Below are 72,089 nucleotides of genomic sequence, written 5' to 3'. Positions count from 1 at the left end.
CAGATTCCAGAGCTCCCACTGTAGAAGGAGGAAGGCTGTGCTGGCTGCAGGAAATGGTTATTTGGACATTCAGTGAGCTAGTTTGCTTCAGACAACTTTATGATTAAAAAAAAAATCATGATTTTTAATATTAAGTTATAAAATGTAGTTTTAGCGCTTAACTTTTACTCTGTCGCCATAGATAATTAGGATATTTAAAATTGTCACTGCATCAATATGTGTTTAAGAAACATCTCACTGTTTAAAGTGACAATAATTTCTCGAGACCTCTGTTCTAATATTATGAGACCCAGGCATTAGCAGCTCCAGCTTCCAGCTGAGGCTCTGAAGCTCGTCCTCATGTGCCTCTTGCCCACCTGGTGAGAGGCAGAGTAGAATTATTTGTGTCTAAGTGAGAAGTCATTCATATGCTAAATCTAAACAGTTTGGAGATTTTTCTGCAAATATGACATTTTTTGGAGAGAATAAGCTATTATTTTAAATTTGTTTGAATCTATCATAGTTATTGCCTTCAATAAGATTTTATGTCAACTTAAAAACATTACAACTTTGATAACAATATAAATTTTTATGGACAAAATGAGCATTTTAATAAAGTGCATACATTCAAAATATGTAATACTTGCCTACTTTTATATGAAACTTTATCTTATATGATATTAAAATCAACAAATATAACCCTAATTTAGTGTTTAAATTTTGGTCTTTTTCAAATCTAAGTGTATATGATTTAAGTTTGAAACTAACTTAAAGCAGTTTTGAAATTTATTTGAATTTGAATTTTGAAATTAATTTGAAACTAACAAAGCCTGAATTATCTTGCATTCCCAAAGCTAAAGTGTGCATGTCCTAAGGCAGAGGAAAGAATTTAGGAAAAGACAAATAGCCTCACCATTAAGCAGTTGCTTTACAATGAGACAGGTATTTAAACTTCCTTCTAGCTATAAAAAAATTGAATAATAATTCAAGAATTAATTTGGACTGCATTCATATAGAAAACTGAAATCAGGACACTTGAAGGAAAGACTCAAAAAGACATATACAGCAAGTAGAACCTAGACATAAAATAATCTCTGTGCATCCATACATCTGTGTGTTGGTATATAGATGTGTATGAAAATTAGAAATTAGAAATTAGTCATGAAATTAGAAAAGAGAGCATGACAATAGAGAAAGAGATCTTAAAAGAAAGGAAGAACAGAAAGTACTACATTTAAAAAGGTGGACACAAATGCTAAATGAGCACTGAGTTATTCACCTGGTCCCTGTGCAATATTTTTCATAGGCAAGATAACGCCAAGTGAGAATTGCTAATCCATACACCATGTCACTCTTAATTTCATCACAAATTTAAATTGCTCTGCAAATTATTTTGTATACCTCTGCCAAGAGTACAAGAAGGTTTGTGCTTGATGACAACTAACTTTCTGATTGTGTGTTTGTTTGCTTTTATTTGTTTGTTGGTGTAATAGATAAACTCTGTTAAAAAATTAAAAATAAATAAATAAATAAAAAAGATTCAATTACACCAAAGAACTACCTCAAGACTGGCTTCCTATTGTCTCCCAGGTTGAATTTCTTCTCTCTTTTCTTCCTCAAAAATAAACAGCTAGGACACAGAAGAGAAAAATACAAAAGATGTCAAAGTAAAGGATGTTTGGAAGTAATAGCTATTCATGCTAAGAAGAAAACATAGGAAAAGAATACAACACTAAGTAAAATATTGGTGGTTGGGAACCCGACTACACTTTATCCTTCCTAGGCACACAACTGAGCAGTGATTTTCAGCCTTCCTTTCAGTCAGATGTGGCCATGTTCCAGAGATTGTTCCGGAGGACATGGTCAGGAGTGGCATGTGCTGCTGAGTTTCTTCTCTCCTCTGCAGACTGTCACGGAGAAAATCAGGACAACTGGGTTCACAAGCTACCTGTTGGATATGAGAGAGGCTATCATAACCCAGTCCTCTAAAAACATCTTTGTGGTGCTGGAGACAGCTTGACTGAGTCCCTTTCTAAGCCTGTTTCACATAGAAACAATGAAGTTCTGCTTTGTTACTTTAGTGATTATTGGGAATTTAATAGTCAATGTAGTTTAGGTTACCATATTATATATGTGTGTACATTTATGTAAATATGTATATGTGTATTTATGTATCCATTTATATGTTTAAACTATGTAGTTTAAGTCATTATTTCAAAGTAAATTAACATAAAAGACAGGGGGTAAAGATATAGTATTAAATAAATATAGTATATTAATGTGCTTCAAAATGAAACAGCATATTAAGTGCAAAAAATAAAAATAAAAAAATAAAAAGGTGGACAATTTGGGGGAAGGGACACAGACAATGGCGAGCAGAGGTAATGGAGGAAGACAATGGGGGAGGGGACGAGTAAGAGCACTGCAATGTAATGGTGCACGTGATTAAAAATATAACGAAATGTTCCTATGTGTGCTAACTGAAAAACTAATAGATCGACAAATAAAAGAACCTAACCGATTTCCTAATATCTTACGTTTCCTGCTCTATAATGTACACGAAGACATTTCGCATGACACACAAGACTAGGTCTGCCTTTTATTATTTCTCAGAAACTTCCCACATTTTCTCTCAAAACTTTATACATTGTGACTACAACCCCACTATCCTTCAAAGGCCTATCGTTAATTCTGGGTATTTCTTTGCTCATTAAAACCAAGTACCGAGGCAGAGCCAGGTGGATCTCTGTGAGTTCGAGGCCAGCCTGGGCTACCAAGTGAGTTCCAGGAAAAGGCGCAAAGCTACACAGAGAAACCCTGTCTCGAAAAACAAAAAAAAACAAAAACAAAAAAAAAAAAAAAAAAAACCAAGTACCAAAATTTCCTTCCACCAAAAACCAAAGACAGCCGCCGAAAGCACTTACCTGCTCCTTTCCAGTTGTGATTGGTTCTGGTGGAAAAGCCCAAGGCACTGTGGTCATCTGTTGGTCTATACCAGAGCAGGCAGTAAAAGCAGTTGCCGGAACGAAGGCTGCCCTAACACAGCAGTCAACAGACCTACGAGCAGGGTCATGAATGGAGGGACTAGCTCAAGCCTTGCACTGAAGACTGAAGAAGTCCAACAGCCGAGATGCAGAGTCGTGATAAGTCATCTGAGCTCAAACGGACATTTATCTCTCCAGTGGACGGATTCAAAACCGCTCCTCAGTGGAGAGCCTTTCGTTTTCACTCCCAATAAGTTCTTTGCAAAATTAAGATGAAAACCGTAGAGGAATCTTCCAGTGTGGTTTCTCATCCCGCTTTGGTGTACCGCCCGAAAAGTTCTGTACTCAGAATGAGAAAGATATGGGGAAATGCTCCCTGTCCAGCTTTCTCACTGGTGGTATCCCTTCATGTTCCATTGTTCAGAGGCGCCCTCCTCCCAGGCAGGCTGCTTTATGGAGATATGACTCTCTTGAAGACTGGCCTTGGACTGCTTTACTTCTACCGAGGGTTTGTCTCTCCCAATGGTCCCATCTTCTTACACAAGCTGCCTCACCCTCTAGCCTCACCTCACAGTCATCTTTAGCTGTCCTAAGACATCGAAACATAATGTAAAACAAGCGTGAATTTAATACCAGAGAAAGATAAAAGGGACCAACACACCTTCAACAGTTGCAGACAGACCTGCCCCAGTCACACCAATCAACGTTCTGCAGAAACTGAAAACAACTGAGATGTTATTGGCTGTAATGCAAGCTCCTTAAGGCCTACACTCGAGCATCTATGGAGACTGTTTTCAAACTGCTTTAAAAAAAATAAACATCACCTGTACCTGTGCCATTTGCTACTCAATCATCCAACAGTGCTTATTACTTTGAAGATGTAAAATTACAGAATCTACATGTAACAGACCCTTCTGCCTAATAATTTAAATAAAACTTTAAACAAAGGACAAAAATTTGACTCTCACTAGGAAAGTAAAAATTTTACCAGCTCAACTCAGCTAGGGAAAAAAAAAATCACACGGCAACAATTTTCAACCAATTGTAAGCATCTCTTTTTAAGTCAAATTAATTCATAAAATACAAAATCTGGGTCACAGCCCAGATTTGGATGTATTAATCTGACAATCTTTATTTTTCGAATAAAATCTGTTTCTGGAATCTCTACGCTAAAGTATGTTCCCATAGAAACGGGGCTATGTTTAGCGGTTGCTAGTATGAGGAAGGAAAACTTGGAAACAGGTTCGATGCAACCAACAGCAGAGAATGAAAATAAAACAACTGCAACCGAGAACTATGTATGCACTGCGCACCTACTGTTCACACTGCTGGCACAGATTTCTGCTAAAATGTGCATATGTTCTATCACAGCAGGAAGAACGCAGCAACCCCACACTGTCTCCACCCACAGTCAGACTCAGCCTTTTCTCCATGCAGACATGAGGATTCTTTAAAGAGAAACAGCAAATCCCTAATCCTTAGAAGTAATTTACTTCAGGGTAATGCAATCTTATTTAACAAACAAAGCCTCTGAAACTTCAGAGCTGAGGACATTATCACAGGCTGAAGAATTATTTCAGGGCAGCCAAGGAGGAAAACTACAGCTCTTGTTCCAAAATAGCATCCCCACTCCACAAGGATTCACGTTAGGAGGGTTTCTGTATGCATAGCAGTTAATTTGTTTTCTACTGTTTATTTTCATATTTGGATTAACCTTCTTTTGCTACACAAAATGAATACTTTTTGACATTTTAATACAAGTATATTGTGTTTTTTTTTCTTGGATTTTGCTGATTAACTTTTCTGGTATCCTTTTTCCCCATCCATTGTCTCCTTCTTCCTTTCAAATAGTCCCTACTGTTACTATATGCTTGTATACACACACACACACACACACACACACACACACACACACACACACACACTCTGTTTAATATATTAGAGAAGAGACAATATTTGCCTTTTTGAATCCAGCATATTTCTCACACCACGATGATATAGAATCCTATTCATTTCCTGAAACTGACATGGTTTTATTCTTTATTATCAAAGCACTATTTTGTATATTCCTCATTTTCTTCATCATTCACCTGCTGTTGGGCATGTAGGCTGGTTCAACCTCCTGGCCATTATGAACACTGCAGCTGTAACAAGGTTGTGCTAGTGTCTCTGTAGCATGATGGCTTGGATCCTTCTGGTGTATACTCAGAGTGCTATGTCTGGAACACATGGTAGGTCTACTTTGAGCTTTTTGAGGGACCTCCACATGGATTCCCAGAGTGACTGCACCAGTATCTACAGGCTCTTTTTCCCTCAGCATCCCTGCTAGCATTACTGCTGTTTGTCTTGCTGAGGACTGTGGGAAGCTTGAGATAACCTCTGAAACCTTGGTTTTGCAATGGAACTAAATGTTCAAATAGAAATACTTTTAAAATCCCATAAACTCAAAATTCATGTTTTAAAGACTTATTTATTTTTATTCATGTGTCTACATGTATATGCCCATATGGGTATGAATACATTTGGAGGCCAGAAGAGAGTGTTGGATCCCCTGAAGCTGGAGTTACAGGCAGGTTTCAGCCACCTGGCATGGCTATTGGGAACTAAAAGTTAGGTCCTCAGGAACTATAGTAATCCTCTTAACCATCGAGCTATCCCCCCAGCCCTCCAAATCCTGATGTACAGTCAGTCTGTCCTCACCTCATGGTCTAAAGTCTACTTAGACACTAATTATTAGTCGTTTTTCAGAATACAAGGTCAATACATCCTCATCAGGTACGTACAGGAAGCAGATGTCTCTAGAGGAGCTGCTGTGTACCCTTCTATGGAAGATGTCTTTTGAGATGTCCCTAGATGGGTTGTCTCTGCTCCTGAAAGAACAGGGTAGAAATCACCAGCCGTTGTTGTTGTTGCTAAACTGCTGTTTGGAAATGTCCTTGGGAAATTGGTGACAAAATCAGAAACGAATCCCTCGTAAACATATTTACATTCTACGTCATATAGTCCTGAGAAATGCCAGCATTGGTGACCTATGTGATCATAAATGCCCAGAGACTAGGCCATCCTGGATCTTGGATGCAGTGTAGGGGACTTCAAATGTTCCCCATGCTGGCTGGCTTCAGTGTTCTCAGTTTCGGTCATTTATTTCTCTCTTAAGTGTGTGTGCACATCCATTCTGCCTCATGCTCTCAGAGGCAGAAACAAATTTTCTATTATAAAGATATGAGATTTTATATGAGGAGAATAAACAAATTACTCTTCTTCTCTCTGCAGATGAAAGCTTGAAGAAGCCCAGTGTCCCTCTAACACCTCCTCCCAGGGAAGATGCCCTAGGCTAGAACTTTTTAATATCCCCAGGAGTCAACCAAAGTATATTTTGAAAAAGCATATTCTTTGGCTGATTTTCTAGTATATAGAGAATAATATACACTAGATATTTATATAGCATATAATATATATATTTATTGTTTTCAAATAATAAAACCACAGTTGTCACACCAAAGTCTTTAGTAGTTATGAGTCATGGATACTCATCTTTAAATATGTGCATATGCCCAGTCTGCTCTCCCCTCTTGGGGGCATCACATGATCAGATTTCAGGACCAGGTGGAAACTATTTGGGAAAAAACTGCCTGTATTAAACATGTAAACATTTTAGTGACATTATTCTCTAAAGTCATAACTATTGGGTAGCATTTACATGGTAATAGGTATCGAATAGGTGGGAATGAGATGGTAATTTGATAATACTGCCCTATTTTGTATAATGGACAAGAGACATGAGAACCATAGATTTTGACATCAAGGGATTCTATTGAGAACAAATCTTCCATAAATACTGCAGGCTAGCTGGGTATCTTTTCCTGGCAGAGTGTTCTTTACAACTGACAAGAAAATAAGTACATTTTAAAATTTTTATTTCTGTGTGTATGTGTGTGCATATGTGGTGAATATATACATGATATGAGTGCCTATACATCTGTGGGCATAGATGTGCACATACCATGGAAGTCAAAGGACAACCTGATATAAGTTCATATACATCTGTGGGCATAGATGTGCACATACCATGGAAGTCGAAGGACAACCTGATATGAGTGCATATATATCTGTGAGCATAGATGTGCATATACCATTGAAGTAGAAGGACAACCTGATATGAGTGCATATACATCTGTGGGCATAGATGTGCACATACCATGGAAGTAGAAGGGCAACCTTTGGTGCTGGCCCTCTGTTTCCACCTTCTTTGAGACAGGGTCTATGTTGTTGTTGTTGTTAGCAACTGTGTGTGACAGACCAACTGGCCATAAAGGCTTCAGGGCATCCTCATGTCTCCACCTCCCATCTCAGTTGACATGGGGTCTGGTAATTCAGACTCAGTTCCTCACATTTGTATGGCAAGTACTTTACCCACTGAGCTATTGTCTCATTCTAAGAATAAAATTTAAGTAGAGCAAGAGAGAGATTTGAGATTAGACCTGTGGGAAAGCTCTGCTGAAGAAAGAGATCAGACCTCAATTCACAGGATGCCATGTCACCCCTGGAGTACACTCAGGTCTTTATGCATTATGCCCTTTGTGCCTCTCTCTCTGCTTGAAATGGTGTTTTTCTCTGTTCTGCATATTAGGTTGTGCTTTGTCAGTTTGCTCAGCGATGTTACTTCCTTGGGGACCCCATCTCTGAGTGTTACAGTGTTGTGAGGCTGCCTGGGTCTCTGCCACACTGCCCTGTTCAATTTCTTTATGTATGATTTCCACCTGAAGTTTTATGATCCATTCATCACAGCTATTGCCCAGCTTCTCTTCTCCTGAAATATTCTGCCCTCCGTCTCTCCGTGGGCTTGGCCTCTGGCATTTTGAAGTCTGAGTCAGTGTCAAAGTTTTGAGAATTAGAAATGGCTGGTTTATCTACAACTCTCTAAAGATACATTTCACAGGGCCGTAAGTATACTGCTTATTGTTTCCTAGTGCTCAGATGAGTATCTAGCACAGAGTTCCGACATTAATTCAATCATTTAAATCAATGTATAACTGTATGTAATAATCTAAGAGTGGTTGTGGGATAATCTCTTTTGGTGATAATTTAATAATTTCCCACTTCATTCTTAAAACCTTTCTGGGGCTAGAGTTGAATGTGAGAGTTGGCGTTGGTCTACCGCAAGAGGTTCTACCATATCAAAGTTCCTAGTTTTTTCTTTTATTATCTTTTTGTTGAAAAAATTAAGACAATATATTTTGATCATGTTTTGCCCTCCCTGAACTTTTCTCTAATCCTACCCATATTCCTACACACCCAGCTTTGTGTTCTTAAGTTTCTCATTTTACAGAAAGAAACTGAGCCAGGAGGGATAGCCTGAGTTAAGGTTATACAGAGGGCCTGGCTTGGAGGCTTGCAAGTCCATCCTTTTTAACTGACACATACCGCTGCCCAAGATAACAGTCTCAAAGCCACAATAGCGGATGGTTGCTCCATATTCTAAAAGATCTTTTCTTTTTCTGGAGGCTACTGTATCTTTTAACATTGTGGAAGCACCCTGAACATGAACATTTTCAGTAAATAATGAGGAAGCATTTTGTTCCGCAGAGACACTTATGATTCTTTTCGATTTCAGATCCTTAAATGTTCTGTGAGAATCACCTCCATGTCTTAGGACCTCAGTTCGATTTCAGGATTTCAGTATATAAAAAGCGGCTCACCTCTTAAAGTGACTGTATGATGTTCTTAGCCCCCTTTCTCTCTTATTTTATTCTGCTATAAAAGGAAGCTATTATTTCCTCAGAGCAGAGCATGGGAGAGAAATGGGCAGTTTAGCTAATACATGAGATGTAGCTCAGATCAAAAGATTAAACCCAACAGTTTCCTGAGATGCTAATGATCTTAAGATTTTACCATCTTGAGGGAATTCAGTTGAGATATGATTCACAATGTATCTGATTAAAGAGACTTGGGCAAAAGTCACAAACCCTTTTTAAGGGTATAATAATACTCAGAAGTATCTAGAATGCAAGTATGTGTCACTGTAGTGTTTTAGAAAAAAATCAACCTCCAAAAGCAACATGTCTCACCATTTATTGTGCTTATGAATCATCTGGGATCTTAATAAGATGGAGACTCTGACCCAGCAGTTCTGGATCCTATATCTCTAACTCATCCTCGAGAGACATGTAAAATACTTACTGCTCCATGGAGTTCTACAACTTGCGTAATAAGAGTGCATCTCAATGTGCATATAGTGGCCATTTGCAAACATATCTATTTCAAACAATCAAGTAAAATATAGCAATTCACTTCCTTAGTCACAGCAGCCACATTTCAAGTGTTCTCTCAAAGAGAAAGCACAATTTTTAAAAGAGATTTATTGATCTGTGTGTGAGTGTTTTGTCTGTGAACCCCCAAGACCTTGTTAATAAAATCAACCTTGGATCAGATGGTGGACAGAGCCAGCAACTACTTGACAGGAATTTGCCGTAGATAATATGAAAGAGCCAGGAATACAGATAGAGAGATGCACAGGAAGGAGGAGGGAGAGACTTGGGATTTTGTGAAGGTGTTTTTGGTTTGGGGTAGCTGGAGAGACACACTCTTGCTGGATCTCCAGCCAAAAAAGAAGGTCAGTTGGCTGCTTCTTGGTCTGTCTGAGCTAGCAGGTTTTCACCCCAACATGACTCCCGAGTCTTTATTAGTAAATAGAATGAAAGAGGTTTAGTTAAAAATTACATTTGGTGGCAGCAACTGAACCCCCATGCTGGCTTTCAGAAATCCTGTCAGGTCCTAGTCTGAGCAGCAGGGCACTGACTACAGGGCCTCAGGCCACAGACAGTAGTTAAAATATCAGTAGACTCAGGTGTAGCCACTAATCCAACAGAAAAATTAACACCCTAAGCACACTTTTTTTAAGATTTATTTATTTTTATTTTATGTGTATGACTATTTTGTCTGCATATGTGCACCATGTTTGTGCTGGTGCCTATGGGAGCCAGAAGAAGGCACTGGATCCATTGTAACAAAAGTTACAGGTGATGATGAGGAGTCTTGTGGGTGCTGGGAACCAAACATAGATTGTCTTCAAGAGCAGCAAGGGCTCTTAACTGCTGAATCATCTTTTCAGCTCCCAAAGTACAATTTATTAAATAATTCCTGGTCTTGGTTATTTCCCTTCACAAACTTTGTAGCAATTAGGATCTTAAGAGACTTGACAAAGCAGTCAATGAATAAGAGATTTCAAGATGGACATAGTCAACACAGAGCATTTGCTGGGATGAAACAAAATAAGTTACCTTAAAAACTGTCCACTAATGATGGAGATGTGCTCAGAGTAAAAGAATCATTGAAGCTAGAAAAATATAGGCTCACAGGAGGGGTTTTAAGATGGAAGTTTTTTGCTTATTTATGATAAAACTAACAAATGCCTGTCTTATACAAGCCATGGAGATTAGTGAGGGCTATCCAATCAAAATGGGCCCTGCAGTGGTGACCTACTTTTTACATTGATAGTTCAAAGAACTCAAAGAAATACCCTTATCCATTAAGGATTCCATCTCCAATCCTGCAGATCCTGAGCTTTCAGAGAAATCTCACAGTTCCTTCTATCTAAGTAGAAAAATAATTACTGTGTTTTGATTACACCAGTGACTCCAGAACTCCAGGTTCTTTTTCAGTTGGAATGAAGAACAATTTCACTAATCACATTTAACTCAAAATTTCACAAGTCCCTTTAAAAATAAATCTTTTCAAGGAAAGCTCAAACCCTATAGGATTTTGCCAGTCCAAACTGGACACCTTGTTCAGAACATTAAAAGCTGTTGTAATTAAGTGCATAGGCCAGCCTCCTTTCGAAGGAAATAAAAATCACATCATTTGTCCTTGTATTAGTAAATGAAAAAGCACAGCAAAGCTCACAGTCCTTGGTGATAAGCAGGATGGATCACATTTTTCCACTGCTGCAGCATGAAAGCCCACTCAAGAAAGCTGGCATCATCACAGGGAGACAGGGTTTAATTTCCCCAGGGCAATGTGCTGCCTCAGCTACTCTTAGAATATTGCCTTCTATACGGCTCCAAATTCCTACCAGACCATTGTGTCACTGTGTTATGCAATGGACAGTTTGACATGCCACTTGAATTGGACTCTTGAGGCAACTGGGCCAACTGGAATTTGGGTTCAGATAGGTACTGTATGACTTCGCACAAAACCCAGAATCCTTGAATCCTTTTATTTTAAAAATAGGCAGTACATAATCTTGTTTCCTGGGTTAAGTTTTTTTTTCCAAAGGAAGAAATGTGAATCTGACAGGCACAACAAATGTGTCATGGTTTCCTAGGATGATAATGTGGTATTGCCCTTTCTCATTCTCTAAGCCTTCTGTAAGTGCACAGCTAGTGGCTGGTTGTTTTCCCTGAAGGAATGAGGAAATACACATATGACTCAATGGTGGTTCCATATGGTCCATGGGGATGCCATAGATAAGTTTGGCTCAAAAGTAGGCACTAGAGAGAGAATGGGACAGGAAATGGACCCCATAAAGGAGATGTTTCAGGAAGCTGCTCCTCAGAGAGGCAGCTAGGTAGAAGGTAGCAGGTTCACAGAGTGACAGACCCAGAAAGGCTGGATCTGGGAAGAGGAATGAAGCAGGTGGAAACAAGATGGTGGATGTAGGAAGGCAGGTAGAGGCAATGATTCTGAAATGTGTTCAATTGTGCACAAGGAAGTGAAAGATTAGGCAGAGGGTTAGGCAAAACTTCAGAGCTTTGACCCAACCAAGTTAGCCACTTGCATGGCTGACAGCATGGCAGTTCCTTATCACTTGTGAATAACACTTTTGATTTGATCACGTTACTATGATGTCAGAAGTCCTGGTCTTCATTGGCATCATTCTTCTAAGCAATAGGGTACCACACAAAGGGTCCTGAATGACCTGTATGGACACCTAAAAACAGGAGCCAATATTCTAGACTCTAGAGCAAAGTAGAAGAAGAGTCAGAGCTTGGCAGAAAAAAAACCATTAACTCGGAAGCTAGCAAGATGTATTTGTGTCACACATGTCCTCCCTTCAATCCAGCCTGATTATGGTCTGAGAATTATAGCACAAGGTACAGACTTAAGATACAGAAACAACTGTGGAAAAATCTGGGTTGTGGAAATGCACCATAAAGATAATGGCCCCAATTAGTGTTTATAATTAAGAGATGTCTTCACATAACAACACAAATACTATCTTTCTATGGATAAGAACTTTTTATTCTACATAAAACCAGAGGTGATGACTTCAAGGTAAGTTACCCCAGACCACACAAGGATGGCAGAACTCAGGGTTGCTTGTCCTGTGATCCCTGTTCACTTTGTTTTTTAAGACCAAGAAGGAAGAGGAAGAGGAGGAGGAGCAGGAAGAAGAGGAAAGAATGTGGCTGGAGAGGTGGTTTGGTAGTTAAGAGTGCTTACTACTCTTTCAGAGGACTCGGGTTCTGTTTTTAGCACCAACATGGCAGCTCACAACTGCCTGTAACTTCAGGTCCAGGGGAATCTGATACTCTCTTCCAGCCTCCCTGGGCACTAGACACTCATGTGGTGCACAAAGAGACATGCAGGCAAACACTTATGTGTGGAAAAATAAATAACCCTTTTAAAAGAAGAAAAAAGGAAAAGGAGGAAGAGGAGGGATTGGTTATGTTGATTTTTTTTACTGGAGAGATCTATGACGCCAGAAGAACACAACCCATAGAATCAACTAAGCAGGGCTCACAGGGGCTCACAGGGGCTCACAGCGGCTCACAGGGGCTCACAGAGACTGAATCAGCAATCACGGGGCCTGCAGGGGTCTTCACCAGGTCTGCTGCATACATGCTGTGGTGGTTAGCCTGAGGTTTTTGTTCGACTTCTAACAATGGGATTTGGAGTGTCTCTGACTCTTTTTGTATGCTCTTAGGACCCTTTTCCTCTTACTGGGTTGTGTTGTCCAGCCTTGACATGAGGGTTTATGCCTCGTCTAATTGAATCTTTTTATGCCATGTTCACTTGATACCCCTGGAAGGCCTGTTCTTTTCTGAAGGAAAACAGAGGAGCAGTGGATATGTGGGGGAGAGAAGGTAGGGGGCAACTGGGAGGAGGGGAAGGATGGGAAACTGCAGTCAGAAGTATTGTATGAGAGAAGAACAAATAAGAAAGAAAGAGAGGGGGAGAGAGAGAGAAAGGAAGGAAGGAAGGAAGGAAGGAAGGAAGGAAGGAAGGAAGGAAGGGAGGAAGGAAGAAAGGAAGAAAAGAGAAAGAGGAGGAAGGAGAGGAGGGAAGGAAGGAAGGAAAGAAGGACAGATGGACAGAGGGAAGGAAGGAAGGAAGGAAGGAAGGAAGGAAGGAAGGAAGGAAAGAAGGAAGGAAGGAAGAAAGGAAGGAAGAAGAGAGAAAGAAGGAGAGGAGGGAAGGAAGGAAGGAAAGAAGGATAGATGGACAGAAGGAAGGAAGGAAGAAAGAAAGGAAGGAAGGAAGGAAGGAAGGAAGGAAACCTTGACACCTAAACAGGAAAAGTAATCATGTCCTGTGATCACTAATGTCCTTTTTTAACCATGGTTTTTAATTTCAGACATGGTTTTGCAGAATAGAACCTTGAGTATGCTAGGAGATTTCTTTTTCTCAAACATATGATAGGAACATCAACTCTAACCCTGGGTTTGAGTTCTGCTGTGTAGCTTCTGAAAGCTTGGTCTTCAGTGACCTGAATATCCAAGGATACATAGTAGAACACTACTCCAGATCCTGCAGACAAAGTGAGGAATAGGGTTTAGTTCCTTCTCCCAAGAAAAGCAGAATCTTGAGAGTTGTGGGTGTTGAAGCTGAACACCAGCTGATATTAGTTCATGATCCTCTATTCTTCAGCAAACTTCAGGTCTCACCAAAACTGTACTCTTTTTCTAGGTGGTTTCTGCTTCCTGCGTCTGCGAGATTTTCTTTCCATTAGTATCAAGTGATTTTCTCCCACAACAGTGCAGGGTCTGAGCACAAGCTTCCAGTAGACATTTAGCCTGGTCATGTCTCTGTCAGCTTCTGGCTATATGCTCAGACCAGCCACTTAACTGCTCTGGCTTTTACTTGCAACCCCTGGAATCGGTGGATAGTAAAAAGGACAAATAAAAAGAGAACATTTCTCTTAAAATCTATATATGCATATACTTCATACAATATTTATATATTCTGTATGCAAATTACCACCCATACTCCATTGCCAATACCACAGCCGCCTTTCTCACTCAAGCTTAGAGAAGCATTATAATCCTCAATAAAGCTATCCAGGCAGACAGTGCCTTTCCAGTGTGCTCAAGATGAACTTTTCTTTGAGGTAGCAACTATTGTCAGAACCAACATTAATAATTATCAATATTTTTGTCACTCTGAATTGTCTTGGGTATCATCTTGTTCCTTCCTGTGAATAGAAAAACTCATACCGAGCAATGATTTTGGGTTATATGAGACAAAGATGAACGTTTTTTGATATCCTGGGTAGCTGATGGAATCACCAAGCCTTGTAACAGAGTGAGAAGTATCACATTTCCTGTTATGCAGACCTGACTAGGGATATGTAGACTTCTCTATTCTTTTACATTTAGATTTGTGTACCTAGATATATTATTAATTTTAAATTTTAATCAAATTCACTGAGAGAGAAAGACTGTCTAATTAAAATGCTCTCAACGTTTTTGTTAAAATTATTAAAGTAAGAACATGGTTTATTAAGACCCAGGAGGTGTTTCAGATAAATGCTCTATTGAACTAACTCAAAAAGTCAAAAGGAATGATTGCAATCTCTTAAAAAATTATAGAATTTCTCTAGGAAAATGGTTCTCTTTGAAATAATAATCTTAAGATCTTCCCTGAGACAAGAAAAAAAATATTATCAAAAAGAGCTTCCTAATGGAACCTAAGCACTATAGTTTTATCTGAATAAATGCTAAGCTGTTAGCTGAAGGATATGAATATTCATAAGCTAGTGCCAACCGCTCATCCATCCAAAGTTTTCTATTGCCTCATCTTACTGTATCTGCAAACGCAGGTAATTAGCACTTCTGCCCAATCTATCTGTTCTCCACACTCACAGACCCTCTTTAAAGCCATCCAAGCTTGTGTATTTTGAACATTGAGCCAAAGTTTCCCTCCTGCAAATACTACCCAGACTCAATCAAGCACTGGCCTCCTTTGATAAACTAGCATTTCCAACTTGTCATGAATTTCCATAGTGATGCTGGAAGTTGAATATTGTAGGCTACTGTTGTGAAGAAGAGTTTAAAGTTTGGAGGAATCCATAAACTGGCTGGAAATTCACACTTAGAAATGGCTGACAGAGGGTACAAATCAGAGTCATTCTTTCATCCACTCAGTCCTTCAATGTGTTTATTGAATGCCACTAAGATCTATATAATAGCAACTGAAGCTTAAAATTAAAAAAAAAACTTTCCTTTATGATATTTTAATTGCAGTGAAGGAGATAGGAAGAGAATAAGAGAGTAAGGAATAGATTATACAATGTGGGGCGATAGAACATCCAAGACCGTAAAGTAGCCGAAAGGGTAGTGGATGGGAGCTGCAACTTTCAAGAGAAAAATCAGTGTCTTTGTGGATGTGGCACTGGAGCAGATGTGGATGATGTGAAGGAGCCAGCCAGCTGAGAAAGTGCACATCGTCAGAGCAAAAGCAAATGCAACGCTCCCAGGGCTAAACAAACAAAAATAACAGACCAGGATTCAGTGACAGTGGGGTAGAATCGGATGGAAAGTTAGTAAAATTTCAGTGGACACTTACAAGGTTTGATTTATACTTTTAAATAATAAATGATCCTTTAAAGGAATTACAACGGTCAAAATAGGCAGAAGGAGGCTGTCCTGTTAGCCCAATAGGCAGTAGCAGTGGACTTGGGGAGAATGATGACCTAAGGGTCATGCTTCAAAGGCAGAGTTAGTGTTGGCAAGTAAATTACCTGCAGGGGTAAAACAGAGGGGTTGTTGCCTCTTAGCTGCAGATCCACTCCTGTTCTGTGGTAAGGCTACAACATTTCTCCCCTGCCAATAGGCATGGTACTAAACTCAGCATCTCCACGGTAAGATGCTGATGAGACATGGGAGGAACAGGCTGCCTCACTACTGAAAAAGTCTCCTGTAATCATAAATACCACATCTGTGGGCATCTTCCCCTTCACCTCAATGCATGGCTCCCTAGGATATCGAAAGCCTTGGGTGGATTTCCAGCATGGTCTCAGACCCACTTTATCCCGTGGAACATGCTGCCATGACACCTTTCCTTAGGGCTTTCTACAGAACTCCATCAACACATCAGCACTGAGGAAGAACACTTTTCCTTATCCAGTGGGTGTTGCAGAGACCCTCTGCTACATTCTTTCAATCAAGGCCTGAATTTCAATCCATGGTGGTGGTGGTGGTGGTAGTGGTGGTGGTGGTGGTGGTGGTGTGGAGGTGGTGGTGGAGGTGGAGGTGGTGGTGGAGGTGGAGGTGGAGGTGGAGGTGGTGGTGGTGGTGGTGGAGGTGGTGGTGGTGGAGGTGGAGGTGGTGGTGGAGGTGGAAGTGGTGGTGGAGGTGGTGGTGGAGGTGGAAGTGGTGGTGGAGGTGGTGGTGGTGGTGGTGGTGGAGGTGGTGGTGTTGGAGGTGGTGGTGGAGGTGGAGATGGTGGTGGTGGAGGTGGTGGTGGTGGAGGTGGAGGTGGTGGTGGAGGTGGAGGTGGTGGTGGAGGTGGTGGTGGAGGTGGTGGTGGCAGTGATGGGAGTGGTAGGTCTTAGACAGATTGGTTTCCTTTTACATTCTCTGGCATAACTTGAAAACATGGCCATATTTTCTATGTACTGTATTCTTTAGTATTCTACTTCTCAGTAGCTAAGTTCTTTAGTACTCTAGTCTTCTACAATTCCTAATGACATTATATTCAGTTTTCCCTTGTGAAGTACATGTAGTCTCCATTTCCTGATTGGACCTTGATGAATACAAAGAACATTAAGAATAGCTTCTTGATATTTGGTCTGAGCAAATTGGTAAAAATGTAGTGCCAATTTCTGCGATGAGCAAGGCCAGAGGAGAGGAGAAATCAAGTTTTCTACTCTGGTTACTAGACTGAAACTTCCTATGATTATAAGTGATGGTTTCAAGTTGGCTGTTCTGTGTGGCTAGAATTCAGGATAGAGGACAAGGCAAGAACTATAACTTGGAGAAATCAGTATATGGTTAACATTTATAGCCATGAGTTGTGCGATGTCTCTTCTGGAAATGGCAGGAAAATCACTGAGGACTGAGCCCTGTGTCACTCTAAACTTTAAAGACAGGGTAGAAATTAAAATTAAATACCTCAGGTGGGAGGAGAAAAAGGGACTTAAGAACAAGAGGTTCTAAGAACTAAAGGAAGTAGTTGAGTGAAAGAGACCATTCATTTTATCATCCTTTATTTGAAGATGAAGACTCCTAGGTAACCACCAAATTAGTAAACTGATGTCATCAAAAACATTGACAATTTGGCCGGGCGGTGGTGGCGCATGCCTTTAATCCCAGCACTTGGGAGGAAGAGGCAGGCGGATCTCTGTGAGTTCGAGGCCAGCCTGGACTACACAGTGAGTTCCAGGAAAGGCGCAAAGCTACACAGAGAAACCCTGTTTCGAAAAACCAAAAAAAAAAAAAAAAAAAAAAAAAAAAAACATTGACAAATCCTATCGTGGAGTAGGGTGTCCAAACAACTGTGGGACTGGACTAAAGAACTGATGGGTGGTGAGGAGCTGGACACAGGAGGCACACAGCATTTTTGAAACTTTTGTTACACAATGCTTATGGAGGAAGCAAAGTAGTGAGCCAACACTAAGCGTAGGGAGTAGCTGCATGCCACAAATTACTCCAGCATCTTTTATATGCATGTTGAAATTCAAAAATGCGGGGTGGTGGTGGTAAAATACTACTCCAGGAAACTGAGAAGATGCACTGGGAATGATAAAAAAAAATGGAGCTGCTACTATAACATTTGTAATTGTGTAGTTTCATATTTTAAAGCATTTTTACTTTAAAAGAATGGTCTACATTGATCTTTTGGAGCTGTGTCTTACATTTAAGAATACAAAAAGATTATATTCCTTAAAAGAATCATAGTAGAGCGATCCAACTGCATCATACACCATAGCTGTTTGATGATTTTCATTTAACTTAATTAATCTGAAACAAATGTGTGAAAGCTGCATTTCCAGCTTTCTTGCTCCTTGCCAAGCTGGAAGTTATTCAGGCCAGGCCCTTCTGTGACCCCACCCACAGCACAGTTCACATCAAGCACATTTTCACCCTGTCAGGCCTTTTAAAGAACATTCAAACATTGCATGCCAGCTGGAACAAGCCACGCTTTGACGGGCATCATATTTTTAATCTTTTAATATTGACAAGAGGCAGGCTTTATTTTTAAAAATGAAATACATCGCAAGTCAATTATTCCAAAGCAGTTCAGCATATGCTCTATTTTTTAATGTTTACGATGATATTCAATCTCAAATACCATTGGCAGGTTTTCTGAAGCAATATGACAGCTGGGATAATGTTGCCAACAGCAACAGCAGACACAGGCTCTTTTTATCTCCACTGAATCCTAAGATTGGGTAAAGGGTATCAGGCCAAAGACTTCTTTTCTAACTAACTGACTGATGTTGTCAACACAATTATCTGTCTGTGGTTCTTTCCACAACCACCATCTCACAGGTCACGTAAATATAATCTCATAATTATTATTTATTATATTTCTACAATGCTGTGATAGAAATACAGTGAATTATACAAATATATTATACAAAATGACATTCAATGTATTTCACCTTAAGAAAGAGTCACTTCATGGTTATTCTATTTCTCAGTTTCCTCAATAGATAAACGAAACTCTCACTATGGACAAGCACCTCTCATCTGCAGATCCATATGCTACTTAAAAGTTCATTATCATTGTGTAGGGGAGGCTTGTATACAAGGACCAAACAGCTTCCCAACCCCAAAGTTATTCTAGATGCACAGAGTTGTCCACTAAACACAACACTATTAATAACCTTAAACAAGAGGCCACAGGCCTGGGAGACTTTTCTACAGTCCTGGCTGCTGACACCGATGATTGTCAGTCCAGCTTCCTGCCCTGATAAGAATTTGCTAAGAAGGCACAGCAAAGCATGCCAATGGGGACAGAAAGCAGTTGGTATTGAATCATGGGAACTACCCGAATGGTAAAGGAAAGCACTGTGAAAAGAGTTCTCTATGACAGAAGGAAATAGTGGACAAGATCAGTTAGTTTTGAACTACTCATAAAATTCCAAATACATGTGTCTTGTAGAATAGGAGGTTAAAGTCAAAATTATGTCAGTAGTTTATGATAAAATTTGAGATGGTGAGAGAGGGCAATGTTACGAAACTAAACATGTAATAAAAATTCCTGAAAGCTAAGATTTGGTGATGGTTCCAAAATGGAGGGGAAGATAATTCAGAAGATGTATCCGACTCTTTTCTCGTTCTTACTGATACAGACAAAGAGACATCAGCATGAATCTTAACAGTTCTTATTAATAAGATCAAACCTGAGGCCAGTTATTGGGGTAAATGCTGGAAGGTCAGAGTACCAGAACAAGCCACAGCTATCTCACCTTGCCAATTCCTCAGCTGGTCCTGCTTCCTCAGACTGGAAGCTTCTGTGTCCTCATCCCAATGGCTCTCAGAAGCCTGAATGCTTAACCAGCCAAATGCTTCTAGTTTCTGGTCCTCCTGTCTTATAAACCTTTCTGCTTTCTACCACCATTCCCTGGGATTAAAGGCTGCTTTCTGGGATTAAAGGTGTGAGTCACCATGCCTGGCTGTTTCCAATGCGGCCTTGAACTCACAGAGATCCAGAGGGATTTCTGTCTCTGGAATGCTAGGATTAAAGGCGTGAGTGCCACCATTGTCTAGCCTCTGTATCTAGTGGCTGTCTGTTCTCTGACCCCAGATAAGTTTATTAAGGTACACAATATTTTAGGGAACACAATACCACCACATTTCCTCTCTTTTTGTCTAAAATTAAAAAAAGGCTTATAACTAATACAAGAAAAACTATCCAATAAGTATATACAATATATACAGTCAAGATTACATTAACGATGTCTAGTCCATTAACATTTGACAGATTCAGATAAAAACTCCATTATATATATTAACAATGTCCAGTCCAGAAACATCTGATAAACTCAGATCAAAAAATTTTCATTACTTATCTTTTTTAAAACAAGTAGTTCCTTTTTAAAAGTAGATTCCATAATCTCCCTTTTTATCTTATCATATCCAGTTAGGAGTGGGAAGGTGCAGAAGACAAGCATGAAAGGTGGAATACTAAGGATATGGCCCTCCTGCTGCAGGAATTGTGGAAGAACTGCCCCCCAGACTCGATGCTTAGTGTGTTGGACTTTAAAAGAAATGTGCGTTTGTTAGCACTTTGCCTCCTGCAAAGTTGACTGCTGAGGAAGTAGAGTTGGCCTTATGCTGGAGAAGACCCTGGTGTTGAAGAAGCAGTGTTTCCGAGTTGATTTCTGCTGAGGTCGAGAGAAAAGTGTTCCAAAAGTATCTTCATTAGCATATGAACATACACAACAATTTACCTGTTTGCAGAGCTTATAACTATATTTTTCATCAAAATCCGACAGGTATTAATTTCCCCACCTTCCACTCCAACTCTTCATTTTCTGGCCCATATACTATGAAAGAACATAGTTAATTCTTTTGTAATTATTTTTCTTTTACTGATGAATGTTTCACTTTCATGGGTTCAATGGTATTTTTTTCTGTCTTTAAAATTTAAAACATGTTTAGATGTAAGATTTCCACTGTTCCACAGCTACTAGTCCACAGTTTATGAGTTCCCACTAGTTTGGTTTGCCACTATTTACTTGCCTTATGCTCAAAGAACCCTTGGTAGAAAGACTGTAGACTTTGTACATATGTACTCTGGATATTCCTTTGTCGTGTCTATGCTCTAACTGTCTCCATGTGTTTAGTTCTCGCATGTGAAAGTTCCTGTTATGTATATCAAAATTCCTAATTACTAACAATTAAGTCTGAAAACCATATAACTTCTAATTGACTTGCACCTGTTTTCAGTGGAAGGCCCATTGCCAAGAAGAATGCTCTTTGTGATTTTGGGAAAGAGATGGACAGATCAGGGGATATGGCAGACAATCAGATTGTCATGAAACATGTGTTTTATGTACAGACATCATACTTGGACATCATTTGAGGCTTTCTGGACTTTCCTGAACTTGAGACTCTGTAGGCCTGCAAAAGATGGGCAGACCTAAAGAAGCGCTTCTAGGAGGCAGGTATAGACTTTGGTGTTTATTTTTGACATTTGAAACAATGTTCTTCTGAGAACAAAAGAGACAATCTTGACTACTCTAGAATTTAAGCAACTCTTTTCTTCATCCAGGGATGAGATTATTCTTCTCTAAAATGACTGTCAAATGGACAATGGTCACATCTTTGTACCAACACCATGCCTTCTGTAAGAGCTATGGTTCAGATTAAAGAGAGGAAAAGCAAGTGAGGGATAGAAGGAAGGAGGTAGGGAGGAAGGGAGGGAAGAGAAGTCATTCATTGCTAATAACATGAAATACTAAGATATACTTAAAAAACATCATTCCCCAACACCATCTAGCTTTGTTTGAAGCATCTTCCATGTGTGTTCCTCTGGCTGCCCTCCCCATCAGTGTTTCCCATGAAGCTTCATGTTTTCCCAAAACCACTGAACAAGGTTCCTCTAAACCCTTATGCCCTTAGCTTGGGGTTCTCCAAACAGCGTCTCATTTTCTCAAACAGCTGCCTCTACTCAGATTCCCCTGCTGTCTGATACATGTAATCAATCCCCTTGCGGGGTGAGCTTTCTTGGCATTATCAAAACCGTCACTGTGGCCTTTTACCATGAAACTCCCCTCACCAGCTATTTCCAGGATGTTCAATGAGCCTCTATCACAAGGAGGGGTTCTTTGTTCAGTAATGCCAGTGGGTGGGACAGGCTTGTTCTAGGCCTTGTCCCACATCTTGTTAGAGGTAAATAAGCAAAAAAATTTCCAATCTAAGATGACAGCACCACAAATGTTCCTCTCACTGACTTAGACCCCAAAGCTGATGAGAGTTTCCTGACACTCACCTTCAGAAAAATGGACATCACGGCCCAGGGATACAGATTTAATGGCAGTTTCTTGGAGGGGAATCCTGGAAGGCAAATGTATTTTCTAAACCTCTTCATTCACTCTGCACAAAACTCATTCCATTTCAAATAAACAGAGTGGCTTTCTTTCTAATTCAATGACCCTTTTACAAGAAAATTAAGTAAAGAACAACTGTTGACTAGGATGCCAGAAGCAATCTTTCTATGTCTACCTGTATCTCAACCACTGTCTTATCTTTGGGTCTAGAATCTATTGGACATTGATACTAAGCCAATCTGACAGTGATGATAGAGAAATGCCTTTTACTTAGCAACAAAGGAAACACAAACATGTCCTTGTCATTTTCCTAAAAATTACATTTGACAGACAGAAGAAAGGATCAAAGATTTTATCAACTCAGAGGAGTATTCCCAAGACATCAGCACATTTTTCCATGATCCTAATGTCCACACAGACAGAACCACCTTTACAACTGATCCTGTGCATCATAGATCACATGGATCTTAGAGAACAACCTTACTTTGTATCACAATATTAAATAACACTTTCCCATTCTCAAATGGAATTTGAAGATAATGAATTTCATAACTTTCCCATACTATATATAACAAATATAAGAAAAACTACATTTTTAGTTGTGTACTAACAAGAGAGACAAAATGAGGCAATATGATATTGACATCTCTATATTATTCCCACCTTAATAAAACTGCTAAAATGATCATTTATGGCAATATTGTGTTGTATTTTAACTTCATAAATGGTCTTGCTTGTTAATCATGTGACTTTTTAAAAAATAATAAACAACTCTTAGTAAGGTTCTGAGGGAACCAGAATAAAATCTTTCCTTAATGTCCATGAAAATTGTGTTTTCAAAAAAAATGGGTCAAAATATTATATGCTATGAAAACTGAATAAAACCCATTAGCTCCAATAATTACTTACATATATTCCACTTCCTACATGTCTGGGAGATTATTCAAATACACAGCAAGACAATATGACTCTTTTTAATGCAAGGCCAAATGTCTAGTTCCTGATCTCATCACCAGATCCTACTAGTATTCCTTATATTGGTGACATCCAAAGTGGCCTTTGAGACTAATGTCAGTTCCCATTTACTTGTAACATCCATTTTTATACCAACTAAATCAAAAGACTAGGCAACTTGAAAACTTTCCATTTATTCTGTGAAACCTTATCAATAAGGTATTATAAATTACAGAATGCTGCATTTCTATATTCTGGATAATACTTCCATATATAGACCCATAGAAATATATGGGCCACTTATTATAATATTGAAAAATGCATAACTGCTTTGTATCAGTATATCTAAAGTCTGAAAGATATAATCCAGTCTATAAAAGTATGATGCAGAGTCTACACTTATAGTAGCCATAAGAAGAAAGCCCTCCTGAAACTTTCTCAAGTAAAGCTTATTTTAAATATTTCACCTATCTTTATTTTCTTATACATTTTGTGGGTGTTACAAATTTTCTTAAAATGTTTATGAATCTTAGCAATGGTCATACAAACTTTATGAGTCAAAGTGAGGAAAAAACTTAGAAAATAAATGGGAACAGAAAACAAGTAGTAAATGAAAGAAATGTTTTTTTAAAAAGAGATGGAAATGGAGAGCTGAAATTTTAAAGAGGAAAAGTTAGAAAGAGTCAAATTTTCAGTGTGTTGCTACATGTTTTTCTCCAGAATAAGTTGCTATGCCTTGGTAATTCCACTGAAACTCAAGTCTCACAGGGCACATCTTGTCCCTCAGAGGAACTTGGGATCCTTGGAACAGCAGCAACTAACAAAAGTCTTTTAGGTGTAAGAATGTCCCTTCCGGGAAGAAGAGCCCTGGTGACTCACCTGTCCTTCTACTCACACCACTAATGACTTCAGGTTGTCTGGAGGCTTAAATATGGATATGGCTCAGTTCCCTGAAAACTATCAAGATCATGAAACTAAGAGAGACAGAATAAGAGGAAAAGGCAAAAAAAAAACAAAGCCAATTAAGTACAAACCATAAACCCGTATGTGAACTCAATAATGAATTCTTGAAATAAAAGTTTAATGCAGTTTAATATGCCATATGTCACAAGTTATGAACCAAATTGCAAAATGTTACTAAGAATTTGGCAAAGATATCCATATGGTTTAATATTTTAAAGGATGGAATGGTATTACCTTCCAGCATATTTATTCATTCATTTTCAAACATTTTCTAAGACTCTCTTAATGCAACCTAATCTCATGTATTCTAAATTAAGGACTATCCCATATTTTCCCCAGAAGTTCTTTTTGCTCAAAAATACAGGTTTTGTTTTAAAAACATATGATTTTTAAGAATGGAGTGCAACTTAAATATTACAGTATAACTTCTTATCTTCAAATGGGGAAAATGCATTAACTGTGGACCAAGACATAAAAATATTTTCAAAAACAGGAAAGGAAAAAAGGTTAATTATCCTGTATTGCCATTCATTTCACTGTGAGCAGGACACTGTCCAGGAGCATTCTATAAGACTTTCACCATTACTTCGGCATCTTAATAAGGTTACGGAGAATTTCCAGAGAGTGATTGATGAGAGTTCATTACTCATGTCCTTAAACACAACCTTCAGAAGGGCAAGGCTAGAAAGCTTCTTAAAGCAGAAGTCCTGCTGCTCCCTCCAAAGTTAGGATGATACAGAAAAGTTTCTTACTCCTCCACTTGCCTGGCTATTTTGCCAGGCTGCTTATGTTGGTTGTGGCAATTTGTCTGGTACAACAAGTGGACTTGATCTCTTTGGAGCTGTTTGATAACCAGGATTAGCCTTTGGAAGGAGAAGTAGACTGAAAATAACTCTTCACCTAACTGTAACTCAAAGCCTGGCAGGGAAAACCATGTCTCAAACCCAGGAAGTCACCATACCCTGATAGAACTTCAGCATCCAGCAGACCCGTGTTTTCCGGATGGAGCAAGCAACCACTATGTTTGAAAATAATGCAATTGCAATTCCATGTAGGTTCACTACAACTGGTCTTTGCATGGACATTTTTTACAGGGAGCACTTGGATACTTTTTAGTCCTTTTCTTTGTCTGGGCCAAGGCAAAGTTTTGATCAAGCAATGCAAAGCCATTCTTTCCTCCCTTGCTTATTCCCATTCCCAACAGGAAGAAATGATTGCTGTAGTAGTCTTGGCTAATAGCATAAAAGGCAATTCCATAGGTCAATAATCTTTTGCTTAACCCAATGGCTTCCTCCAAGGACGAAGAGCAGCAAATCATAGCAGCTGATGGCTGTTGTGCTTAAGAAGATTTCATTGTAAAATGCAACTTTGTTTTTACAGTTCTTGGAGTGTGCCACTACGTACAAGTAATAAATCCTGAAGAACTGGTAGGGAAGAAAACAAATAAGGATTATGCCTATAAAGAATAGGTTTTTCAGCTGAGCCCAGAACTCCTGGTGGGACAGTAAGGAGTGTCGAAGCTTCCGAACCATGGACAATGTGATGAAGACTTGGAAACCCAAGAGAATCATCGCAATGGTTATGACAATAATCACTATCATATAGTTGACAACTTGTACATAATCACGGGCAAGTTCTTTATGGAATCTGAAGCAGTGTTGGTCATTGTATTCTTCATTATTTCCATACTGAGAAACCACCAGGGGCACCACAATGACAATCACCAAAAGCCACATAGCAGTACTGGCAGCAACTGCATGCAGTTTTCTATAGAATTCTACTTTGTCTCTGCGCTTGAAGAAGATGAGGTACCTGATGACCAGTATCACCACGTAGAAGAAGAAGGTGAGGTACATGTGTATATGCAGCATGGCACTCACAAATTTGCAGAAGGGTAATCCAAATGTCCAAGTCCCCTTGATGAGGTATGCCAAGCGGAAAGGCACAGTCAGCAGGAATAACCCATGGACCACCACCAGGTTGATGACTGCCATGGTGGTCACTGAACGTGAGTTCATTTTCACCAGCAAGAACAGGATGGAGATGAGCCCTGCCAGCCCTCCAATGAGCACTATGAAGTAAAGCGAGGTTAAATGGTGCGCCAGTATAGGATCACAAGAGGAATTCTCAGAGGTATTAAATTTGTCCATTCTTCAAACATTGCCTGCAAAAGCAAAAAAAAAGAAAAACCACTAATGTATCTGGACAAAATTCCAGACCTTTGTTCACAACTCCTCCAAAACACTGAGAAGGTGGCTCTGTAGTTTATCTGTCTTCATAGCATTACACTTTATATGCTTTAAGAATGAAGATAATACTGTCTGCATATTTGTAGTCTCTACGCCTAAAACTCCAAGCCATTTCATTAGTCTGTTTGATAATTATTATAACACAATACCACAGACTGAGTTTAGAAAAGAGGTTCATTTTGGCACACAGTTCTGACAGCTCAAGGTTAGGGGGCCACATTTGATGATGTCCTTCTTTCTGGCAGAGTTGTAGGGAGGTAACAGAACCCAGGAACTGTGAATGTGTCTTTTTTAATCTCTCTCCTCTTGTCACAAAGTCATCAGGATTTAGTCATGAGGATTCTACCCCCAGAGACACAATTGGAATGCTGAGTGGCTAGTGAAGCAATGCAAAATATTTTTAACATGGTTCCATTTCTCTAAGTCCTTCCAAGTAATCAGTCAATGACCCAAGGATATTCATACTTAACTCTTTGAGAATGCTGACTAATTTAACTGAAGCTCAGGGAAGTCAAAGCAATAGAGAACTGTACAAACAAACATCTATCTGTTTTTCTCACGATAGTTTTAACATCATCCTCTATGAGACCTTGGATAAGTTCTTCCCCTGAAATATGACATGCCTCCCAAGTCTCTCATCTTGTATCTTCAAATGCCTTGCAAATTTAAAAAGACCTACTCTTACTACTTGTTTGGACTCCTGAAAAACCCTCTTTATGAGTACCTAGTCCTCTCTAATCAATTCTCCAAATTCTTATTTTTATCATTTATGTTATGTTATGTGTATGAGAGTTTTGCCTGCATCTATGTATGTGTACCACATGAGTGCTTGGAAGCCAGAAGAGGATGTCAGATCTCCAGCTACTGGAGTCCCAGATGGTGATGGGAATTGAACCCAGGTCCTGTGGAAGTGCAGTCAGTGTTCTTTTTAACTGCTAAGCCTTTTCTCCGGCTTTCCATATTCTTCATTCATTATCAGTAAGAATTTTTAAATCTTTGGATTTTACTACACAAGTCATATCCAATTTCCTATTTAAATCTTTCAGTGGCTCCTCATCTAAAAAAATAAATAATATCCTTAAATCCAGCATGAAATTCTCAAAGAATCAATAAAAATATAATTTTAAAAATTCAGAATGTCGTGGATTACACTGCTTGAATTTTGCTGGTTAAAAGGAAGAAAGAAAAGGTTACTCAAGCCTTGCATTCTGACTTGAACAGTGGCATAATAATGATAACATCTAAGGTATTTGTTTACTGACATTAGGAAAACTAGAACTGAGCAGGAACAGTAATGAAGTCATTCGCTGGGAACCTGACATTTATAACACATTTGCAATTATTCTTTTTTTTTTTTTTTTTTTTTTTTTTTGGTTTTTCCAGACAGGGTTTCTCTGTGTAGCTTTGCACCTTTTCCTGAAACTCACTTGGTAGCCCAGGCTGGCCTTGAACTCACAGAGATCCACCTGGCTCTGCCTCCCGAGTGCTGGGATTAAAGGCGTGCGCCACCACCGCCCGGCTGCAATTATTCTTAATGCTTTTCTGAACACCTCTTCAAACAATGTATTCTCACCCAACTTATAAACCAATTATTAGACCAGATGATATACACAATGTTGGTGAATCTCAAAAGATTTGTATAAATCACGTATATTCTCAGTAAGGTGACAGTGCTTCTAAAGGTACAAGAAAAGGTTAATGAAGTGTAAAAAATAGTATTCTATGTATCAAGCAGAGATATGTGTACCATAACTAACCAGACACACAGATAAACTAAATTTTCAGAGGAACAGGGAAGAAAATTAGGGGAAAACAAAACCTCTAAAAATATTTTCTAGGGAAATAATAATTTATAAAAAGTTGAGAAACCATAGCAATACAAGCTGTGTATTGTATGATTTCTTTTTCTAGAAAATTCAAAACTAATGTGAGAGAAAATCGAAACATGTAGCCTAACTTGTAAGGGAAGAGGTGAAGTGGGCTTTAAAGAGGTATATAGAATGCTGGGGTGATAGATGAATCACTGAACTATACACCTCAAATGACCAATGCCCGTGTATTTCCTTCACCCCCATTAAAACATAATGACATTCTAACCCACAGAGACCCTCTGTTTTTGTGAGCACAGAAAACACCTTCAGAGAGCTGTGGCCCATTTAACCATATTTCCCGGGAAGCTCTGAAAAGTTTACTGTTATATTATGTAATCTCAGGACTTGCCTTCACTTTTTCTCTGTAAAAGGGCGGTTTTACGGAGTAGAAATGATTTTGTTTTCATCTGAGTCAAGCGTAGACACGCCACCAACACTTCTGTTCACCATTTCCTTCTGTTATTAGCCTACTAAGACTGGTCCTGAAAGAAAAGAGTAAAGTCAATATTGTGTCACTTGAATCAATCTCTTTACACACTTCCATGATCTCTGCCTTTCAAATGTCAGAAGCATGTGTTAAACAATCCCTGTGTGCCAGGACTACATTACAATGAGTTATTTACTCTCACAGTAGGCTCACAGCTGCATAATATGTTGTTACATGAAATTTAAGGTGATAAAACAGTCTTTAGGCTCTCTCTGTCTCTCCATAAGCAGGAGGGGAGGGCATAAACCAAGAGCCTATAAAGTGGTTTACTCTGGACACAATCATTCTTTCTTGCTTCCTTCACTGTTATAGTCATTCTGAAGCTATAGTTCCTGAATGTGACTGCTACTGGAGGCAAGAGTTGGCCAATGATGACTATCGGTGTGCAAAAGCATTAGTTCATCTGGTAACGTGGCAGGGGCATGCTCATGCCATTAAAGGCAAGATCAGCACCCTTGGAGGAATGGATCCAAGATACAAAAAATATTGAATCTCATGATCATGATGACGCTTGAATAGGAGAGGTGATTTCCAGAGGTTTGAAGAAAAATAGTACTGTCAAATGTTTCAATTTCAGCAAACAAAGTCACCTAAGAAGGGTCTGTAAACAGAGTGTTTCTAGAAATAATGTTTTGTCAAGGAATAATCCCAACAGAATGTCTATCCCTTCTGGATTATGCAGAAGGTGTGGTAAAGGCAGACATTAGACTAATGAATGTAGATCAACAAGGATCAGTCAAGATAATTTCTAGCCTTTGCTGTCGGGAAATGCCCAAAGGGGTCTCTCACAGGTCCCCATGTCAAATTCCATTCAGTCTTTTCCTGTAATCATGGAGGAAACTCCTTCCCAAAGCAATTAAAAAACCTAATGCCTATTGTAAAAACCCATACTGCTCTGGATGATAGAACAGCTATACAAGAGAACAAAAAAATTGGGAGAAACCATAAATCAAAACTGATAAAGATTGGATTTGGAAACTCCCCAAAGTTAGAGCTGGGGAAGAGTTTTGGTTTTGTCTTTAGGAGAATGAAGGCATCTAGCTAAGCAATCTGAAGAACCCTCGACAAATGAGACATCTGAAGAAAAAGGACAAATCATCCAGAAAAAATGTTCCATGACAAAGATTTTCTGCAGTGAACCATGACCATGCTTAACAGCAACTTTGAGGTCTCCAAAAAGATGATGGGACCCCACAATGATGATTCCATTAGGACAATGATAACGCCACCAAGCTGACAAACACCACCCAAAGATCAGTTTTGCACTGCAAATTGCTCAGGACAATATTGAGATGGCTAGCTGAGATGATACAGCCTCACAGACTACTCCAGTCAGGACTTGACCATAATCCTAAATTTTCTTTGTGTCCCCATCAGACTACCAGTGCCTCCAATCAGCAGGAAGTAATATAGAACACTATGCCTACATTCCCAAAAAATGGATTATGGATGTTTGTCTTTGTTTAGTGGTTGGTAAAAAATTGTTATTTCTCATAGTCAATCTCTTTCTAAAAAGAAGAAAGGAGGATATGATATAGAAATGTATTATATAGAAATGATAGGATTAAAAGGTAGATTATTGAATCTACTCTAAAAAATGATAGGATAAAAAGGTAGATTATTAAATCTACTCTGAAAGGAAAAAAAGAGGATATAGAATCTACTCAGAAAAGAAAAAAGGAAAATATGAATATGATAAGATAAAAAGGTAGATTATTGAATCTACTTTTAAAAAGCAACTACTAGTTTTAAATATTTTACATTGGATTGGATTTTTGTATATTGTATACAAATTTTGTATATTGATACAAAGTTGAGATTAATTTTGTTAAAACATACTATATATACATTTCTATTCTTGTTCAAGGTATTGTACCTATACAGTCCATTTAACAATGTAATGTAAAATGCTAGTCCTTGAAAGTTATTATTACCAACTAATTAGGATACAAAGAAATACAAGTTAGTAATTAGTCATTACAATCACACTTGTAAGTCGTATTAGGTATGTTTGCAAGGTCAAACAGATATATTTTAGATAAACAGGTCATCTTCAAACACTTCAGAGATCTACAGAATGTGGCATTTAAGATGTTTTAATAACATAGTTTTTTTTTTTATGACAATGAGACATGTCTGCTTCTGGTAGCACCAGTCTACTTCAGAGAAGATGATGGGCATAGAAGAAACTCCACATGGAGTTTACTTTCTTTGTGGCAAGTTGGCCACTGGGCAAGAAAGTACTCTTATATCAACTGCTGACAGCGTGCTGTCCAAATGGGACAAGCAGGGCACAAAATAAAGGATGGCCGACTTTGCCAAGACAAAGTAGGACAGCCCTTCAGAAAATCCTGTTTCACAGATAAGTTTGTCAGATATGCTAGGGCTATAGGCCGAAGATGGATGACCCCAATGTTACAGAGGAAACTTGGGTGACTGTACAGGAAGCCAGATGTTTCTGTCATTTCTCACATTTTTTGGAAGTCACTTGTTTGCACTTCCTGTTTACTCAGTAAATATTGTTTCCTTCTCAGGTCTCTGAGGGAGTTGAAGACTAGATAGTTTTCCTTGTTAACAAATTCAGAAAAGAAACTTGCTAAAGAGGTGTAAAGTGTATAAGTTTAAAAAGCATCAAAAGATAAGTTTTGGTTGGTAATACAAGTTAGGATAGAAAGTAAATTAGGTACACTTTGGACTCACCAAAATAGGATAAATAATGTCGTATTTTCTCTGAATTTGTCAAATGTTTATGGACTGGACATTGTTAATGTAATTCTTGACTATATATATTGTACATACTTATACTTATTGCATATAGTTTTTCTTATATTATTTATAACCTTCTTTTATTATTTTAGAAAAAAGAGGAAATGTGGTGATATATTGTGTACCCTAATAAAGTTTGCCTGAAGATCAGAGGACAGAACAAGCCACTAGATTAAACATAGATACCAGGTAGTGGTGGCACACACCTTTAATTTCAATACTTGGGAGTCACATGCCTTTAATCCCAGTATTTGGGAAGCACACACGCCATTAATCCCAACACTAGGAAGGAAGTGATGGCTGGGCGGAGAAAGGTATATGAGGTATGAGGAGACAGGAACTAGAGCTTTTTGGCTGAAGCTCTTTTGGCTAGAGGACTTTTAGGCTAGAGAGCTTTTTCAGCTGAGGACTCAGAGGCTTTCAAACAGAGGATTTGTGGAGTTGCTGAGGTGAGACATAGCTGTCTGTGGCTTGCTCCCTTGTCTCTTTGTCTTTCAGCATTTACCCCAATATCTGGTTCCAGGCTTTTTTTTATTAAAAGACTATTTAGCAGTTTGTGCAACAGAAAAGCCATATGGACACCTACTACTGGAGAAGCTTATCAATATGTGTTTATATATGAAAAAATTTAAAATGAGTCACCACATAATGGGGGAGACAATTACTCCAATTAGACATTTTATACCACCAAGTAAAACTTCCAGTGACAGGAGTGGATTATATCTTGTTGAGTTATTGGTCAAAAGGCTCCCATAGACTCACTCACCCACTCCCAAATATCACAGGACTATTGATTACACTCCACAACCTGCTGGTAAGACCCTATTGCTGAAGACACACTTATGTCATTGAACATAGAAAAAGCAAACTGGTTCCCAACTAAAAGATTCACCCCTACCAACTAGTGTTCACAGTGCTAGAAGGTACTTGGCACACACTGAAGGAGAGAAGTCATCATTAGCATTACCCAGCTTCCAACCTTGTGAGCTACAGCATTAACTGCCTGCAAAGATCTACTAGTGCAATAGTGTCAGAAAAGTTATAGGAGTAACCTACCACTTTTTAAAATGGGATTTAGGACCCACTTCATGATAGGGAACCCATAATGGGCATTGCTAGTGTCCAAAAACCTGAGACTAGATAGGTCATGGGCCCTAAGGGAAAACCTGTTATTTTGTTGAAGGAACATAGCAATAAAATGATTTCTAATGGCATATTGCTATACCCATAGACCAGTGTGTATCACTCAACTCTCATCATAGAAATGTCTTCTTGCAGTAGATAGTAATTAACACAGAGACTCAGAACTGCCAAATGTGCAGAGAGTAAGAGACTTTGGAACACTCAATCCTAAGTGGCATGTCTTCACCAAATCCCTCCCCTCAAGGGCCAGGGATCTATGAAGAAGAGGAGGCAGAAAAACTATAAGAGCCATAGGTGGTGGATGATGCCAAGGGAACAGAACTTTCCAGACACAGCAGGGCTGATACATACGTGAACTTACAAAGATAGTGATAGCATGCATAAGATCTGCACAAATTCAAACAACACCAAAATCCCAGCACAGAGAAGGGGAAATGTGCACAAAGTCCCACCCCTAATCAAGAAGCTATTTGTCATTGAAACCTGCTGGAAGGGGGGAAGTCGGTTTTCTCCAGTGGAGTGACACTTGGTGTAACAACCACACTCCAGGGTATGAAAGATGCCCAAGAGTAGTTGGCCAACACAAAATGGACTCCATGTTTTTTGTATGATTTTGTTTTGTTTTGTTTGGGTAGTTTTTACCTTTTTGGTGCTCTTGTTTGTTTTGATTTGGATTTTTTTAAAGAGAGAGAGATAGAGTGAGAAATAAAGTTAGATAGATAAGGAGGTAAAAAGAGTTTAGGGAGTGAAAAGAACATGATGAAAATATATTATATGTAAAACAATTTTTAGCTGGGCAGTGGTGGCACACACCTTTAATCCCAGAACTCGAGAGGCAGAGGCAGGTGGATCTCTGTGAGTTCAAGGCCAGCTTGGGCTACAGAGTGAGTTCCAGGAAAGACACAAAGCTACACAGAGAAACCCTGTCTCAGAAAAAAAAGAAAAACAAATTTTAAAGCCAATAACTGCAAAAAAATAAAAACCAATATAACATTATCATGCACTTAAAATTTATATTTTAAAACACTACATTAAACTATTAATAATTCTAACCATCAAAACAAAAACTAAATAAGTAAAAATATCCATACCACGGCTAATAACTACCTTCATTTACAGAGCTTTGGAGTTAAATCATGATTAGAGGAATGGGTAAACAAAGAAAGCCAGTGCTTCCTAACATTTTGCAATAATCATGAAAATACTTTTAGCTTATGTTCGTGCATTCCAAACAGTCAAGACAAAACAGAGATCTGCCAATATGCATTTAGTCACCAAAGACTAAGGATATCAGGATTTGATTCTGCTATGTTTCTAAGATTGCTTCCATTAAGTGCAAACAATAAAAATAGGAAATCCTGACAGAACAGACGTGATGTATGTTTAATGATGTGATCGGTTTAAACAGCACTTCCGGCTAGAGCCTAATCCGTGGAGTTCCCTGGTTTGGGGGACCTTGGTCTTTCACTTCCCTACTGTGCTGTCTGCTCATGAATCATCTAGGTTAAAAGCAATTGGCATAGTGTTTATGGATAGCACAGCCTGCAGATCTGCAGTAGTGGAGGACGCCAGCTTTCAAATACCCAAGCATGGTCTTCCTAACTGGTATGTAATAGGATGATAAATTTTGGTCATGACATAGGCTTCAGGTTCTATGATGATCTTTTCTAGAAGAAATAGCTCAAGTTTAAAAGTTCCTCCTTCAAAGAGAGAATTCTGGGGACTATCAATAACCACATGACAATAATAAGCCTCACTCTCTTCAGATTTTCTTTTGTAACAGGAGCTAGCTCACCAAAGGTAGTGAGGGAAAGGACCCACAGTCAAAATTATTCATTGCTGACAGTCGTTACATGAAAATAGGTATTGGGCTCGTAGGAAACATTACAGTTAAAACAGTGAAGTCAAGAACAGTGGAGATGAGAGATGAAAGAGCTTGAAGCTGAAGATGAAACAATGGATACGAGCAGATAAGGGGAAGGATGTGGGTCTGGAGACTCTGGACCAGTGTCAGCAGGCTGGCTGGCTCCTCAGAGTTCTCCTTCCTTAGAGAGCACTTGTTAAGGCCCCCCTGTCCTTCTACATACCTTTGCTTCTGTTGTAGCTAAGTGAAACAGACTCAGCTGTAAAGTTGGTTTCTAAACAGCCTCCACCTGTTGGAGGAAAAGAGCTTCCCAAACTACTCCACAGACTAGGAATAAAAATCAGGTAATGAAGAACAACTCCAGCTCCATCTTGGTAGCTTTAATAAGAGTCACTCCCATGGTAAAGCTGTAGGGTGATCACAGAAATGTGACAGACACAGCATAGGACAGTTTACAGCCAGCAAAGCAGCTGCAAGTTTGATGACTCGTAGGGAACAACTAACTCATAGACAGTCAAGGTTACCAGTTAACAAACAGAGGCATAGAAATTGATGAGGGGGGCATCACCCACCCCTAGTTGGGTGAAAACTATGAATAGAGCATGATCACCAGCCACGTGTGCCAAGGCTACATGCATAGAGTGTATGTGTCCTTCTCTGGCTCAGCCCGTGATAGCTCAGAACACCAAACAGTCTCAACAGAAGACACATCTGCCTTTGTCCTGTTTCTGCCAGAAAGCCTCTAGGGAGCCAGAGACAAACCAGCTCAACTGCTCTTCCTCTCTTGGGAGCCCCTCCTTCTCTCCAGAGTGTCTCTTCATTTTCCTTACTTTCTCACTTGTCTTCAACTTCCCTTAATAAAGCTCACTTCCCTTTTGCTTACTTACTCCCATGGGAGCTGAATTTTTTCAGCTTTGTTGCAATGAGACAAGAAGCCACTGCTGCAGTTTGAAATCGGGTGACTGTTGAGTTTCCGGCACCATATGCCTGGGTCACACAAACCTGTGCTGAGAATCATCCAAACTTCTCAAAAACTGCATCACTCTAATGCCAGGAACAGGGTTTCCTTATGATCTTCTGGGCAGGGCAGCTCTTACATCAGTTTGGCCTCAGCACTGACTCTGGCTCCATTCATCTCATAGAAAGAACCAAATTCTCCATAGATATTATGTCCCCTGCAATACTACTGTAAATGTTTCCTCCACAGCTTTATATTTATCTGCTCAGTTTCTTTATCCATTGCTTGTTACATCTTCCTGTTTCTCCTGGTTTTCATCTAAGGTAAGTTTCCTTCTACTGGAAAACTCCATTTAGTATTGTTTTTAGTAAAAGACTCTGAATTCTTAGTTTTTGTGTGTGGGTGCATCTGAAAATGTCTTCATTTCATCTTCATTTAAAGATATATTTTCATGACATAACAGCATAAAATAATGCTTTCTTCCAGTGTTTTAAAGATGTTGTATCATCACATTCTAGCTTTCACCATTGGTACTTTGACCATCGATGAGGCTTTTGCATCTGCTAATATTGTACATCTTTTTTCTTAAGCTTTATATAAAGTAGATGATTCTCTTTGTGTTGGGCATAGTCTTGTGTCTGTGGGTTTTTCCCTGATTATCCTGCTTGAGATTCCTCTTTGCTTTTTAAATGTACTGGTTGACATCCTTGGTTACCTTCGGGAAATTCTTACCACTGACCCTAGAGACACTGTTTTGTTTCAATTCATTCTCTCCCCTTCAGAGTTCAATTATACTTATGCTAGACATTTTCATTGTTTCTCTTGTCTTTACTTTCTCCATCTCTTCTTGCATCTGGGTGTTCTCAGTTGTTCTTGTTCACTTCTGTTAGAATTAGCTGTGTCATCAATTAAAATAACTGAGTTCATAGTGAAATACTTTCAGTTCTAGACTGTGCTTATTTTGATTTATAAATTTTACTTTGCTTATGATACTTTTTCATAAATTATTTTGTCTTTATATTTTCTAAATCTTAAATATTTTAATCATTTTATTTTAAAAGCCTTGGTACTGCCACTTATGATTTATTTATATGTAATTTTCCATGTTTTTCTATTATGTGATCATAGCATTTCTCAGGTCTAGTAATTTAATATTAATGTCTGGAATTTAATTTTTTCTATGTAAAATTTTCAGATGATGCTCTTTTTCTTACAAGTAGGAATTACCTTTAACTCTGAAACAGATTATTTTGAATTATGACTTGCACTATATACCAATTTCCTCCAAATTGAAACATTGCAACCTAGAGGAAGAAGTAAATATCTGCAAATCTAAGAAAGATCCTGAAACTTACAAATTTCACAAGGCTTCCCTCCAAGATTATATAGACAATAAAGAGGAGATGAGGCTCTCTTGAGTTGCCTGAAAGTCCTACAGAGAGCTCTAGCACAGGAGCTTTGTGAGTTATTGCCCATGCTGTAGATTTTCAGTGACACCACTGCCTTTGAGACAGTCATCCATCATTCATAACCCTTCCCCCATAGTTCTGCAAGTAGCTTCCTTAAACTCATTAGTTTACTAACCTAGATCTGTCATTGGTTCCCTATCTAGGGTGAGTAAAAAGTCTCTTCCTATCTCTCCAGGGAAAGTCACACAACAGTTTAGTCAGTCTTCGAAAGGCTTAATCTACCACTTTACTCCTCATTCATTTTCAACAAGAGTCAAAAGTATTATCCTGGGTATCATTAGCTGATGATCTAGACCAAGGGTTCTCAACCTGTGGGTCTTGACCCCTTTGGGATATCACATGTCAGATATCAACATTATGATTTGTAACAGTAACAAAATTACAGTTATGAAGTAGTAATGAAATTACTTTAAGGTTGGGGGTCACGATAACATAAGGAACTGTATTAAAGGGTTGCAGCATTAGGAAGGTTGAGAACCACTGCTCTAGACTCACCTCAAGCCTTTTCTTAGAAAGCCATTTATATCTCTGCCATACTTTATAGAAATTTTCTTTTTTAGGACTGTGGTCTCTCACCCCAGGATCCATCCCATTACAGAAGAATTTTAATTGGTAGCCCTGAGTTAGAAAATGTCAGTATGGAACAGAAGTTCCTTAGCTTCCTTCTTCTAGTTCTCTCCTCAGGAGGCCCACCTACTTTACTCATTGCCTTGGATGCACACTCAGGCAAATAAATTCTGCATTTTATTTAACTTCCTAAGTTTGGTGCTGGGAATCAAACCCAAGGCCTAGTGCATGCTAGGTAAATATTCATCGTTGGGCTGTGTTGCCAGTCCTGTGTTTTCTTTTATTCGGCTTTTTAGATCACCCTTGGTGACACGTCTGATCATCTGACAGCCATTCTATCCCATGATGATTCAGATGCCAATGCAGTTTGGGCTGTTTTGGTAGCACAGTTAAAGACTGTTTTAGAATTGGTGAGTTCTACTCAAGAGAAAAGTCCCTCCTTTTAAACATGCAGAGATTTAGTTTCCTGACTTTGTAAAAGTTCTACTATGAATTCCATTATGAATTGTAAATTATGGATGGTGTCATGCATTGTAAATTTGGAAGTGCGTTATCGAATGCCTGCATAAGCAAATATACTCCTTAATGTCCTCTGGTCGCCCTCTGTGTCCTGGCTACAGCGGCCTTGTGTATGCCCAAACTCTTCTTCCACCTGGCACTTCCATCTCAACCCAGCTTTTGGCCAGTTTATGATTCCATTGCTACTGTGCTTCACTCATGGGTAAACAGGATATTGTGGTAGACTCCCAGATGGTCTCACTCAAGCTACAGCTCCTCCATTCTGCCATGGGGCTCTCAGCTAAACTCACCCTTGCCCTAAGCTACTCCTGTTGTGTCTTAGTGTGCCTGCTGGGGGCGCACTCTCACTTACATCATGCCCAGGCCCGTCTTTGATGAACTATGTCAGGCTATGAGAAAACAGAAGCTAAAGCCGCTGTCTAGTGTGTGGTTTAAAAAAGAAGAAAGAAAAAGAAAACTTGCTTCCTCTTTACCTCTTTCTTTGAGGCACATATTCTTTTACTGTTCTCTTAAAGACTGTTCTCTTAAAGACGACTCCATCCAATATAATGAGCACCTACCTCCAAATTGGCTACCAGCCCTTGAAAGCCAAGCAATTATCAGAGCAGGGCCTAGGGAAGATGATGAATTGATAAAGACTTTTGAGAGCACGGGTATTAAGGGAGATCAGATAGAAGTTAGAGCCCATTTTCTTCAGGGTGGAAATAAAAAAGAGCCTGTGTGTGTGTGTGTGTGTGTGTGTGTAGTCTTCCTATACACAGAGTATAGAGTAACTGTAACTGTAGGGATGCATGCTGTGACTTTTAAATAAAATGACCTAAAAGTTTTCTATCTCTTTTTTTTTTTCCTCAGAAAGGTGATTCATTATCCCATGTGGAGGAGTACCTTACAGCCATGGCTGTGCGTGTCCAGTGCCATATCGGCAGAGTCCAAGAGGGACAGAGTCACCTATGTGGGGGAAATGTCATTGTTATGTATTCACAACAGACCATTTCCTGATCTATGAGAAATGACGGCATGTTGGACCAAACAACTTTTATCAACTATCACATTCAAGAATTGTACATTCCAGATTGAAGCAGAATCATTGAAATCTGTGACAATTTTTTATCTGGAGTTTGATGGTAGCAGTGGGGAAAACCACCTTGTGGGCCTCATTACTTTACACAGTGGTTTCTCTAGATAAGAGATAATAGCATCAGCAGCTCCGCCACAGTGAACGCATCTGTTTGAATCTAGACTTACTAAACACTTACTCCTCTACTCCATTTGCCTGTTAGACGTAGGGACCCACGAAGAATGGGGGATGAGATCTAGGCCACAGATACTTTGAACAGGGAACAAAAACAAAAACAAACAAGCAAAAAACCAGCAGGCACCCAGGATAGAATGTTTGGAATATAGTAGTTAATGTTAGTTAAAAACATCACCTCACAGAAGCTATTTGCCAACATGGGAGCTGATCCCTGCTGATCTACGGGAAGGTAAGGGATGTCATTTCTACTTCTCTGGAGATAGGTCAGTAAAATAAAAGCAGCCATGGAAACTGTCCAACAACATGAACAACAGTCATTGGAGTCCTTCTATCTCACCCATGTCTTTCCATCAGGCTTCCTCTTGCCCAGAACTCTACCCTACTGAAATGTTCTGGTGCATCCTTAGGGTCCTTTCTTTGGAAGCCCTTGCTTGTAATGGTACATGTTCTCAGATGCTTCTCAGAATGATTTACATATGTCTGATAGTCATTCCTTCCTTGTTTCATTAATTCTCAGTTTAACTCTACATTTTGGTTATTTGTGTCCTTGTTTTTAACTTAAATTACTTTTAACATTGGCTTAATGTTCTAACAGTGGGCATGAGTTGTTCACTGAATAGGTAAAATAATGCTGAAGAATTTGGTGATCTTATTGAACCTTTCTTTAATGAACTCATGATTTACTCTAGACCAGTAACTGATGTTAGGATAACAGAAGCAATCTGTGGCCCCTGAGAAAGCTGTTCCAAGGAATAAAGTCTCCTCTCTGTCTGGGCAGTGACTATGTGTCCTGACAAGGGACCCCTTCTCTGTCTCTGATTGACCCTGAAGGACCAGCGTGAAGCCTTGTGTCAAACTCCAATCCCCTGCTCTCTCTCGCTTTCTTACTTGAAAACTCTTCTTTGATCTCTTTTAGTGGACAAAATTAAGTCAGAGTGCCCACCCTGTTCTGTCATTTATGTCCTGCACAATCCAGTTTCAATTTAGTTTCAATCATATCAATTCTCATGGTCTACTTTGTGATGATATATTGGGTACCCTAATAAAATTTGCCTGAAGATCAGAGAACAGAACAAGCCACCAGATTAAACATAGATGTCAGGCAGTGGTGGCATACACCTTTAATCCTAGCACTCGGGAGGCAGAGATACATCTGGATCTCTGTTGAGCTGAGGAGTCCTAGAGGTAAGACGTGGCTTCTTCCTTTGTCTCTTTGATCTTTCAGCATTCACCCCAAATCAGTTCTATGATTCCCAGGTAAGCTTTACTGGGGTACACAATATATCTCCACAATCAGGCTCTGGGTTTTTTATTAATAAGACCTTTTAACATTCATATTATATCACTTCTTTCACCTTTATCTACTCCCAGGCTTACCAATCCAAGAATATTCTCTTTCATTTCTCCAGGTTGTTTCTTCTACCTATGCACTCCAAATGCACAGCTTGTCAACCAGACTGAAGCCCAAATTGCATCATAAATTATTCCAATTCTCCCCTTACACGCTTTCTCCAGCCTCCTGTTAGGAATGGAGGACCTATATACTTATTAGTGTGATATACTAGACCAGAACCCACTGGCTTTTGTAAGCCTAAGCCAGACCCCCAACTCCCCAATCCAACCAGAGCATGGGAATCCTCCTGGGCTGCTTCCATGACTTCCTGAACTTCCATGTATGTAGGTTTGCGTGAAGCTCAGCTGCTGGCAACTTCCCTGTATCTCGCCAGTCCCCTCCCCCATGCTTTGCCACAGCTTCACTTGGACTGTGTGGTCATTGCCCATTTCACCAGACCACCTCAAAATAAGAAGTGAGATCTGGAAGTGGTTTCTATGACTGTCTTTTCAAGAATGCATGATAGTGAGTAACCCACAGAATAGGAGCTCTAGAAAAGTTGTAGAATCTAACAAAGTAATGCTATTTGATCCCCCATCCTCATGGGTGTATAGCCTTTTTTCCAGGACATCTTTCCACGTACAGACGGATTAGGAACTATTGATCTACATTGATACTTCTCACCTTACTTGTTAAAGAATGTCATTTCAAGTGTTTATTGTGTATTAGGCAATACGGATTCTGTAATAAAGCACATCTCTACATACAAATTTTCTTCTTTGTGGTAGGAGAGGAAAGGAAAGATAGATGACTTAGCAGAATGCCTATGTATATGAAAATATGTTACAGTAATTTAAAAAGATTTGTAAGTTGAAGGTAAATGGTGAATGTATCAAGTGGAAGAGGGCATAGAAAGATTGCAAGAGCTAGAGGATCAAAGAGTCTTTGTCTCCTAGTAACTTCAGAAGCTACACCCATAAAGTCTCACCAACATGACTGCCCAAAAATGAGCTGAATAAGGATGCCAGTGAACATGCCAGTGGACAGGGAAAGGCCTCAACCTTACACAAAGAATAGGCAACTGAGAAAAGATGGAAATGAGAGAGGTGTATGCACTGAGCAGGTTATATTTATGAGTATATATGAATATACATATATATATACATATATGCATGCAATAACAATTAGTTGGGGGCATGAATCAAAGGAGAGCAGGGGGAGGTAGATGGGGACTTGAACAAAAAAGGGAGGGGCAAAATTATGTAATTATAATCCATATATTATATTAAAGGAATAAAAAACTGCTTAACACAGATCTGTAATGGGTGCTGGATTTTGAAGGGAACTTTGAAGTTCTGGTTGTGCAGAGGTGGAAATAAAACCCTCCAGGTAATGAGGAGGCTCTGAGCAAAGGCTTGGATGCACCTGTGGGGGATTACCAGTCGCTTGATATGTCTGGGACATCAGAAACGTGAAGAGAGCACAGGTGTCAGTTAAGGAGTCTTACCAAATGCTCAATGTGAGGCTGTGTGATTATTTTCCTGTTTTAGCCTGAAATTATGAGAGATGCAGAGAATTGTGGAATAACAAATGACATTTCCATGTTTTCACCTTTAAAACTATTTTTTGTAACAGAATGAAAATTAGACAAAAGCCAGGCTACAAGTTCATATCACTGAATGAATATTCTGTTGGTCAAGTTTAAATAATGTAAGGTTTGGAGAGGTCAGCACCACCTGGGAGAATTTGCCCCAGTACTGAACAAAAGCTGAGAGTGGTTGGAGAGGAAGGTGTGTGCTTTGAGTACTTCCATTGCAAATAGCAACGATGCCAAATACACACATATGCACTAATGTGAAAGTGAATGCGTACTCTTAGGGCAAAGGAAAGGACCATCAGGAAGCAGGAGGGGATGAGAGGGTTAAGTGGGAAGTACATTAGCAAGTACATACTATACAGGTAAGAACATGTTATAATGAAATCCATCATTTTACAATTATGCTAATAATTATAAATATGCTAACAATAAAAACTAAATCCCTCCAATTCATCTTCAAATTAATCAAAAAACTGTAGCATACGCATATTTATAAAATGTGGAAAACTGATGTAGTAAAATACAATAGAAGAATCTGGGCAAAGCAAATATTGGAGTTCTTTATCTCATTTTCATAAGATTTCTGTAAATGGTCAATAAAGAATTACTTATAATTTTTTAATTAGGCAAGATCACTGTGGGGTAGGCACATTTCTGACCATTTACACTGTTACGACTGACAAGCCACATCACCTTTCACCTGGGTTTTGCCAACAAACTCACGAGTTCTTTCTTCTCCGCTGCCTCTCCTGTAGTGTGTCTCAGCTCAGCAACCAGGGTAATACGCAAGGGGGAAGTCAGATCACTTCTCCAGTTCTCCAGCAGCCTCTCCCCTTACTCAGAATCACACCACAACTAAGACGTGTTCCACATAGCCCTGGGGGGGAGTCCTTCCAACTAGCTATGCCTTTAATCTCACCTACACTTTCCTCCCTCATTAATATATGCCAACTGAACATGACTGCTGACCTGGCCCTGCCTCAGGGCCCTTGTACATAAATAAAGACCTTTCTTCGGGGCTGATCTCCCAATAGCTGCTGAGCCTGCTTGATTCTTTCATGCTCGGGTCCTTACGCAGAGATTTCTTTCCTTCTTTCCTGTTTGAAACGGTGATGCCATCCACACTCTCTCCTTCTCACTATTAGTCTCCAGGGCATGTGGTAGTGCTGTACATACTTATTTGCCTGGTCATCCTACAGCTTTCTGTTTGTGCGGAGGTTGGTAATTTGCTTGTTTGCCTATTTGCCCTATTGCTCACTGCCCAGAAGACAAAAAAATCAGCTTGTTGCCATTTTTAACCTCTAGAATTTACATGGGGGCTTTGTGAGTATTTATCTTCTTGATAAATAAATGCTTAATGAATAAAACTGGGCATCCTATCCATTCTAGGGATGCACAAATCCACCACGTAATCAATAAAAGATGCTGCATATGTGGCTTACAAACCATGAGTAGGAAAAATAATCAATCAAGGCAGAAAGGACAAAAGCAAACAGAAAACCAGCAAACAAACATCATTTTTTTTTAAAAAAAAGATAGCTAAGTATGGTGACATGCCCATAATCCCAGCACTTGGGAAACTGACCCTGCAGCTGTTTGGAATCATCCTGGCTACATCATGAGATTCTATTTCAAAACACAACCAAAAAATTAACAAGCTGAATATCCTAATCAGTATAAGTGCTATGTAATTTGTTTTTTTCTGTTTTTTTTTTAAAGAGAAATTATTCCTAGAACTGTGTAATATAGAAAAAAACCTAAACTTTAAAAGAGTAAATTGTATACTTGGTGAATCTTCTCATAAAGCCACTACAAAAAAAAATAGGGGTCTAGAACACCAGGAGAACACAGCCCACACAATCAACAGTCAACTAAGCAGGGCTCATAGGGGTTCCTAGAGACTGAAGTGGCAATCACAGAGCCTGCGTAAGTCTGATTAGGTTCTCTGCATATACATTATGGTTGTTAGCTTAGTGTTCTTGTGGGAGTCCCAGCAGTGGTAATGGGGTTGTCTCTGACCCTGTTGCCTGCTCTTGGGACCCTTTTCCTCCTACTGGATTGCCTCTCACAGTCCTGATAGGAGGGTTTGTCTTACTGTAACGTGTCATGCTGTGTTCTATAGATACCACTTAGAGGCCTGCTCTTTTATGAAGGGAAATAAGGAGAAGTAGATCTGGAGGAGGGGAACTGAGAGGAGTGGAGGGAAAGGAAGCTGCGGTCGGGATATATTGTGTGAGAGAAGAATTAAAAAAAAAAGGGGGGGAGATTGTGCCTAACTTGAGCCATGCTTAACATAGAAAGTCCTGGGGTCCACCTCCGCATGGAGTCCCCGAAGCAGACTCACACAGAGATGCAGTGGAGCTGGTTGGTGACTGCTGGTGAGCCTGACCAGGGATGACTCATAGCTGCTCCCACTGAAGCTCTCAGTGGCTGTGTTGTCAATATCAGAGAGCCCTGGTTACTTATCCCAGTCCTTTTGGGTCTTATCTCTTACTCTCTTTGCTCCTGGTCCTCACTGGTTCTCCTCCCCTGTTGTGTCTTTGCATTGGCGTCTTGACCTTTCAACTCCAAGGATTCAGCCAGCCCCGCGCAGCTGTTTTCTGTGTAGTGCTTCTCATTCCATCTTCTCTTCTCCCCTGTCTTTCTCTACTCAGCCTTGCCCTACTGCAGCTCTGGGGCATGAGGAACACAGGTACTACAGACCAGGGGACAAAGAGCACAGAACCACGGTGTTTTGCAAAACTGGAGATGCTTGTGTTGAAAGAACCTATTAAACTGCGGAAGGCTCTGAGACCCACAAAGGACGCGCAGAAGAGAGCTGGCCACTCATGGGCTAATCTCAGATCTCTGTTCCAGAGGCAGAATCCCCACGGTGGTGGGAGTGGCCGGCCTTAAGCCCACTCAACCTCTATGACTCGAGTTACAAGCATGGGTGGTTCTGGAGCTGAGACAGAAGGCACAGAAAGGGCTTCTGAGAAGGAGTCCTGCCCTTTTGTCCAGCCCAAGAATCACATCCAGATTCCAATATTTGTTGGAAAGAAATGAGACTGGTCACTTTAATCTCTCTTGAAAAATCAGCAGCCATCTATCGAAAATGTACCAGGGAAACTCTGGAATGACAGATAGCACATAAAGAAAACCTTAACCTACCTAAAAAAACAAACAAAAACCCTAACGCTATCTAAAAATACCAGGAGCACATGAACCACAGCAACAAGAGATCAAGCTAGAAGAATCCATTTGAGGAAATCACACACAGGAGTAGCATCTATAAAAGCCCCATTTCCCACACACTGTTTTTATATTTTCATTCTCTGGTGGTCATTTTACTCTGCATCCTGAAGATAATCACCTGGCTCTTCAAAATCAATGGCTATAAAAAAGAAATCTCCTCTTGAACAGCTTCCAGTGAAATGAGACCTGGAGCCTCCATAACCAAAAAAATTCCAGTGCAAAAACACAAACAAACACATACAACAACAACAACAGGAAGATGTGAAAAGGGAATGGACTTGGTGGAGGCTGGAAGGGCTGGACTGGATGGAAGAGGAGTGTAAATGATAGTAGGGAGACAAAGGTAACCAGGATTGATGACATACATGTATGGAATTATCAAACAATGAATTGATTTAAAAATTTCCATTGCAGCTACAGAAAGCAATTCTGGTTCGAACTATTACCTCTGTCTCTTGAGGGGTTAAATGTGCTACTTTTTTTTAACCAGTGTGAAGACACCTTCTGGCTTCCTAGAAGGGAAGTGAAAGTGAGGCAAAGCTCCAGAGTTCGAAAGCCGCAGGCTTTGTCCTTGCACAGGGCAGGACCACACTGGCGTCGCCTGTTTCTCCACAATAAGGAACAAGAGCCCAGTTCTTCCCATTCCCTGGGAGAGCTCTGCACAGAGATTCAGGTCTCATTATTGAGATGCTTTGTGAATTCTGATCCTCACAGGTGCTCCCTTTTGCTTCAAAGAAATCTCCTATTGTGATTCCCTCTCAAAAAATCAGCCTGTGAAGTGCTGTGCCCAGAATCCCTGAGTGGACAGAGCTGCCTTGCCTTCTTGGCACCCTTACTGCTGAGTCTTTGAACCCTACAAACAGAGAAACAAAATGTCAGACAAACATGCTTATGTAAACAGTTAAGGGAGATGAGGCCAGACCCACATGACTTGACCCCGTCATCCTCCCTTCTCTATGCTTTTATTTTCCAAGGTTCAATCCACAGTCTATTAAAATAAAAAAAAATGATAAATGGAAAATTCAAACAGGAAAAAAAAAAACATGACTTTAATTGCCTGCCATTCTGTGTGGCGCAATCTCTTGTTACCTTCTCCTTCCCTCCTCAGACATGATTCATCCCTTTATTCAGTGTCCATGCCACAACAATACTCTCCCCTTACTCACTGAGAGGTCGCTAGTAATCAGATCCACTGTTGCAGTGTCTTGCTGTTTTTGTTCTCATAGCCTTTATTTTAACTTAGTAACAGCCACAAAGCACTAGCTGACAACCACAGTAAGTCAAAGAGAAGATGTAATGTGTTCCCTTGATTAAAAAGATGACAATTATTGACCTAAAGATAGGAAAGATATTGTAGAAAGTTGCTAAAAAGAAAAAAAAATCACTGGTGAGAAAACATTTTGCATCTAAAACTGTGAATAAGGAAGAAGTATGCTAATTTTGCTCCCATATTCCAAATGCAGAAGTTATAGCCCCAGAGCATGATAAATGCCAGGCTTAGAAGGAAGAGCTGTGAAGTCAGAGCATCTGGCACTGCCTGCAGATTCAGCCATGCAGTGGGGTCTTCAAGGATGAGATGGGCTGGTGCAGTCAGCAATGCTGGTAACTTGAAGCACCAAGACATCATAAAGCAAGAACCAGAAATCAGTAAAGAAGGCTGCTTCCCTGTGCTCATTGCATGTGCCTTGTTCTAAACCCAGTTCCCCTACAGCATCACAGAAGACTTTCTTCCATTCTCCACCACTGCATAATGTGTGTTACTATCTACCTGCTTGTCTGCTCGGATGTCAGTTTTACTTCACTGTCAGAACTTCATTTCCTTTTCTTTTCTCAATGTTTCTGCCTTTTTATCTTATTGTGAGAAAAGCAACTAAAAGAAACAGGATAACTTCATTCAGCCGGAGTCTTAAATGTTTCAGCACATTTCTCAGTATCTTTTATGCACCTCTGTCAGTTATGACCTACTGTACTTCAGTTTTCAAGCCATGATTTTCAACAGCAATGTATCAAAGGTGCTGAGCCTTGAAGTGTCCACTTTCAAATGATGGCACAGCATCTCACAGGGTAGCTGCCTCTAGAGTTGTTGAGCCAAGTGCTCAAGGGTGTCACATTTCTAACAGTCATCATAAATAATGATGACAAATGTTTTGTGAATTAAGTTTTGTTCATATTTTACATCATTTCTAGGTGATGTATAGGAAGGGAGTTAGCTATATGATGGGGAAATATTTATGAATATGGATTTATAGTACCAAACTGATTCACTTTGAAACATGCCAAATATTACTTAAGGTCAACAGTTTATTCTTACTTTTCTAATGTAAGCCTTTCCTGGTGAGTCAACTTTAAGTTACTTTACATGCAGATATCTTTAGTAAACTAACAATCTTTACTTGCTGCTCTTATGGGCATATTTCTGAAATACACAAAATGAAGCTGTGAGAGAAATGTTATCACCCTATGAGCCACACACAAACCTGCAGTACTCTGTGAGCTAATCCTCCTGTAGGAGAGAGTTCCCCAGGGGTTCTGCAAGGCCCTTTCTCTCCCCCTTCCTACCCAAGCAGAGGCCTGGAAAAGTCACTGGTTTCCATCTTGATAACAAATATAATCTGCCAAGTAGTTCAGCTGCCACCCCAGCCTCAAAGCCAGAGAGTGTCAACAGTAGCAAGAGACAGCAGAAATGTAGCACCTCTTGGAATATGTGAACATGTCGGTTTTCCTGGATGGCTCAAACAGATTAAGATGGAATTTTAGCTTTTGCTTTACAGTACTCATTCTATGTTCTGCCAATAAAGCTTGCATTTTAAAATAAAACAAGACATCTGGAGAGTATTTATTAAGGGAACAATGGCATTTCGTTTGGAGAATGAATTAACATCTATGGTTGGAAAGTGCCATAATTCCAAAGTGAACTTGATCTGCCAGCTAAGCCAGAAGACCAGGGCCTTCCTCAAATCAGTGACCCACAAAATATGTCATGTCTGTGAGCCACACCCACATTCTACCTTCAGTCCCAGGTGCTTCTGGGTCCTTCTTTCTCACTAATAGTGAGCATGTTTGCTATGATTGCTGATATGTAGGGTTCCAGGCTGTGAGTCCCTCCCCAATCCTGGCACTAGATGAATATTTTATATACATTACTTATAATACTCCCAAAGATTCTAGGTCACTCATATACTAGAATTTGTCACCCAAATGTTGGAAGAAGAGATACAAGGTCATGGAAACTAGCAGGTCTCCCTCATTCCCTTAGCTAACTACCAACACTGCTTTGGGTCTCAGCACCATATCACGGGGACAGCATCACAGGCATCCACTGCACCACCATGCTCTCCTGAGCTGAAAACTCTAGAGAACCAGTCCCTGGCTTCCCACAGCACTGCTTACATCTCTGTGACCAGTTATTAGGATACTTGAGGGCAATTCATTTGCATACTAGCAGAAGACCTAGAGAAATCATTTAAATGGGCTCACTAAATGTTCTCTAAGATCAATAAATGCTGGGAAAAAATTCATCAGGTTGCAATGCCAGGGAAACACATGCATTCAAAACTTAATTACCAAAATCAATTTGTCCCTGAAAGAATCCTGAGCTCTTCTAAAATTTTTTTTTAATTCTTTTGAACCCCATGTCTTTCTTATACCTTTGAAATGGAAAATCATGCTGAGAATTTCTTAGGGAGGAGCCTGTTCACATTTTCTTCCCCAGATGACTGTGCCCAAGACAGCATATTCCTAGCCATCAAGGAGCCCCTGGGTTAGCATCTGTAAGTGCTTTCTGTCTGGTGTCCGGCAATCCTCAGAAGCATGAACAGCTGTGTCTGTCTTCTGAAAGTGTCAGACTTGAGTCACACCATACCTTCCTCTAACGACTTTCTACCTAGATCCAGGTTCACCTCCCACCTCCTTCTGCCACCCAAGCCTCCCTGAAGCCCACCCAACTCCCTTCACTCCACACTCCCTTCTCATGCCACACAGCTCGAGCAGTAGTTAGACATACCTCACTGAACAATGACCCCCGCAGGAGCAGCCTGCCCTAAGATACTTGTTCTAGCCTGGCTCTGCTGCTCTTTAGAGTTGTGACTTCTGTGCCTCTTGCTGCACTCCATCCGTCCCTCATCTTTGACTTAGACCTAAACCAGCTTCTACAAAATCTGAACTCCACCTTCCACTCTTATTCCCTAGCCTCTTCTTTCCAAAAGTTTATTTCTTGTCTCATCCCACATGTGACAGAAAAACTTCCCACAAATGTCTCTTGAAAAAGGGAAGTTGGGTGGTGTCTTAGTTTCTCTTTCTATTGCTGTGAAGAGACACCATGACCACAGCAACTCTTATAAAGGAAAACATTTAATTGGAGTGGCTTACAGTTCAGAGGCTTAGTCCATTATCGTCATGGCAGGAAGCATGGTGGTGTGCGCAGGCTGACATGGTGCTGGAGAAGGAGCTAAAGGTTCTATATCTTGAGCCACAGGCAACAGAAAGTTGTTTACCACACTGAGCATAGCTAGAGCAAAGGAGACCTCAAAGCCTACCCCCACAGTGACCTACTTCCTCCAAGAGGGCCACACCTACTCCAACAAAGCCACACCTCCTAATAGTGGCACTCCAGTTGGGGGCCATTCTCTTTCAAACCATCACAGGTGGCAAACTAACTCCATGTCCCATCTAATCTTCAGGTCCTTTATCGGGTTTGCTTCCAACTACCCTGTGCTGCACACTCTCAACACCGCTGAGATGACCTCTGAATTCTCTAAGATTTGACATTTAGTCCCTTCTTTGAACACTGACTCATGATTCACAGATGCTGTGGCAAAGGATGATTGTTGATAGTTTGAAGAAGGAAACCTAGCTTCTGGGAGATTTTTGGCCATCTCTACAAGAAGCTGAAACCTATTTTGCTGTTGTGAAACAGGGTGGGATATCTGTTAGAGAAGCGAGAATGGGTCGAAGAAAAGTACTGACTATCAGTGCACTGTGAAGAAAGACAAGACACAGCCATCCAAAGCTCAACTGAGACTTTCCTTGGAAAATTTGTGTACAGAAAATGCATTGTATGACAAAAAAAATGTCAATGATTTGAAGAAAGAAATTGAAGAAGATATCAGAAGATGGAAAGAGCTCCCATGCTCACAGGTTAGTAGGATTAATGTAGTAAAACTGGCCATTGTACCAAAACCAATCTAAAGATCCAGTGCTGTGGAATGTCTTTTTGTATGCTGTGAATATGTGTTGCTCCCATTGGCTAATAAATAAAGCTGCATTGACCTATGGCAGGGCAGGATGGAGTCAGGTGAGAGAATCCAAGAGAAATAGTGAAAGAAGAAAGGAGAGTTGGGGGAGAGGGGAGATGCTAAACCTCCATCCAAGGAGCAACATGTAATGGGATACAGGTAAAGCCATGGAACACATGGTGATACATAGATTAATAGCTATGGATTGAGTTAAGTTATAAGAGCTAGCTAGCAAGAAGCCTGAGCCATAGGCCATATAATTTGCAACTAATATTAAGCCTCTGAGTGATTATTTTATAAGTGGCTGCGGGACCTCAGGGATGGGTGGGACCAGAGAAACTTATGGCTATAATTCATTGCAATCCACATCAGAATTCCAACACAATTCTTTTCAGATATTGAAAGGACAATTTTCAACTTTATATAGAAAAGGAAACAACCTATGACAGCTAACACAATCCTGAACAATAATAGAACATCCAAAGGTATCACCATCCCCGATTTCAAGCTGTACTACAGAGCTATAGTAATAAAAATCACATGGTATTGGCATAAAAACAAACATGTTGATCAATGGAATTGAACTGAAAACCCTGACATAAATCCACAGACCTATGGACACCTATTTTTTTTTAAATAAAGAAGCCAGAATTGCACAATGGAAAAAAGAAAGCACCTTCAACAAATGGTGCTGGTCCAGCTGGCTCTCAGTATGTAGAAGAATGAAAATCGATCCCTATCTATCACCCTGCACAAAACTCAAGTCCATGTGGATCAAAGACCTCAACATAAAACCAGACACACTGAATATGACAGAAGAGGAAGAAATAGCCTAAATGCATTGGCACAGGGGACAACTTCCTGAACAGAACACCAATAGCTCAGGTACTAAGACCAACAATTAATAAACAGAATTAATAAATCTCATGAAACTGAAAAGCTTCTCTTGGTATCCTTTTCCTCCTACTGGGTTACCTTACTTAGCCTTGGAGAGGAGCAGTGAGCAGGGGGTGCTGGGAAGCGTGGAGAGAGGGGAGACTGTGGTCAGGATATATTGTATGAGAAAAATAAATAAAAATTAAACAAGAAAGAAAGAAAATGCATTGCTGGATTAGCGGCTAACAAAATGTCTAGTCCTGAGATTTTACATGTTGACAGAGACCTAGGTTTTGCACTTCTGTTTTGTTCCAGTTCTTAGTCCACACTGGTTGCCTCCTTAAACTCAATACAACTATTCTGTGATTGCACCAGTTGCCAAGCAACCAATAACCCCTGTCCTATTTCTGATTCTGGGACACCTGAACTACCCAGATCTCTGTGGACATTTCAGAAAAACAAACTAACTATATTTTGTATCACAGTCTTTTCTGATTACAGAAGAAAATCAAGATCTGTCACTGAAATATGTACATAACAAGAAATCTATTGTTTATACCTCTGAGCAGCCCCTCCCAACAAACTGGCAGAGAGTTGGCTGCTTAGTAACCAGTGTTATCATCAGCCAATGAAACTTTTAAATACATTTTTCGTTAAACTGTCTTATCTTGAATTGCTGTTCACCTTCTTCATATCACTGACTATGTTTAACTGTAAATGTTTTTGTTTCACATATTGATGAACCATTTTCCTTACTAGATTAGAATCTCCATGATTGCAGCCATCATGACCATTTACCTCACATGAAGCTGGGTACCCAGAAAATGTTACGTAGTTTGTGGGCAATTTGCTTCACTGAAGATATCTTTTTTGTTCTCCTTCACCACGTCTATGCTTCTGAATGATGGAAACTTTCTATATAACTTATTTACTTCAACCCAGAGATGGAGAAATGCTTTGCCAGATGTTGAGACCAGAGTATCCATTTCCTACTCTATGTGTTATAAATTCTCTTTCTGAACAATATGAAACTTGTATTTAATTTAAAATGTACCTGTTTACCTAAGAGATGTGTAAAGATTACTGTGCTGGTTAGTATTGTCAACCTGACAAGATCTAGAGTCACCTAGGAGACAAGTCCTCTGGATGTGTCTGAGGAGACTGTCTAGATGAAACAATTGAGATGGGAAGACCCACCTTGACTTTGGATGGCACCATGCCATGGTTTGGGGTTCCACATGAAATTAGAAGAAGAAAGCATCTCCTTTTTGTCTTCTTCCCTTCTTACCTCTGTCAGGTAGTTTGACCCAGTCCCAGTTAAAGTAATTAATTGCATTGTAATAAGAACTTGAGGTAAAATGCAGCCAAATTCCTCAAGCAGTTCAATGAAGTAGACAGATGACATGGAGGAGGAGTGGGGATAGAAGAAGACTGTGCCATTAAAGCATAGGTGGGAAAATAAGCCGAATGGGGAGAGAGCAATACAACAGAGACTGTACTTAAATAGAACCGAGGGGCAGACAGAGGAGTGAGAAAAAGGAGGTGGAGGGAAGAAGTGTCAGGCCGTGGAACAGAATTAGCCACAAAGGACAAGTGCCAGCCCTGCAATTGTTGCTAATGGCCAGGTGTTCTTCTCTGTTATCTTCTGAAAAGCATCGGGCAGCAAATTCACAGTCTCTGTAGACTTTGACAAGCTAGCTCTAGGTTTTCAGAGTTGTCCACAACGGCCCTAACTGCCAGTAAGAAGTATATTCAGTTCTCTTTTTAGTTCAGTTTTGGGCCATGTACTTTGGAATAAAAGAAAAGAGATTTCTCTTCGGTGCATTTGACATCAGCTTCTCCTTCTCTCAATGCCTCGTCTATATCTTCTAGTCTTCAACCCTTCTATTACATGTATCAGAAATTAGGTGCATTTGAACCTTAATTCAAATACTCATAAAGAACAAGGCTATCTGACATCAGATGTGTCCTTGGTTTGGAGATAGCCTTTTTTTTTATAATAACTGTGTTGGAAAATTGAAACTCCCTGGCTAGGAAGCCTCTTGTGTATCTTATGGGGGACCTTATATAGAGCTGATCCCTACTCAGTGCTTATAGTACCCTTGGGTCCCCACAGCAGGATATAAATCAGTTGTTCTCAACCTGCAGGTCATGACCCCCAGAGACCATTGGAAAACACAGATATTTACATTACAATTTGTAACATTACAATTCATTACAGTTCTGAAGCAGCATGAAATATAATTTTGTGATTGAGGACACCACAGCATGAAGAACTGTATTAAAGGATCGCAGCATTAGGAAGATTGAGAACCATTAGTGCAAATGAAAATCCTCTGCTCAGGAAGTGGAGACAAAGCATTTGAATTGAAAACTTAGTTGAACATGCAGCCAGGCTCTGTCTTCTATTAGAACAAAACAGAAATATGTGTATACATCAAAACTTTACTTTGAAATAGAAATTTCTGAGAAGAAACAACATAAACTAAAGATACTTTGCAATCCACTGGCTCCCTGAGCAAATAGGGATGATGCACCAAAGAATAAAGAAGTTGCCACTTTCAGTCAATAATAAATGATACTCTTGTCCACACATTTTTTAGCATCTCTCTAGGGAGAAATGAACCTGAATGAAATGGAGAAATGGGGATGATTTTTGCCTTCAGAGGCCTATATCTTCTACCAAAGCCCTGAGAGTTACTTAGTCATCTAATCTCTCTATTCCTCTTGTTGCCTAACAAGGTTTATTCTTTTCTGTGTCCCATATGTCTAAACAATTTATCACCCAGAGCTGAAAACATTCCTAACTAGCTCTCCATGCTCAGTATCTTTGGATCTCATCCAGGAATGCTCCATTATTCCTCCCAGTCAGTAACTATCCTAGCTAACAACATCACCACATTTATACTACCACATCATTTCAAGTTTTGACCTGAGCTACTAACTACCATCTCTCTCCACAATATAGATACCCAGGGCAGGGAATGCAATTCTATTCTGTTGCCATCACAGTTCTTAGCAAATCTGCTGTCTAGTTGTTTCACTGGAGGAATGACAGGGTGAACAGTCATCTTATATCTATCTCTGGACTTCATTTCTGCCTCCTCAAATCCTGTTTCCATTTCAAGATGCATGCCATTTGAAGAAAATGACTCTATGTCTCAGCTCCCTGGGTGGGTTATGAATATGTTCTAAGCTAAACTCAACAGTGTGTCTTCACTCCCACCTCATCCTTAATCATCAGCTCATCATGGACGTACAACCTAAAATGAGAAATCATAATGAATTTCATGGCTCCTTCTCAGAATGTTGGACAATGGCAAGCTCTCCTGTTTTAAATAGTGGGATGTGTTTGTTCAAGGTCAAGTAATGCTGCAGTCATACTACTGCCTCAGCAAAGTTCAATACATGAGGCTAACCCTCACCTCAAGATGCTAATGTCTCCTGGTATCTACTATAACAACTGTTTTTTAATGTGAAATAAATAAAACAGAATGAAAAATCCTTACTAAGATTTGATCCTGTCAAACTCTGGTTACAACAAAGAAGAAAGTTAAACCAGACTTCTGCCTGGATTACATCAGTGAAATTGCTGAGATGTCTCCATCTGTAATGAGGTACATGGTATCAAAGAACCAGCTCAGCTTGGCAATATCCTCAAACCAACACTTGTCCTTTCTTTTTCCACATCTAGAGGCCTTTGTCTTTAAAAGAAAATCCTCTAGTAATGCATTTTTTAATTCAGAATAAATACCTTCCAGCTTTAATGAGGATAAAATGAACACAAATGAGGACTCCCTGGGTACTCTGAAATGCCTAACACTTATATAGATTACTGGGAAGCCCATTGCAAAAAATGTAAAAGCTTACATCCTGTTTTTGCACCCCAAAGCAACACAGCATGGTGTAATGGGACTTGCTACACAAGGGGGAGATCAAAACAGCATACAGCAAAAGAAGTTTGATTTCTTGGGCCATGTCTTTAAAATGAAAAGTGGTCCTTGACAAATTAGCATAATATAAACTCTTTTCTTCAAGGTTACTTTAATAAACACAAGTTAAATTGAATGCTGGTAGGATTATTATCCAATTTGGTTTTTCTTTTTTTTAACTTGTGTAGGGTGCGGGAAGATGGCTCAGCAATTAAAGTGCTTGTCATACAAGCTTGAGGTCCTGAGTTCAAATCCTCAGAAACCTGCACAAATGGCAGGTAGGTATAGTAGCCCACCTGTAATTCCAACCTTAGAAGACAGAGACAGAAACCCCCCAGAACAAGCTGGCTAGCTTATCAACAAGTTCTGGCTTTGAATGAGGACTCTGCCTCAGTGAATAAGGTGGACTGTGGATGATTTCCAATATCAACCTTTGGCCTCCACGTGCATGAAAACAAGTGGGGGAAAAACAAAAACTGTTGTCTTAGTGTTAACTAGTTACTGAGAAAACCAAGTAATTTAAAATTCCTATTCTAAATAATCTAACACTCTGGAACCTAGGACATGTACTATGGGGGTACATAGTAATTCTCTACTGGTTTATTTTTATGTTGTCAGACTGTGAAAAATACTCACCCTTGTTATTTACAAATTTTGAAGCCTTAGAGGAAAATGCAGTCCTTTGGAGTCCAAGTTAATTGACTAGTTCCATCAGTAAAATTGTGGAGCATCACACTACCAATTACCATGATTACATTGTTCAGTTGTGTCTCAGTGCTAATTACCATCTACCACAAGAAGCAGCTTCTCTGCTAAGGGCTAAGCAATGCACAGTTCTATAGGTATAGAAATATGCAGTTAGGATTAATGTATTGCTATGTTAATTTAGCAGAATAATTGCAGTAGGTTTTCCCTTAGGGTCCATGAGTTATACAGTCTCAGGTTCTTGGCCTCATTAACAGTATCAGGTTTGGGGACTACCTCAAACGATGGGCCTCAAATCCAATATAAAAAAGTGATTAGTACTCTAATATTTGTGCCACCGCTGCACCAATTACCACGATGAAATACCACCATTTAAGTGATATAGTAGGAAAATACAATGAGCCTATGCCCCAACCTTGCTACCTAATGACCTTTTAAGTCTCTTTACTTCAAACTATCAGGTCTTTCAGCTTTCTGGAGAATAATGAAATAAGCCTTGCCATGCCCATGATTTCCCAAGACAGTAAAGCATGGGATTTCATTCACGCTTGCCACCAAACTATCAGCATAAAATCCACTCTACTTGGTATCTCAGAAAATCTAAAAGACAAAGTGTGTGTGTGGGAGGGGGTGTAGACTTTGCAAAAAGAGCACCCCAGTCATATTTAAATTCTGATGCTATCAGTTCCTCTCCCAGTACAATTTAATACAAAAATTATGCTACCAATATCACGAGATTGCTGTGAATCGTACAACAGACAATATAGAGAGGTAGGAATTCTGTTTAAATCTTTACATAGGGAGGTTCTTAATAACTACGAGCTAAAATAACTGATCAACATTTTGAAGAGTGAAATGGAGGCTCTTTAGAAGCCATGTGGAAGACAGCGTGCATTTCAAGTGATTGCACAATTACTGATACAAAGTCTGATATGTTTACTTGGCTAATAAAGTTTAATGTGGACAAGTACATCACGGGAGCCGAGAGAAACAGAGAGAATTAGAAAAATCTTGATAACAAATGAAGAAAAGAAATCTGAACAAGACCAAATAAATATGAACACACCGACTAAAAGTAATTTCTCAGTTATCCACGCAAAACTTTTACAAATTAACCCAATGGTATCTGAATTTTCTTATATGTAACAACACTGATCTTAATTGATAAGTTATCATGCATATTTGGGTATTTGTGTTAAGAACACCATTTGCCCAATTCTTTACCCTGCCTTGTATATACAACCCTATCACCATCACAATGTGGCCCCATGGCTCCTCCCACTGCAGGAATGGGATGGATTTGTGGCTTTTTTACTTTGTATTTGACTGAATGACTTGTCTTGTTGAATAAATGAATTTAGAAGAAAATATGTCAGTTCCAAACTTTGCCTCAGAAGTGGATGTTTATGAACTTTCTCCCATGTCTCCATCATTAGCAGAAGAAAAACATGCTTCCCTAAGTCTTGGTCACAAGAAGAAAGACAAAATGCAATAGATCTAATCCTTCTAAGACAGTACACAATCAGCAAGCACCAGTCATGGGAGCAGGCTCCACTGAGGTCTCAAAGCCACCCCATAGTGTCAGACCTAGTGGCGAAACTCAGCCAATGCATGCGTATCTGAAGACAAATCATAGCTCTTTAAGACAAGCTGAGTCTCCTAATGGCATAGGATGTAGCATTCTCTGTCAGTACCTAATGCAATACAATGTTATTAACAGTTTTCTAATTTATTGTCTTCATCTGCTTGTATGAAAGGAAGAGAGGGCTTGAGAGATGGCTCCGCTGTTAAAAGGCTAGGCTTACAACCAAAAATATTAAAGGAAGGGGAAACATTCTGCCATCTTTCAAACATAAGGTTTACTTTAAAACAGTGTGAGTTGTAACCTCACACACTAATAATATCTCTTAGACATGGACACAGGTGAGATGGGCAGTAAATTTCAATCTAGTTTCAGTGGACAATATTAAAACAAAGGCAATATTAAATACACACAGGTGGTCATCATGTTTTTTCTGTGCTTTCCCCAGGTACACACCTCCAGAGTCCCTTAACCACTGACCCTTAATCCGTGAGTCTTTCTTTTCTGCAAAAGCATATTCAACCTATGAGGGCAAGCCCAGGAGATATAGAGGTATGGGGGCTGGTCATCTCAGTCCTCTGGCACCTCTGCTTTCTCCTAATCAGACTTCAGGGCCACTGTTCCAGGAAATCAGTGTCGTCTTCTCCATGCAGCGAATAATGTGTGGCCCTGAGAGCTCTGGTTTGTCAGATCACTTCCTGTTTGAGAATGTCTGAGTCAATCCAGTAGGATATATTCATGGCCAGTAGGAACAGAAGAGGGAGACACATGGGATATCACAGAGAGATTGGCTAAAGCCAGGAGAGTCACGAAGCTGACTAAAGTCAAGAATCAAAGTTTAAAATTGGCATTAGACAAGTAGAAATTTGTCCTTTTGAATGGACTTTCTAAGAGGAGTTACCCCCCAAAAGACTGAATCTGTGATTTTAAAAAAATTGAAGACTCCTAAATAGATTCCTAAAGGCATTTGAGTCCTCCCTTGCATTGCTTTAGGTAGGTAAACCCTGAATCAAACCACAGATCTTGGCTTCAGCTTCTGTTCCCATGTTACTCAAAATGGTCCAGCAGTACTTCAGAAAGAGCAGAGGATGCTCACTGTGCCTGCTCACTAGGTAACATGCAGACTACTGCCTCTGAGTCAGGGCACTGACGCTAACAGTGTCACTACAGCATCACCCTGAACACAGTAACAAGTCCTTCAGAAGAGTGCTGGGCATATTAAAATCTGAGGAACACGGACTTAGGTCACCTGGAGCCCCTCACATCTTTGCCTGGGTATTATCTGCCTACAAGTAAAGTGGTAAACTCGGGTGATCCCAACAGCCATTTCTGACTCCGTGTTTGTTTGTTTGTTTTCTGTAAATTTGCACTAAATAATATAATCTCTTTGCTTGCAGATCTTTCTCTAATTCATGGTGTCTCAGGAATAAAGGAAGACTTATGGAGCCAGACCAAATAGTGAGCCACCTCTACTATCCCCCTAAAAACTCTAGAATACAATATTAATTACAATAATGGCACTGAGTATTGGACTAAGACATATGGAGTTCTAATATCCATCCAGAGGGAGAAACACATTATACCATTATGTAAATAAATAGCAATTAAAATGGTATAAGTGAAATGAAAACATCTTCTATTGCTCACTTCCTAGTTCTGTCCAGCAATAACATTCATCATAGCAATAATAAGTGTCGTTGGCACCAAGATGGGATGATGTACTTCAGTAGCATGTCACATTGGAAGAAATAATAGCTACCTAACGCAAGGTGTGGAAATGGCTAAGAAAGGAAAGCCTTCACCAAGAGTGAGAATAGGAATTCAGACCCCCAGAAACACGTAAAGGCCAGGTAAGTACGTCAGTCCACCTGCTATCCTAAGCGTGGAGATTAAGCTGCTAACCAGACTAGTAGAATATGAGAGTTCCTGTCTCAGTGAGAGACCTGATCTCAATAGATGAAGTGGAGAGTGATAGATGAAGGCACACAGTATAAACCTCAGGCTTTTACATGCACATGTGTACCTGTACCCACACACAGACAAATACACACTCAAACTCACATACACCACACACATATACATATACCCAGTGGCCTGCTGGGGAAAACAGAGTTAGAATTATACCTTAAAAATAATATATGCACCAGCACTCGGGAGGCAGAGCCAGGCGGATCTCTATGAGTTTGAGGCCAGCCTGGGCTACCAAGTGAGTTCCAGGAAAGGCGCAAAGCTACACAGAGAAACCCTGTCTCGAAAAAACCAAAAAAAAAAACTATATTATATGCAAACAATAAATCAATTACTATAATACATAGATCTTATGTGGATCCTCATTTAGGAAACAAATGTGGGGGAGTGGAATGAGATAATTGAAAAATTCTGAACAGGTGCTACTTGATTTCTAAACAATTATTATATGCATATAATCTAGTTTGAAATTTCATCATCCATATGTTGAAATTTATATACCTATATATGTGTGTATCATGTATATATGTACATATATATGTGTGTACATATATACACAATACACGTGTGTGTGTGTGTGTGTGTGTGTGTGAAAGAGAAAGAGAGAGAGAGAGAGAGAGAGAGAGAGAGAGAGAGAGAGAGAGAAATGATAATGTCTGTCTTCCTGGGGTTTTCTTCACAATGACGTGTTTGTGAGGGCTGGAGAGGAGACAGGGTAAATCAAACCTGAGTGTCTTTGAAATTCGTCTGTGCAGTTGAGTATAGCCGGATAATAGTTGCATAGTATTCCTAGTCTGTGGTTTCAAATTTTCCATCATCATATCTTTTTAGAAAGAAAACCAGTTTATTTTGCACGCCACAGAGGAACAGTGAGTACAGCATGACGAGGCACCTCACAACAGCACTTTCCTATTAGTGTTCTGAACACAGAAAATAAGGGCAGAAAACATGTTAAGACAAAACACAGAAGTCCAAACTAATGAAATAATAAAGACAAATAGATACACTTCTATTTTCTTTTCTGAAGCATGAAGAGTAAAATATGACTTCAGTGAATGCCACCAAGAGAAATATTACATGGGGGCTGCCACTAGGCCACCAAGCATGTTAGTTTCTCTGCTTGGATCCTTCTTGTGTTACCATCTGCAAAGCAGGCTTGGGGGACAGAGGCCTCATGCCATGAAACAAATGTGAGAGGATGCTTAGTGCCTGCATGGGGGCACCCAGTAGCCATTTACTGACTGCTCCCTCAATTAAAAATACTCTAAGTGGCCTGGTGGTGGTGGTGCACACCTTTAATTCCAGCACTCGGAGGCAGAGCCAGGCGGATCTCTGTGAGTTCGAGGCCAGCCTGGTCTACAGAGTGAGATCCAGGACAGGCACCAAAACTACACAGAGAAACCCTGTCTCAAAAAACAAAAAACAAAAGAAATTAAGTGTAGGAGAGAAGGAAACTCACAAGCAACAGACATATTTAAGGCCCCTTGACTTCATGCCCTTGTATTCAATGCTAGGAACACCTCCCTATTGAGTACTTAGTTTGGCACATTTAGAAAGACATGGAGTCGTATGATCTTTGCACTCAGATTATCTAGTTCAGACGGCTCTTTATGTTTTTGATGAATTGTACTGACAAGGTTAATTCACCTTGCCATCAGTGATTTTCAAATGAGTGAAAACAAAAGTGCTAACTGTCTTTCACCTAAGCATCAGTGAATTAAGATATTGTGATAGTTGGCAGTAATAAAAATATACAACACGACAGAACTGAAATTGGTACTATGTTTCTAGAAATCCACTGGGTGACAGATACCAAGTACATTAATGCTCATTTGGAATAAGAGTACTTCTCCAGAAGTAATGAAAAGCAAAACCAGTACACAGGGGGAAAATGTGTATACTATATCCAAGAACACATGTAAATACTATGTAAATCTTGTTTCACCTATATGGGCTACTGTTTCCTTTAAATGATGCTACAAAGAATATAGGTAGAATTTAAGATGCCCTTGAGAAACAAGGAAGACAAGTGTTTTCAGGCTCCTAATGAAAAGTTCTCAACCACACACTTGCCCTGAATTTCTTCATTAATGGCAATAACTGATGCTATTAACACAACAACATTCTTGGGTATAGTATGGAATTTGTATCTATATGTAGTTTTTCTTGGATCTGCTTAAGCATAGTTTAATAAATTCTTCATCTTAAGGAGATGTCAAAGATAAATTAGATGCTAAGACCCTATTGCTGAAGGAACCACGTCCCCTGTGTGCATGGTTGAGAGAAATCAAGTTAGAACTGAGCTGGAGGCTTCCTCCCTGCCAGCAAGCTTTCATAGTCTTTGAATGTGTTATGCAGGCTACTAGAGGAGAAAAGACATCAATGATCTTACCCATCCATGAATCCTACAATCTTTGAGACCAACCTTCTAGGCAAGATTCACCTATTTATGCATCAGCAGCACTATTGCTGTCGAGGCAACCAGCTCCTCTCTGATTGGATTTGAGATCATCTCTACAGAAGAGAACCCATAGGTGCTACTATACACATCATCAACACTCCATGGTGGAAGATATCCTAGGCCCCAGCAAGAAACTAAGTACTGTTGCTCAGCTAAACTGACACAGTGCCAAGCTGCCTTCTAAATATTTATGCTAATATCCATACACAAATACTACTTTCTCACTTAATCAAAGAAGCCTCTCAAGCAGAAGTTGGTGCATGCTAAGACTCATAGCGGTTAAAAAAGCTGAGAACAAGTAACAGATGAGTGTCCAGCCCCAAACAAGACATTTGTACTCTCCACTCTAAAGCTTATGCAGAACAAGGGGAGAAAAGAATTTCAGAGCCAGAAGATAATGAGAAAGGCTGGGAAATGTCATCTTCTGGGGAAGACACGGCTATTACAGTCACAAACGCGTAGCAGTTGTAGATGCCTGCACTGGGTCTGTACATGAATGGCCCATCACCAGTAAGGCATGGATACCGGGGGGCCTCAGGAGCTCTACTCCTCACTGCTGAACTGTTTGCTACTAATAGATCGAGATGGTGAGAATCATTCATTGTCTTCAACTGTATTTCCGCCAATGACTTCATCAGAATCCAATGGATGGTTCCAACCTAAATGTTACCCAGAGGGCTCTGGTTAAATCAAATGGGTCATAAAACAAAAGACTTCAGTTTCAGGAAAGGGAGTGGTAGGGATGAGGAGAGGTTGATAGAGGTAGGAGCAGGATAAAAGGACATGGTGGAAGAGTCATCAGGATATATTTTATACAAGTGTGAAATTATCAATAACAAAATCAACCAATAGAAAGAAAAGAAAAATAAGAGTTATTATTGTGACACATTTGAGTAAGTTCCTCAAGCAAGACCTTTGGGCTTTTACATCTTCTTGTTACATTACCATTCTGGTCATTTCCAATGCTTAATCAAGGGATAGATGAAGTGTGTATGGCGTTAGTGCCCTACAGATGCCCCTGCTCCCTCCCGACATGTGGTAATCTGAATCAATCTGCCTTTTCCCAGGAGTAACCCAGGATGTTTCTGCTTGCAGCTGGAGAGCACCAGGTCTAACCCACAGCACAATGCTCATTTTTCAAGTGTTACAGGATCATTTGGGCTTGGTTGCTCCCTGAAGATGGCATCTCATTCTGCTGCCTCCTTGCTAGTGCTAGCAAAAGCATGGGGGAAGAAATGCCTATTCCAAGTGTAAAATTAAGTTATAAAATGGCTCTCTACTTAACTAAAACAGAGGCTTCTCTGGGCCAGTTTTTTCTCCAAAAACGTTTTCAGGAAGAACGTTTTTGGTTTTTTGCTTGTTTTTTTTTTGTTTTGTTTTCTTTTTTTATATTATTAAGAAAAGTTTTTCAATCATTTTACACACCAATCAAAGATCCCCCTCAGCAGTCCCCCTCAACCCACCCTCTACTCCCTCCCACAAGAAGGCAAGGCCTCCCATGGGGAGGTACATTTAGTAGAGGCTGGTCCAAGCCCTTCCCCCTGCCTCAAGGCTGCATGAGATGTCTCATCATAGGTAGTGGGCTCTGAAAAGCCCCCTCATGCACCAGGGACAGATTCTGATCCTACCGCCAGGGTGGCCCCTGAGTAAAACAAGCTACACAATTATCTCACCATGCAGAGGGCCTAGTCCAGTCCCATGCAGGCTCCACAGCCATTGATCCAACTTTCATTAGTTCCCACTAGTTTGGTTTGGTGGTTTCCCCATCATGATCCTGATGCACTTGCTCCAAGAATCCCTCCTCTCTCTTTCTGAGTGGACTCCTGGAGCTCTGCCTGGTGTCTGGCTGTGGATCTCTGCATCTGCCTCCATTAGTCATTGGAGAAAAGCTTTGTGATGACAGGGTATTCACTGATCTGATCACTGGGGCAAGCCAGTTCAGTTCAGGCACCCTCTCTACTATTTCTAGTAGTCCAAGCTGGGGTTATCCTTGGGGATTTCTGGCAACTTCCCTAGCACCAGGTTTCTCTCTATCCCCACGATATCTCCCTCTATCCTGGTATCTCTCTCATTGCTTTCTCACTCCATCCCTGTTACAGCTGGCCCATTCCATCCCCTCATGTTCTCATCCCCCATCCCCTACCCTCCATTGCCCACCCCTCATCCCAAGTTTACTCATGGAGATCTCATCTATTTCCCCTTCCCAGGGTGATCCATGCATCCTTCTTTGGGTCTTCCTTCTTGGCTAGCTTCTCTAGAGTTGTGGGTTGTTGTCTGGTTATCCTTTGCTTTACTTCTAGTATCCACTTATGACTGGGTACATACCATGTTTGTCCTTCTGACTCTGGGTTACCTCACTCAGGATGATATTCTCTAGTTCCATCCATTTGCTTGAAAATTTCATGATGTCATTTTTTTCTCTGCTGAGTAGTATTCTGTTGTGTATATGTACCACATTTTTTTAATCCATTCTTCAGTTGAAGGGCATCTAGATTGTTTTCATGTTCTGGCTATTACAAATAATCTCACTATGAACATAGTTGAGCATGTGTCCCTGTGGTATGATGGAGAATTCCTTGGGTATATGCCCAAGAGTGGTATAGCTGGGTCTTGAGGAAGATTGATTTCCAATTTTCTGAGAAACCACCACACTGATTTCCAAAGTGGCTGTACAAGTTTGCACTCCCACCAACAGTGGAGGAGTGTTCCCCTTGTTCCACATCCTCTCCAACATAAGCTGTCTGCAGTGTTTTTGATCTTATCCATTCTGACAGGTATAAGATGGTATCTCAGAGTCATTTTGATTTGCATCTCCCTGATGACTAAGGATGCTGAGCAATTCCTTAAATGTCTTTTGGCCATTTGAAATTCTTCCTTTGAGAATTCTCTGTTTAGCTCTGTAGCCCATTTTTTAATTGGATTGTTCATTATTTTGATATCTAGTTTCTTGAGTTCTTTTGTTTTGTTTTCAATGCCTGTAGCACTAGAGACTAGATTTGGGACTCACCTTGGCAACTAAATTAGTTTTTCACCTGGTTTCCACATCTGTTCTCATTATGCTTCAGTTCAAGCTCTTATAAAATTAGACTTCTAAATCCGCTAGTCTGCCATGGTAGTCCCAATGCACTAATATCTGCAGTCAAAACACTGTAGAGGTCACCTATTAGCTTAGAGGCCACCTATTACCTTAGAGGCCATGCATACTCCAACATTCTCTTCAGTTTGGAAGATTTCTCTAGTTACTAGAAGATTCCAGGGCCAGAAAACTCACTTTGTTTTCAGGGGCAGTCTGTGGCATTGTTAGACAAAAAGTAATTGATTTCTGTGCAGCAAGCTCACTGTGGTTACAGATCTGGTCTCAGGAGCTTTCTCATTATAGTATGTTTTTCCTTTCCAAACACTATTTTCTTATCAACTGAGTTCTCTCTTCTCACTTTGCTCCCAACCTCTGTCTTCCTTTGAACTCTGCCATCCTTCATTACTGAGGAACTTAAGTTTTTAACATGGTGTGTGACTACTATAGACTTGGCTCTGAAGTTTTGCTGCCTTTATTTACTAGCTGAACTATCTTGAGAAACTTACATGAGTGTCTAGATATAGCATACCCTGCATTATTATATTGAGGTGATCATAATGCTTCTTCCATCTTAAAATTGTTCCATGATGTGTTTTATAAATACATGTAGGGAATCTACCTAAAACATACTTTGGGATCAGACATTTGATAAATGTTTGTTCCTGGAGGGAATGAAAAGGAAGGTTTTATACCACCTTCTTATGTGTCTAGCCTATTTGGATAACTCAGCTTGTCAATAATCTTCGTAAACTATAATGTCAAAACTAGACACATAGAAAAGTTATACTTAAGAAAACCAGAATACAGTTGAATGCTTACCAGTTGATCTGGATATCTATTTGACCTCACCAAGCCTATAGTTTCTTCATCTATAAAATCAGATGAAAGTATCTACCTTGTAATGTAGTAAATATATGCAAGTCCTAGATCTCAGCATCAAATTTACAAATGTTTGAATTATCTTGGCAAGTAATAAACATTTACTATTCTGATACAAGTGGTCTAGGAGGTTTGGGTGCAGCTGGCAGCCTTGAAGGCAGTGTTTTTCCCATAGGCTCCTGTCAGAGGTTATTCTGTTCCTGAGAGCTGCCGGTCAGGGCTGAGCACAGTCCACCTGTACCCACCAAGAGACTCCTTAACAGGAAGGAGTAAAGGGAAGAAGAGGAGAAATGAATTAGGGGGACGTGGGAAAGAAAGAAAAGAGGAGGGGTAAGTGAAAAAGGAGTGGGGAGTGGGTAGGTGGGTGGGTGGGTGTTTTTGAAAGCAAGGAGCAGTTGGACACTTAGGAATCCATGTCTTGTATTCCTTTGTCCATGTACAGTCTCATAGTCTATACTCAGTCACTATGATCTATGTGAAAAAATACACACACCGTAAGACCCATTTGTTCCTTATAAGGGCTACAGTATAACAAATGGAAACTGAGGCATCAGACACATTTTCCCTTTGATTAAGGTCACATTTTCACCTCTCCACTTGAGTACCATTTTGTCAGAACCTCTGGCAAGTGTTGCCTGTAAGTCATTGGACCAAAATCTTCAGGTTCTTATTTGCCACTGATATGAAAAAAGTTTGCACATTACTAGGAAGATTAAAGGAACTGTTGGAGGAAAGGGAACCCACTTTTGCCTGAAACTCCCTGAAATCTGGAGAGTAGACCATCATTCTCTCTATTGGGCGATTTAACTTCACACCTTGTTCTTGATTCTGTGTAAATGGTTTTGTACCCATTTCAGAGTTACAAGTTTAATGATGGGCCTGGGTCCATAGGTGCTCTGGGTTGTGGACATTCACCTTCTTCAAAGCAGTGCTTCTCAATCTATAGAGAACCATGTGCCATTCTCCTTCCATGAATCCCCCAAAAATCCCTGGTTACACATGGCATTTGCTGTCAGGTACTAGCAATGATGACAGGTGGCACTGACCTTCGGAGGGTGGAACTGGCATGGGGCTCCTTTTTACTGTGTCACCAGCATGCAGACCCAATGACTTCAGGAGAAATGAGGCCTTTGCTTCTTTCTCTAGTCTTCCTCCAAACCCCTCGGGCCAGAGCACGAGTGACTGTACTCTGAGGTGCCAGGTCCTGAGGTTCCTACTTTGCCGGATTTCTGGAGCAGGGCATCAGCTTCCCTGGCCTCTCCTCCCACGGCCCTTCCTGTGCTGCTGCAGCCTCTGAATCCCCGTGCTGGCCCCCTCCCAATATGTAACACCATGAGCATGTCCAGTTTTCTCGGGAGCATTTGGTTCATCTAAGAACTTTTTAACTTCCAATGTGGGTCTCTTCTCTGTCAAACTCTTCTTTCACACAGTCACCTCAAGTGTTTTATAAAATCAAATAATCCATTCCTTTATATTCAATATATTTTCCTATACATTGAGGAGAAGTCAGAACAAGCAATTGCCTATGTAAGAGCTCTAAATTTAGGGATAGTCAGAATCCACCTGGTATATTAAACTCACCAGAACTTTCTACTGAGATAATAGAAATACCGTAAATGGAGAATGCATTCTGTAGGTGTGCTCATGCTGCAACTCAATTATCTTGTGAGTGATTTGAGCTTTACAGGTTTATCTGATGGTCAAAGCAAAGTTTTTTTTTCTTTTTTTATTATTTTATTTTATTTTACAATATAATTTAATTCTACGTATCAGCCACGGATTCCCTTGTTCTCCCCCCTCCCGCTCCCCTCACCTTCCTCTCAGCCCACCCCCCATTCCCATCTCCTCCAGGGCAAAGACTCCCCCGAGGATTGAGTTCAACCTGGTAGATTCAGTCCAGGCAGGTCCAGTCCCCTCCTCCCAGGCTGAGCCAAGCGACCCTGCATAGGCCCCAGGTTTCAAACAGCCAACTCATGCACTGAGCACAGGACCCAGTCCCACTGCCTGGATGCCTCCCAAACAGATCAAGCCAATCAACTGTCTCACCTATTCAGAGGGCCTGATCCAGTTGGTGACCCCTCAGCCATTGGTTCATAGTTCATGTGTTTCCATTCGTTTGGCTATTTGTCCCTGTGCTTTATCTAACCTTGGGCCTCAACTATTCTCGCTCATATAAACCCTCCTCTTTCTCGCAAATTGGACTTCCGGAGCTCCACCCGGGGCCTAGCCGTGGATCTCTGCATCCAGTTCCCTCAGTCATTGGATGGGGTTTCTAGCACGACAATTAGGGTGTTTGGCCATCCTATCACCAGAGTAGGTCAGTTCGGGCTGTCTCTCGACCATTGCCAGCAGTCTGTTGTGTGGGTATCTTTGTGGATTTCTGTGGGCCTCTCTAGCACTTTGCTTCTTCCTATTCTCATGTGGTCTTCATTTACCACGGTCTCCTATTCCTTGTTCTCCCTCTCTGTTCTTGATCCAGCTGGGATCTCCCGTTCCCCCAAGCTCTCTTTCCCTCGACCCTCGCCCTTCATTACCCCCACTCCCGTCCAGGCTGTTCATGTAGATCAAAGCAAAGTTTTGAACACAACCTTCCACTGGAATTTTCAGGAGATTGGAATCAGGACTCTGTGAGTACATAAAAATCTGAAGCTGTTTGTTTTCTGTATAAAATACAACTGTTTGTATATGACCTACTTATTTGACTCACATTTACTTGTGATTGCTAAGGAAACTCCCCTTCAAGGTAGGCATCCATTTTGGTACACATTAGCTCTTTGTTTCTGACTCCAGTCCCTGGAAGATAAGTTCCCAGTAACTCTGACTCAGTGACCTCACCCAGAAATGTACAGCCATGACTACCTACTGGTTGTGACATGACCAATTGCTTTTTCTGCTTCTATCACTTCCTCACACAGATACCCAAAGACTGTTTTGAGTCACCGTAACCACTTGGCAGAACAGACCAGTTTTTGTTTGCTTGTATAGATATTGAAAGTCTTCTTGTGGTTTTGACCTTTAAAAAACCCTTCCGCAGCCCCCTCCTTCATGACATGCCTGAGATTTGGCTTTAAGACTGTCATCCTGTTAGCAGCTAACCAATAAATCTTCTAATTATAATTTGAGTGAATCTATGGTCTTTTCCCAGGGGCCACAAACTCCGTAACATGCCCATATAATTTTCTCATGACTTTCTACAAGTGCTTTGGAAATAGTTGCAACATTGTAGGGAACAATGACAAGGAACTGTAAAGGTATGTTCAGCACAAAGGGGGGTTTCTGAATACTTTCAGTTTGCACTGGCTGGTTGAGCTGAGGGCTGTAGAACCTGTAGATTGCATGGCTAGCTGTGTCCATGAGAAAGTACTTTGAGGGTTATACTGTCCCTAAGCTCTGCTGTGTTTCTGTGTGACTGGGAGAGTCTCAAAATGCCAAGTAGTAATCAATCACTCATTCTATTCAGAGTCTTGACACCATGCTCCATCATTCTATTCAGAGTCTTGACACCATGCTCCAACTTTAACATTTCTAAGTTGTTTGTGTAAGGTATGAAAATGAAAGTTCTTGGTCTTTTTGGAGAAGTACTTAAGTAACAGCAAGGTTATGTTCGACTATATACATATATTTTTTGTGTAAAAAGTATCTGCATTGACAGCAAGCTTGTCAGTGATAACATAATGATGACCCAGGCATGGACCTTACAGAACAGTAAAGATGGCCCTTTGCTGACAGTACAAAATGTCTTAAGCCACCAACTATCATTTTTTAAAGATTTATTTTTATTTATGTATCTGAGTGCTCTATCTGCATGGTCTCTGCATGCCAGAGGAGGGCATTGGATCCCATTATAGATGGTTGTGAGCCACCATGTGGTTGCTGGGAATTGAACTCAGGACCTCTGGAAGAGCAGCCAGTGCTCTTAACTGCTGAACCATCTCTCCAGCCCCACCAACTATCATTTTTAAAAAATGTTCCCCCTCTGTTTTGAAAGTACAGTGTTGGAATTGAACCCAGTGGCATGTACACACTAGGGAAGCACTCTCACTCTAGCTACACTGATGTGGGATAATGCCCTTGTACACTGGTTTAATAAAATGCTCATTGGCAAGTACTAGGAAGGAAGTATAGGCGGGGTGAGCAGACTAAAAGAATGCTGGGAAGAGAAAGAGCAGAGTCAGGAGTCGCCAGCCAGACACAGAGGAGGCAAGATGACATGGCAGAACTTAGAAAATGTACCACGCCACATCGCTAAACATAGATAAGAATTATGGGTTAATACAAGTGTAAGAGCTAGTCAGTAATAAGCCTGTGTGGGGTGCAGGCTGGGTGGGACCAGAGAGCAACTTCCAGCTACACTACACAATGCTCTTTAAAAATTTCTTCAAAACTCATGGATGAACACAAAAGAAACAGAACTCCTCCATGTGAAAGGGAAAAAAACTCCAGAAATGTAGGCTGGTAAGGCTAACAGGCCAGTGCACACAGAACGCAGGAAACAAAATCAGGGTCCACGCTGACTTAGGAAAGGGAGAAGCCTGGAGAACATCCCTCTCTGGTGGAAGACACAGCACACCTGCTTGCCTCTGTTTTTGTTTTCAGGGGAGGGGAAATAAATTCTCTTTAAACAATTCCACCTGAAAGCTCACAATTCAGAGGAAAGAGTGCATTATCAAGACGATCTAAAAAAAAAAAAAAAAACATAATGAAAGCTTAGTTTGAGCTGGCTGAGGAGCCCTGAGTGTCTGACTGATGGCACTTGAGAGATAAATTCCAAACGTAATGGAATATATGAAGCAAAAAAAAAAAAAAAAAGTTTAAATTTAAAGTAAACTTAAGAAGCTTGATCTTGTATAAATCATTTGCTTAGGCTTCTTAAAAAAACAACCAAAAGTTATGCTTTTAAAGTTTACTTTTGAAAATAAAAAAATGTAGTGATAAACCAAGAACCAAGAGGGAAATATTAAACGCAGAGAGTAAAAACCATTAGTGATTATATGGAATAAAGATGAAAAATTCTTCAGAATGCAGCACAGAAACACTGGAACAAACACACAGCACATACTGTAGCATGTTTTAGCCTCTTTTAAGTCATGAGGATGGCCATAAAAGTCACTGAAGCATCTGCAGTTTTAGAACTAAGGACATTAAGGCACAGAAAGGCTAAGGAACTCCCCCAAATTCCCACAGCTACTAAGAAAGAGATACAGCCATGATTCCAGCCCAAAGGACTGAGCTTCAGCTCTGTTTCCTAGCAACTGCCCTGTGTTCCTGTCAAGAAAATGGAAATCACTAAGGAAGAGTCCCATGGAGGTTAAATTTGTCCCAGAATAAGCAACAGTGAGAGCAGAACCCGAGAGCTTTTTTAGAGAAATGAGGGCTGACAATTCTCCAGAATTGAAGAAAAACATCATTCATCCAATTTGTAAAGGTTAAAATTTCTTCAGTAGAATTTCAAAAAAGAAATACTATCCAGACACAGAATAGTGAACCCCAGAATGGGAAAGAAAAGGAGAAGCTGACCACAAAGACAGCCTGTTAGAGAAGACAAATCGATAAAATGAAAGCCTTTCACAAAGGCAAGAGACTCCTTGACACAATGATGAAAGCCAGGTGACGGGCAGGCTATTTTCCTAGTAGCAAGGGAAGATGACCACCAGCTACAAGGTGTACCTAGCAGGATTGTCATTGAGGAATGTAAGCAAAATAATGTCTTTTTATGCAAACAACCATTTAAAGGGAATAATCTTGTACCTTCACTAAAGAAAAACATGGAGGACATATTTAAGAAAGAAGGAAAATTATATAAGAAAGAAAATCTAAGCTATAAAGCCAAAATGTTAAACTGTATATACATGAATAAATCTAAACCAGCTTTCTAGAAATTATTACTAAAAATCAAGAAGAAAATAATTAAAATCTATAACTTAACAAATAAGAACCAAAGAAATAGGGAGATTGGTGTGTA

General features: G+C 40.0%; 1 protein-coding gene across 1 annotated transcript; it reads right to left on the bottom strand.

The window, feature by feature from the left end:
* Nucleotides 1-23,349: 23,349 nt before the first annotated feature.
* Gpr141 (G protein-coupled receptor 141) lies at nucleotides 23,350-26,259 on the bottom strand. Its single transcript, XM_052728546.1, has one exon. The coding sequence runs from the start codon at nucleotides 26,250-26,252 to the stop codon at nucleotides 25,335-25,337; it is 918 nt and encodes a 305-aa protein (XP_052584506.1). The 5' UTR covers nucleotides 26,253-26,259; the 3' UTR covers nucleotides 23,350-25,334.
* Between the last annotated feature and the right edge of the window lie 45,830 nt (nucleotides 26,260-72,089).

Source organism: Peromyscus californicus, unplaced genomic scaffold, assembly GCF_007827085.1.
Source record: "Peromyscus californicus insignis strain IS unplaced genomic scaffold, ASM782708v3 Scaffold_8__1_contigs__length_139910024, whole genome shotgun sequence".
NCBI classification, from domain to species: Eukaryota; Metazoa; Chordata; class Mammalia; order Rodentia; family Cricetidae; genus Peromyscus; species Peromyscus californicus.
This window is presented reverse-complemented; position numbering and strand designations above follow the sequence as displayed.

Excerpts from the sequence above, each read along its gene's own strand:
- Gpr141 (XM_052728546.1), bottom strand. The coding sequence starts at position 26,252 with ATGGACAAATTTAATACCTCTGAGAATTCCTCTTGTGATCCTATACTG.